This window comes from Topomyia yanbarensis, chromosome 3, assembly GCF_030247195.1.
Source record: "Topomyia yanbarensis strain Yona2022 chromosome 3, ASM3024719v1, whole genome shotgun sequence".
Lineage (NCBI taxonomy): Eukaryota > Metazoa > Arthropoda > Insecta > Diptera > Culicidae > Topomyia > Topomyia yanbarensis.
Window position 1 is genome coordinate 276,607,426 of NC_080672.1, and position 60,948 is coordinate 276,668,373.

The window sequence follows — 60,948 nt, forward strand, 5'->3', positions numbered from 1 at the left end:
AATATAATAGTTAGTAAAACATCGAGCCTAAGGTTGGGATTTGAGTTCTTCGATGTAAGAATTGTTTAGAAGGTCTTACAGCGTATAAACTGGACAAAGCAAACCCTGTTTCAACTATATGGTTTTTTAATCAAATTGTGCTGAATGCAACGGTATTTCGTGCTTGCGAGTAATGCGCAAATAATTATCAAGGAGGGGTTTTAATTTTTTAAAATTTCTTATATAAGAAAGGTATAGCTTCATTCAAACTATAAAGATTTTTTTTCCGAGGCCTGGGGAATCGAAACTTGTGTACTAATCGACTCTGCTCAACAACTTGGGTCAGTTAACGAACAGGAATCCTCAACAAACATTAATGCCTGCTGGCTCGGGGAGTGTCGGATTCTTACGGTAGTAATTTCTTGTAAGCCCACCGACTCGTTCCTCTCAACCCTCTACTTCGGGGCAACCGTTAGGCTATTGTTTCAGGAGAGATTGCTCTCTTGCTCTTTTTATTTAGAATTATTCGTTCGTGTTTTTTCATTGCTGCTGTTTCTAGCTTGCTGTCCAACCATCGCGGTATAACTGACCTGGCCATGTCTGTAGCAAATATCATCACCCACCGAGACGTGAACCGATTCGGATCTGCTGACTGTAATGAATTGCATCTCTATACAACTACCTTTTTAAGGTATTCTTCTTGGTGTTCCTTTTTATCTGCTAACTGCTGCTGAGAGTTCCCCGGCTGCAGAATTTCTCCCTGCATTTTCATAAAATTTTCATAAAATGTACGAATTTTTCGTACATTTGATGAATCATTCCTAGTTCCATTTAAACACTTTTATTTTTTATTACGAATTTTTCATAAAAACCACGAAACGACTTTCGTTGGCTTATTACGAAACGGCTTCATTAGGCAAACGAATTGTTCGCTGCTATATACGAAAGCCATTATAATATTTACGAGCACCATTCGTCAAACCGTCAACGTCAAAAGAGCATCAATAGAGATAGAATATGGAGTTCGTGTTGCAATACGTCAGATAATTATTGATCATCACGCTGGTCTCGGTATGACTATTTAGTAACCGTATCTGTTTCCGCCGGTTTCAGGAAGATTTCCTGAACCTCTTTTGCTAACATTTGATCCAAAATCCGGAGCAGTACGGATTCGGTCGGATTCAGTTGAGCCATCGCGAACTCTTCGTAGGTTTGGTATGAATAAGTTTGTGTTTTTCTTTCTACCGGAATAATTCACAAAGAAACCGAGCTCGATCCATATTCTGCTGGAGCAATGTCAAAATAATATGCTTATCTTACTTATCTAAGATGAACGAAATGAATTCGTGCGACCAACGAATATGTTCGTAATATACACAAACATTAAAATAAACGAAACATTTTGAAAAATAATGTCGATATCAAGGATAACATTCGTGCAATGTACGCTAGAAAAGTAAAATTTACGAAAACTTTCGTTCGCCAAGCGGCCATTTTTCAGTTCATGGAATGAATGATTTACAATGCACGGAAATATTTCGTTGCAAAAAATGACAAATGAACTCGTGCATTGCACGATCAATTTCATTATATTTATGAATTTATATTTTCAGTGTAGTTCTCAGCCACTCCGACGGAAAGATTAACGGCGGTGAAATTTCTTCAGACAAAGATACTCCGATTTTCTCCGACTTTGTGTTGTTCGTTCGTGTTTTTCCTCATTAGTTGCTGCTGCTATCCCGCTGATTGATCTTTGCTATGTAACTGGTCTACTCACAACTACTGCTAATATCGAAACATTTCTTGACACGTACCGATTCGGAGATGCCGACCAACATGACTTGCATCCCTTTACAGCCACCCTCAAAGGGTTTCTTTAACGACTTGTTGACGGCGCCGATGGTTGGGTGGTAAGCGTGACCGCCACCCACCCCAGTTGGTCTGGGTTCAATCCCAGTCGAGTTCGTTGAGATTTTTCAGAGGTGAGAAAAATCTGAGGTCACGCCTTCCTTCGGAAGGGAAGTAAAGCCGTTGGTCCCCGGTCCATGAGTTGATGGGTCGATATCCAATCCAGATAGTGGGAGGGAGTGTCACCTCTCTGGCGTCGGTGTTTGGCCTCGTAGCGGAAATAGGCCGACGGAAAATAAACAGAATTGGAAGAAGAAGAAGAAGAAGAACAACTTGTTCCTAGCATGACCGCACTGAAATAACATCTAATGTGTCAAAACGGCTCGCAATATAAAGCGGTTTCCTGATCAGGAAATTAAGAAATTTTCAAAAGTAAATCGAAATATTCACGAGAGTGCTTTGAACCCTCAACCTCGCCTCCACCCCATTGCACACGGGCCTGTATGGAAGTAAGCATTGTAATCTGCTTGAAGGAATAAATGAAAGTTAGAATGCATATGAAAAACTGAGTTCTTCATATTCAATTCGACATGCGATCACTAGTTTGGAGTAAAGTTCGGCAAGCCATCGAGGAGTTCAATTAGAAGCACGAGCACAAACCGACAAGCTCATTAGTAGCTTACCTGGTGGACACTTAGTTGTAGATATGAAATCAGACATTGCAAGATCATATGGACATGCTTAAATTCAACTTTTATCGTTTACTATGCGAAATAAAGAATTGGGCATTTCATCAAAACAAATAATTCGAGTCTCAGAAAATGCTCTTTTACTACTTTGCATGTATTTTTCTACAGAGTAATCTTTAGCTAATTGAATGTCATTATACTCAGAAGGAAATGGGATTTAATTTTCAAGTATAAGTTCCGTATAGTGTGCTGTCTTGTGCCACAAAAGTGACATGGAAAATTCTATGTACTACTGCAACACTTGCTATTATGCAAACAACTACCGTGTAGTCTAGGTCACTGTTCTTATTTTTATCAGTTTCGATTGTATGGCGCTACCTAATTTCACCTTCTGTTCGCGGATTCAAGTGGGCTAGTAATAAAATTAGACCTTCAAGTGGAGCACAGCGGGATCACTATCGGTGATTATAAGTTGTACGTTTTCACCCACCTGGAATCATTTGTAATAGTACCTAGTTGGACGAAGGAACTAGCATCGATTTTTTACGCCTTCCATTCAAGAGTACGGTTCTCAATGGATTACATGTGGTTGATACTTTTCTGCTCTTTTACCACGTCGGTAACAAGTAATAGTTTCGGAGCGGCGATAAATGGGGATAACGAGGATGGGTCATGGACTAGGATAGTTGGTGGGGAGGAAGCAAAAGAAGGAGCAGCTCCTTTCCAAGTGTCGTTACAAACCACTTTCGGACATAACTGTGGAGGAGCTATTATTGCTGAGCAATGGATCCTTACTGCTGCACACTGTATAGCCAAGTAAGTAGAACCACAGATAACAAACGTTTAGGCTAGAACAAACGTTGGAATTCCGCGTTTCACTATTGCCATCTGCGCAACTGTTTGCTACACGTGTTTGGCAGCTGCACTCTAACTGCATTGTATCGATCACTGCGCCATCTACAAACGTTTGCCAAACGTGTTTCAGACGTCTGATTTATTCGGAATTTCAGTAGCGGGTATTTACACACGATTCAAATCGAGCCTAAACGTCTGTTATCTGTGGTAGAACGTTACATGGAGAGGATCAGTTTTCATACTCCTTCAAAGTTCATTAATTTATCGTTTGTCTTTTGTACTCAATCAAATTAAAGCATTATAATAATTATGGATTATTATTTGCAACCGTTTCTTACGTCAAGATTAAAAAAAAATTAAATACACGCATGGTTGATGTTCAGAAAATAACACCAAGTTTTCACCCTTGATTAAACACTTTCCGTCCCCTCCGTTGAAAAAGCGTCGTGGATTTTTATACTACTACCCTCATCCACAATGTCCAAGTCGACTTAAACGATTAGTTTTGTCAGAAAATTTAATAAAAAGGTCATTAAATTTCAAGAAAGGATTCTCTTAAAATCTTAGACGGCTCACATTTTGTCCGCGGAATTTTATAGATTTTCTTGGTTTTTGGTAATAAATCTTTTTTTTTGCAAAAAACTAATGAGTAAAGCTATGTCAAGTGATCCTCGAATTTTTCGCAAAATCACCGATTTTCATGAGGTATATTTTATTGTATAGGGATTACGGTGAATAGCTTTTGGTATAAATATTTCGTTAAAACTCCCTTTTTTCTTTGAGATATTAACCCTTGAACTTTCTTGTATAATAAAATTGTAAATTTTATATCTCAAAAACTACTGAAGATAATTGAATGAATTTTTGTATACTTATAGAATAATATTAACACTATCTCACAAAAATATATCTATTGTATAATTGAGTAAATAACGGTACTTTGCATCTATTTAAAAATTTCAATTGCATTTTTTCTTGTGTTCTTCACGCTAAAAATTTTCAGGAAGTATGTCAAATTACGCAGCAATCCTTCACCTTCAATAATCTGTATTGTGAATTTTTCATTTTTGTTCCTATCGAAAGTTATGGATGATTTAGTAACGGTATGTTCCTTCAACGCATGGCCCACTTTAATACAACCCGCGAACACTTACATATTGGCAACGCCGTACGTCGCGACGTTCTAATGCGCATCGCGTTGGAAGTGTGCATCGCATGACTAACAGAAGCTACATCTCTCGATTGCAGCAAAAGAACAAACTTTTCTATAGGGATTAACGAAGATGAATGTTTTCCGGATATTTTGAGATCATTTTATATTTTTTTGACCGAAGTGCACAACAAAAATCATAGTAATTTAATAAATACTTTCTTATTATAATTTATCGTTACAATTAAGCTGTATCGCAAATAACCGAAACTTAACTTATGTAATGAGTTTATGTTATTGCTATCTTCAAAGACACTTTTGTAAGTCAAAGTACGTCTATGTTTTATTCAAATTCATTATTTGTCTACAATATTATACAGGAAAGGGGAACAACTTATGACAACAGTATTTTACTTCACATGTTTTTGTTTACTGAATGATCTTACTTATGTCGTTTTTGCTTGAGGCAAACTAACTCAGTTTCAGACCTAACTGCTGTTAAAGCGTTTGTTTGATGCCAGTTTCGAACCTAGGTTATGCGCCACTGAGGGACCATTCATGAATTACGTAACACTTTTAGGGGGAGGGGGTACAACAAGTTGTGACATGTTGTGACATAGGGGGGAGTTAGCTAGATCGTTACGTAACATGTTTTCACCGAAGAAGAAAAAAAATTCTAGGAATTTGTTGCGTAATAGGAGAGGGGGAGTGGAGAAATTTGTGACAATTTGTTACAAGGGGGGAGACAGTGTCAATTTTGGGCAATTTTTGAGTTACGTAATTTATGAATGGTCACTGAACTGAAAACCGAGTTGGGTTCCAACCTGAAAAATATTTCGGGTTCGCTCACACCACCGCTGTTTTGCGAGAACCCAACTCAGTTCCATTAAAAACGTTTGAAGCAACTAACCCGGGTTAGTGTCTAGGTTCTCAATCGAAAACGACATTATAAACAACAATGCGAGCAAACATACCGTGCTACCACTCAGACAGAACCAACTAACAAAAAAGTGGTTAAATATGTCACTTTGCAAAAAATCGTGTCTATGCAGGTTCAAACATTCCACTGCTCAATAACTCGCAAAAAATATAATAACGCAAAAAAGTATGCAAATCACTCGAAAAGCATTTGCTCTCAATAATCCGTAAAGAAAAGCTTGTCTTTTTACTCTAATATCAGAGATGGCAATTTTGGACATGAGATACACTTTTCCAAAGCGATGCGCATTAGGACGTGCGGCGTTGCCAATATGTAAGTGTTCGCGGGCTGCATCAAAGTGGGCCATGCGTTGAAGGAACACACCGTTACAAAATCATCCATAACTTTCGATAGGAACAAAAATGAAAAATTATCAATACAGATTTTTGAAGGTGAAGGTTTGCTGCGTAATTTGATATATTTCCTGAAAATTTTTAGCGTGAAGAACACAAGAAAAAATGCAATTGAAATTTTTAAATAGATGCAAAGTACCGTTATTTACTCGATTATACAATAGATATATTTTTGTGAGATAGTGTTAATATCATTCTATAAGTGTACAAAAATTTATTCAATTATCTTCAGTAGTTTTTGAGATATAAAATTTACAATTTTATTATACAAGAAAGTTTAAGGGTTAATATCTCCAAGAAAAAAGGGAGTTTTAACGAAATATTTATACCAAAAGCTATTCACCATAATCCCTATGCAATAAAATATACCTCATGAAAATCGGTGATTTTGCGAAAAATTCGAGGATCACTTGACATGGCTTTACTCAATAAGTTTTAAAATTTGTATTTCCGAAAAACATATTTTTTGCAGACATCACAATAAAACAACGTTGCAGTAACCTGAGTCACCAACTCATATTGTGTTAAGGGGTGGGTAAGGGTTTCAGTGTTAAAAAAAATCAGTTTTTTGCCACTTTTTTAGGAAGATGGGTGAAGCGAATTGATCAAAACTTTTGTACATTATATTACATCATTTCAATAACATCACAGATAACAGACGTTTAGGCTAGAAAAAAATTTCTTCAAAAACCTGTGTAAACTTTCAAATTGATAAACGTTGGAAATCCGTGTTTCACTATTGCCATCTGCGCAACTGTTTGCTACACGTGTTTGACAGCTGCACTCTACCTGCATTGTATCGATCACTGCGACATCTACAAACGATTGCCAAACGTGTTTCAGACGCCTGATTTATTCGGAATTTCAGTAGCGGGTATTTACACACGATTCAAATCGAGCCTAAACGTCTGTTATCTGTGATAACATTTTGTAATTTTTCATGCAAAAATATCTACAAGCGATTCGGTGGCGAAGCTTTTCGTACAACGTGTCTGGAAAAACACGATTTGCGGTGTTCACTGGCATTAAAAAACTATTTGACCGATTTATTTCAAACTTTGCATACACATTCTATGTTAAAAATACCTAACCCCTACGTTGAGTTTTCGGGATATTTTTCACACTTGAAATGAATGAATGTCTTGTTTTGCTTCTTTCTGCCCCTAGGTATGAAAAAAAATTAATTTTCATGATTTGTCTGAAGGAGACGCATGGTAGTGTTTGATTACCCAGGGTTCGTAATATAGTTTATAAATGTTTCTCAGCATTATCAACAATAGAAGCAATGTGTATTCTGCCAAAAATTCTCAACGCTTATTTTTTTGAAAACGAATTTTCAGATATATTTTATACTCGTAAATGTTTAATTTTCGAACCACCCTAAGCGCCAAAATTTTGTGGTAAAATATGGCGATTCTACGTTGAAACCGCTCACAGATAGCGCTGGTAGCAAAGTGTTGCTGATTTGATTCTGTTCTGTCATAGTGCATATATTTTCTATAAACATTGGTAAAAAATAGCTTTTAAACGCCAAATCATCGATCAGTTTGTTCATAATTGTTTATGGAAATGAAGGAAACCCATAATTTAATAAGATGATGAGTAAACATCTTACGAAAAGGGTGTAAAACATAGTGGTTTCTAATATTATTCGCAGAGCTATATGTGTGCTGTTCCGAAATGTAATTTGTTGAGCACCGTAACCGCGGCAACCTCATTTCCCGTTCCTCCTAATTTAAGCTAAACCTTCATGAGATGGTGTAAATTCATGAAGCTCTCCAGATCACGTGAGGGTAGAATATATCCGACTAATAGGAAAGTGTCAGCTTTGTATCATACACAGCCAATATTTCTCTCTGATAGTCTTCACTGAATCTCCTACGTAGTCCAAAATATGAAGGATTTTGACATTGGTACTGATTGGGTCTCGGTTTCGAGTTGAAACTTCATTTATGGAACCATTGTTTATAATTACAATAATACCACGATAACATTTCAAAGAAATGTATGGTTTGGCTCATACATTTCTTCGAAATGTTATCGTGGTATTATTGTAATTATAAACAATCGTTTCATAAATGAAGTTGCAAAGGACTGTAAATTCACAATAATTGCAAATAAAAATAAATTTCTCACTCGTTTCATTCATATTTTGGCGGTGGTAAACCTTTTCCGAGAAGAAAATGAAGTTGTTGTTGTAAGCTACGACTCACTTGTGGGTGAAAAAAAGCAAACTGTATCACTTTCCCAGTTCAATCATAGATATCGCATGACTGATTTTGGTTTTGCCACAAATCGCCAAAAGAAAATAAACATCAAAATGAATTGGTCGGTGTTAAGTCAGACCGGACTAAGTCGCAAAACATCGAAAAATTAGATAATGATGTCACTGAATAAGAAATTTTGTCAGCTACATTCGACTTTTGTCAGATTTGGAATACGTAACAATAATCAAGAATTATGATAAAAATTAATGTTCAATTATAATGTAAAGGATGCTACGATTCAAACTCGTTTTTCTCGAAATCAATATTTTGTCACTTTGTCCAATCTAACAATACCGACCAATTCAGCTTTAACAAAATTACCCTTACGTAAAATTTTCATCTAATTTGGGTCACTTTTGAGGTTTTGTCCGACTTTTGTAGAAGGGTAATCACTGTGTGACGTCGTCGTCGATGTCAAAGCTCGTTTTGGGATGAACATGTAACAAAACAAATTGCTATTCAATAATTTATACGTTACCCAATGGCGAACTAATCTTTATAAGTTGATCATTTTCCTCTCCGAAATCTCCCAATCCTGGAAAAATATTATCGATTAATAACTTTAAATAGTTATTGCCGACTTTAAAAAAAAGTATTTAAATTTGTATAAAGTAGCAACGACGAAAAGTATCGTCGATAACCTTCTTATTGGACATATTGATTGTCGCAGGCTAACCAAGCTTCACACAATGTAAATGCATAACAAGCCAAATTATTTATGAATAGTTCAAAAGAAACGACTACCTCTGCAATTCCACTTCAAAATGGTGATCAATCCGCGATCTAAGTCGATGAATTAGCCATTTAGCAGCCTGCTTCAAACATGATTTGGATGTAGGGAGGGAAATTTTAAAAGACTAGAAACTAGGTTGAAGCACAGAGAACAGACATATAAGCTAGAACAAACCTTCTCAAAAAAACTGTGTAAACATTTAAATGAAAATATGTTTAAAATCACCATTGCATACAGGTTCGCATGCGTGAATCACCATTGTATCAAAGTAAGTTTGCACGTAAGACCCGTATAGCGTTTGCTGGCTGATCGTAGCGCCAACTAGTGGCAAGTTGCTACTCGCTGGTGGCATTTTAAAACGGCAGTTTTATTTCTTACACGCATTGAAAACTTGACTTGTATGTCAGTTATCAGTGGTTGAAGCTCTGACTGAAATATTGAGTAACTTGGCATTATTGTTGTTTCAGGAAGTCTGGGAAATTCTTGATTGTCAGACTTAAACGTCCCCCTATGTAATTATTTTCCATGCTGCTTTTCGCATAACTTTTATGTGAAAACAATATAAGTATTCCACATATGGTTTTGATTACTTTCATTGGATCAATCACATATATTTCATATGAATTACCGTTTAAATTTATTTTTTAGGTAATAGATTTTAAATGCAATACTTAAGCACAGAGAACAGACATCCATGATCGAACAAAAATATTTATAAAACGTGTGTAAACATTTGAATTAATATACGATAAACACTAGCGCCGCCACACCAACCTATACCAACTATCCGTCAAATCCATTCCGGAACCGGTTCGAAATCCTGAATGGATTCAGTATGGAATCTTGCTCAAAGAAAACAACCGATTCCGCCTCTATCGGTTGATGGATTTAAGCTAGAATTCATGCTGGAAGTCCGAACCGATTCCGGACTAGTTTGACTGAGTAGAGGTATAACCGCTATCAATTCTGTCGAACTCAGCCACAAAAAACATGACGACAGTAGCGCACCTAGTTTGGATATCCCAACTACCTTCGAAACCGTTAGAGACTTTACATAAGTTGAATGCTGAAGATGGACGTCTGTTCTCTGTGACTTAAGGTTGAACAGAGAAAGGGCAAAAATCGAAAACGAAAAAAGCAGTTTTTTCCACACCGTGCGTTAAATCTTCATAAAAATCAATCAGCAATACTGCACCAACATTCTACATAAGCTAATTGATTTTTGTAATTTTTATGAAAATCTAACACACGGTGTGGAAAAAACTGCATTTTTCGTTTTCGATTTTTGCCCATTCTCTGTCTAACATTAATAAGTATTATTGATTGTGATAATAAAATTTGTTATATTTTAATACTTTTAAAAGATGTTTTTTTATGTTTTATTCTACAAAATTTATTGTTTGGGTACAAGTTATTATAAAACAAATCAAAGCTTCAAAATATCGACAAACATATAATTACGGCCTAAAAGCCAACTGTCAAAATTCACTTTGAATCGAAATTCCGGATGAACCGTTACGCGCCAATCACAGATGTTGGTAGTAAACGAAAGAAAAAAGTTTTCTCTTTCATAAACTGTTGTGAACTGTGTTCGACTAGTAACGGTTTGTCCGGAATTTCCATTCATAGTGGATTTTGACAGTTGGCTTTTAGGCCGTAATCATATGTTTGTCTAGAACTGTTTATTTTATCTTTTCATATCCCAATCATCATTCCTAGAAAAACTCTAGTAAGAGAACTGCGGAGAGAAAAACAGCATTTTTGGCAACGTATGCCCCGGCATTGTATGGCAACACGTCCAATGTAATAAGGATAGGCAATGTTCGATTGAATTCGTTTTTTGACAGCTAAACGCGAATCCAATTAGGCCCCTTACACGAGGCGCTCGTAATGTCATTATTGAGCAGTAATGTCACTTTTAATGATCGTGTAAGGTGAGTAATGACGGAATTTCCATACAATTCCAGCAATGACATTACTAAGTAATGACACTTTTATTGTGCGTGTAAGGGGCCCTAATCGATCCAAAATGGAGTCTCCACAGTTCTCTTTCTAGAGTTTTTCTAATCATTCCGTGTGGTTGAGGAGACGTCAGAATGAGAAGTCTGCTTTTTGTCGAACATGTTGGGCGCTTGAAGAATAGTGTCACCTTCTGTAAATATAAATCCAGATGAATGAGTTAGATTTTTTTCGATTATAGAGGTTTTAACCTTAAGGTCATTCGCCTCTTCGGGTTGGAAAAATCTCTTATGAAAAATTTCTAACCCTATGTGTGGGGTCGGGACTCGAACCCAGATGTTGTTAAAGATTTTTTGTACATTACGCTCAAGAACTACGATCACGCAACTTCAAATGTGATACTATTTGATGTTTTACATATGGCAGAAATACCTCTAAAGACAGTGAAAAGAACTTTTGGCAAATCAAGATTGAAAATGAGATATAAAGAACTAAAAATTGGCAAAGTACATTTCTTGTTCATTTTGCAGCACCGTGTAATCACTTGGGGCTGTCTGTCGATTTTTAGCTGAAATGCTAAAGATGTGACCATCAATGATATGCCAGACAACCACAAACCACCCTTCTATACCAGTTTGGCCTTACCACTGCGTAATGCGGGTGACGTCGTGAAAGCTGTGAAATATTAGTATAGTAGAGAACTGCTTGAAACGAGATGATTCAAGACAACGTATTTTAGATCTTCCATTGAACCTGGTTTGCATACCGTGCATAACTTACCTCACTGTTTCCGTTCATCCACATAATGCAGCGGTTCTCAACCTTTTTCATTCCACGGACCCCTTAGAAATCGCCCCACGGATAAACATCGAATTTGTATGCCATCAATATGTTATTTTTAGTTTGTTAGGAAACAAGACTTGCAATTTCAATCTGCGCTCAGAAAATATATTTTTCTTCGCGGACCCCTAGGGGTCCGCGGACCTCAGATTGAGACTCACTGACATAATACAACATTTTCTTCAATTTTCATTGCGCAATATTGGAAATTGGGAAAGTGAGCGAATTTCCGGAGGTATTTCGGAAAAACGCGGTATGCAACATCCAACTCAAAATCTACCGAAACAATCGGTACCTGGATAATGAAATTTGGCACAGTTCTACTTCACATCATTCTCAATGTAACTATGAAAGCTTTTTACAAAATTATTATCATTTTTTCAATATGTTATTTGACTGTTTAACGGAATTCGAATTTTTGACTTCAAAGTGCTACGAAAAGTCACATAAATTGAATTCTCACTATCTCTGCTAATTTCTTTATATAGGGGAACCCGGGGCTATTAAGACAGTGGAGGTAATTCGGACCCCCTCGATTTCTCAGAAAATAGCAAGACTTTCTGACTATCGTACATATTCGTGGAACCGCTATTCTGAAACATTAATTTTGAGAGCTGAAGTTGATTCTTTGTTCTTTGTAGAAAGGAGATACAACGTTTTCGTTGTTAGTAAAATAAAAGCAAATAAAAGTGAAAAAATAAAAGGTAACTTTTACGGTCGCGATTGTCGGTGACCGAGATACATGTCTGACAAATAAAACACGCGACGTAATGTATAATAACGAATTAAAATTTATTAAAAATTAAAGACCAACCGCATTGCACGCGGTCTCGTACTAACTGACAGGTTATGTGTTTCCGCTGTTCTAGCATCGACGGGTGACAGCTGCACTGCCACCAGTGAGCTCAGCGGTAGTGTTGGTGAGTAGTTGGTAGGGATGTCCATTTCTCCCCAACATCTCCCTCCTCAATACAGCTGGTAGGGATCAAACCGAATCGGCGGTCTTCTAGAGCGAGAAGAGCGACGAGGTTCCCGGACAGCTGTAGGGGTTTCATTGGCTGATAGGAACTCTGATGACGATGACGGTACAGAGCTTGAACTGGAGGATGATGACGAAGACGAAGACGCTGATGACGTATCTGCTTTTGGAGACACCCACACTCGCGCGGGTGCTTCGGATGGCGCTGCAGGCTGCAACGGTGTGGACGGCTCGGATGGTACTCCAAGCACTGTTGACGGTGATTCGGCGGTTACTGACGAAAGCACAGGTAGTGGCGATGACGTGGTGATATCGCTTGCACTGGTATGCGATCTAGACAGATTCCACGCCTTCAGCAAAATGTCCAACGGCAGCTTAACATTGCTCTTAACTGGCTTCGCTGACGGCTTGTCACCGATGGCACGAGTTCGTAGTTGGTTGAGATGTGAACGAATCATGCGCTTATCTTCCACCCACACGTTGAACATAACACGCCCAATCGATTCCAAAACAACTCCGGGTGTCCATCTCCACTGGTTGTTAGAGTAAACCTTCGCATATACACAATCACCATTTTTGAATCTCCGGTGAATCTTTGCTTCTATAGTGGATTCAACGGCCGGAAGGGTTGACGGACGCAGCAAGTCTAAGCTGGTGCGAATCTTGCGCCCAAACATTGCTTCCGATGGTGATTTACCTTCCGGTGTAGCTGGATTCGGCGTTGTTCGGTAGGTTATTAGAAATATGTCTAATGCTTCCTGGATGGCTCCTTTCCCCTCTCTAATTTTCTTCACTGATCTTTTAAAGGTGTCCACAAATCTTTCCGCTTACCCGTTTGATTGTGGGTGATACGGTGCTGTAGTAATGTGGTTGACACCATTCTCTAAGCAGAACTTGTCGAATTCGGCACTGGCGAACTGTGGACCATTGTCGCTAACCAATGTTTCAGGCATACCGAGACGGGCAAACAAGCTGCGAAGCATGTTGATGGTAGTGAAAGCAGTAGTTGATTTGGTTTTGACTATTTCAACCCACTTGGAGTAGGCATCGACGCTCAGTAGAAAATATTCTCCTTCAATCGGTCCAGCATAGTCTATGTGCACGCGCTGCCACGGATATGTTGGTTTTGGCCACGACAGCGGTGCGGACCTTGGTGGGCTTTTAGCTACTGCTGCGCAATGATGGCAGGAACTGACGTGAGCCACGATGTCCACATCCAGCGACGGCCAGTAGACATAGCTACGTGCAATTGCTTTCATACGCTGCATTCCTGGATGACCTCGGTGAAGATGATGCAGGCAACGCTTTCGGAAACTCGACGGGATCACCAGTCGCTCACCGAACATGATGCAACCTTGTACGGTCGATAGGTAATCTCGGCGATCATAGAAGCATTTGATCTCTCGGCGTGTGATAGTGGATTTTGATTGGGGCCAACCTTCTTGAATGAAGCGGTAGATTTTTCCGAGATCTGGATAGTAATGTGTTGCATGTTGAATCATCTTGAAGCTTAGTGGGAGCGCGTCGATTGAACTTGTTGCTAGAGCCATGACGTCCTTTTCCAGCACAACGCTAGCCACCACAAAGTCCTCTTCCGGCTTAACATGGTGCTCAATCAGCCGCGACAATACATCTGCATTTCCGAATTTATCTGTGTTGACGTAGACGATCTTGAAGTCATACATCAGTAACTGTAACGCCCAGCGTTGTAATCGATTAGCTGTGTAGACGGGAATTTCTTTTTTCGATCCGAAGATCCGAAGTAGCGTGATCCGTCTGCAACGTAAATTTTCGACCGAAAACCATTTTATGGAATTTGGTTACGGCGAATATTATCGCAAGTCCTTCGCGATCTGGTTGGCTGTATGCTTGCTCAGCTGATGTTAATGCTCTGGATGCATGCTGGACAACTTTGATAGATCCGTCCGGAAATTTGTGGCTTATCGTGGAACCGACTCCGATGGAAGATGCATCCGCCGAAACGATGATTTCGAGTGCCGGATTATAGTGCGTAAGTAGCAAATCGGATGACAAAATATTTTTGAAGTTCTCGAAGGCTTGTTGACAATCGGACGACCAGACGAACTTCTTTCCATTCTTGAGCAGCTCATCGAGTGGATACCTAAGAGTTCGCATGCTAGGGACAAACTTGCCATAATAATTAATTGCCCCTAGGAAAGAACGCACTCCTGAAACGTCCGTCGGAGCTGGCATGTCACGGATCGCTTTTATTTTGGCCGGATCCGGACGTAGGCCATGTTTATCGATAAGGTGACCAACGTATTTGATTTGCTGCTGGCCAAACGAACACTTCTCCGCTTTGATGGTGAATCCATATTCTTGTAGTCGACGGAAAACTTTCACAAGATTTCGGTGGTGATCCTCTTGGTCTACACCACCAATTAAGACATCGTCGAGATAGCCTGACGTGGCCTCCAATCCCGCTAGCATGGTGTCCACTAGCTGCTGAAAAGCGCCAGGCGCTGCTTTAACTCCCGGCGGAAGTCGGTTGTATCTGTAGAGCCCCTTATGCGTATTGATAGTGAGCATTTCTCGGGATTCCTCATGCACCTCAACCTGTAGAAATGCGTCAGAGAGATCGATTTGACTAAATACCTTACAATTTGCTAGTTTGGCGAAGATGTCTTGCGGCAGCGGGAGAGGATATTGGTGCGGCTGTAGTGCGTCGTTTAACCCTGTTGAATAATCACCGCAAATCCTCACTGCTCCGCTTGCTTTTCTCACGACGACAATCGGAGCTGCCCACTCCGAGTACTCAACCGGTGTTATGATTCCAGCATTTTCCAAACGGTCCAACTCTTCATCGACAGTCTTGTACATCGCATACGCTACTGGTCTCTTCGGTCGGAACACAGGCTTTGCTCCTTCCTTCAATGTGAGGTGCACCTTTGCCTTAGTACACACTCCCGGAGCATCGTTGAAAACTGTCGGGAAGGCCTGCTTGAGGGTGCTGATCACTGTAGACGAACTGTTGATATGATTGCAGAAGCTGTCCATCGGCATCGACCAGAAGTTGAATTGATCGATGAGATCCAAACCAATTAAATTGAGATGTTGTTTCACCACGTAAAAGCGGGCCTGACGTTTCTCGCCGTTGATGGAAATCTCGCATGTACACTGAAACTCCAATTTTAGCGGCTTTCCGGATGCAGTTGAAGCTTCGATCGTCACTAGACTTGATGTAGGTCGACCGATCTGACACCAGGTTTTCTCGGAAATGATACTGATGTCCGATGCCGTATCGAGCTGGAGACTGATCTTCCGGTTGTTTACCAGCACTTCCACAAATCTTCTTTTCCTTACATTCTTCACCACAACACTTTTTGTTTCCATCCTCCTAGATGGGTTGCATTTGTTCGAAGTACCTGGGCTTTTTGCTTTCTTTGCGCTGGTACAGTATCCGTCCTTGTAACCAACTTGCTTACAGTCCCGGCATTGATGGTTCTTGAAGGGACAATCCTTGGAGTAATGCATGGAACCGCAGTTCCAACATGGCGAACCAGGTCCAGTTCCGGTTATTCTGCTTGGTCTGGATGAAGATCCAAAAACTGGAGAACGCCTCTCATATCGGAATGTACGCTTCCCAACATATTGCTTACTCTTGAGCGCCTGCACAGCTGCTGAATTTGGTCCTGCCTCAATCATCGCTGTATCGTGTTTGATGCTGAGGAGCCGTTGGCACTCATCTGATATTTGCTCCAAGGTGACATCCGCTCTCTCTTCGATTCTGCTCAGCAACCTAGTTCGGACCTCGGCATCGTTCTCCGCTTTTAGTCCGCACACGAACACTAGGCACTTAAATTGCTCCTCGGTTAACTTGCCTAGTTCAAACTCGACACACAGTTTGTTGACTCTGCATGCGTACGTTTTGAAATCTTCGGTGGCATGCTTAGCGACTTGCAAGCACCGATAGCGCCTACTCAGTACGGATTCCGATGTGCCATACAAGCTCTTCAACTTACTTACGGTTTCCGCAAAATTGACATCCTTTGGAAGCTTTGGAAGAATATAGCTAGTGTAGCGTTCGTGTTCCATCGGTCCTATCTTACGGAGGAGTAAACGCACTTTCGCCTCGTCATCAAGACGAACTGCATCCTTAGCAAACAAATCCTCATAACGAACATACCAGCCAGCAAAAGTGACGTTCGCATCCGGCTCATATCGAAACTCCTGTATGTTGCTTGCGAGAGAGTCTAATATTTGCTCCGGATTCGATGTTGGTTGTTGGCTCATCGTCGACAGCATTGTTTGAAAGAATACTTGCTGCTGCTGTTGGAGCTGCTGGAAAAAGTGAAATGACTGCTGCTGATGCACACCCGCCGGTGGAAAATGGTTCTGAGCTGCTGGATCTTGCTGCTGCCCATTTATCGCAATTGATTGTGGATGCGACCGATCACCCCCGGTAGACGAATTGTTACCTTCCATTCTTCTCCTCTTCCTTGCGGGAGACACTTTCCTCGCTGTTCCTCGCAGGTTTAATTAAATTTTCACTTTTCTCGTCGCCACTTTTACGCTCGCGGTTGTCGGTGACCGAGATACATGTCTGACAAATAAAACACGCGACGTAATGTATATAATAACGAATTAAAATTTATTAAAAATTAAAGACCAACCGCATTGCACGCGGTCTCGTACTAACTGACAGGTTATGTGTTTCCGCTGTTCTAGCATCGACGGGTGACAGCTGCACTGCCACCAGTGAGCTCAGCGGTAGTGTTGGTGAGTAGTTGGTAGGGATGTCCATTTCTCCCCAACAGTAACTGTTTTGGAAAGCTTGAGGCCTTTATTTTATGGAATGATTTTTGTTTGGGTGAAAACAGAAATATTTTCGAGAGGCTCACCACTTTTGTGCGATATGAGCGTACGGGGCTACTCAGACCCCTATTCCGTCAACCACCGTTCAGTGTCTTGTGACTGCGCACACCATTACACACGCCACAGCAAAGAAAATACATGGGCCGCCAATCGAGCTGTGACATACTAGATTAAGTTTTTGTAAAGCAATTTATTTTTTTGCTTCTTAAGGAGTGTCTCTTGTAACTAATTCATAGGTAAACATAATTCCATTGTAAACAAATTAAAGAAAAATGATGGTCCGAATTGCCCCGTAAGGAGGTCCGAATTACCCCTACATTGTAAAAGGATGGAAAAACGTAGAGGTTTGCAAATCGTCGCCTAGCGCTGCAAATGAGTGGTCCAAATGAGCTTTTTATGGCACCAAACTAACAATTAGGACTTTTGACCGGTAACTTTTTTCACATCTATCAACCTAAAGAGGCGATTTGCTTAAGTAGGTCCGAATAGCCCCGGGTTACCCTATCAATGCTATAATGTCTAATGCTACGCCCTGCTGGACGAAGTTCAAATACCTATAGGACGAATTTTTATGCTACTACTTACCAACCTAGAATATTTGATCAATCCTGAAAGTAAAGCACATTTTCAATTTTTCAGTCGCAAACCTTCGGATCTGAGGGTACTAGTTGGAACGAACGATCTGAAAGACGGTGGTGAAACCTTTGAAGTAGACTTTCTCGTTCACCACAGCCGGTAAGACTAAGTTTTGCTGAACGTAAATAAATTATTCTTATATAACGTAACACTTTCGAAACAGGTACAATAAGCCATCGTACCACAACGACATCGGACTCGTGCGAGTGGCATCTCAACTGAATTTCAGTGATCGTATAAAACCCATAGAATATTCGGAGAAGTACGTTCCAGATAACGCCACCATCACACTGACCGGATGGGGGCGGCTTTCCGTTGGCGGAAGTGCCCCGGCAAAGTTGCAAACAATACAGCTGCTAAATGTAGAACATGAGCGCTGCAAAGCTCTACATGACAATGATCCCAACGTAGACATTGGTCATCTCTGCACGTTCACCAAACAAGGCGAGGGCGCGTGCAATGTAAGAAATTGAGGAATTCCGCAAATAAATCTCAGTAATTATGTTTTATTGCTAATCTACTTCATTCTGCAGGGTGACTCTGGTGGTCCACTGACTTGGGAAGGAAAGTTGGTGGCTCTCGTCAACTGGGGCATTCCCTGTGGACGTGGTTATCCAGATGCACATGCCAGAGTTTCTTACTACCACGACTGGATTCGAACGAATATAGCAAACAACAGCGACTGAGATTTATAAGTACATAACTCGATAATAAATAACAGAGTAATTTATTTTTCTAAAGTGTTTTATTCCATTTTTTAATGTACAATCCTTACTTCTGCTTGCATTAATAATTAAATTTATCGCTATAATTATTCATGCAGTGCACTCTCCTTTGTTCTTATTCAATTGTATTGGATTCACTAAATAGAGCTGACAATTAATAGTAATAGTAATATTTATATTTCTGTAATTACTTAAACAGTGTTCTCTTTTAGTCGTAATAGCTTTAGTTTATTTGCTTCATTCGTTTTTTTTTCTGAGTGTTGTTTTGCCTTCCATTTCTCCTTCGTCACTAGTGTCACTGTGTTTGCGAGTGCTTATACTTGCGAGAATTTCCAGAAACACCAAAAAGAACAAAATAACAATTGATGTGCCAAAGAAAGAAAAGTCTCGTAGATACACAGAGGTGTATTAGATCAAGATTTACCCCGAGAATGCAACGATAATTTGCTAGTGTACAAGGCAGAATTTATAAAGAAGTTCGATAGCACTCTCTGTCAGTTATCACGAGCATTTAAATTTATCTCGATATCAATCAAACGAGCGGACGATTTTCAAGGTTTACTGTTAGTTTTATTGTTTTACAATGTTTTCGGTTTTCCCGTTCTCCCATAGCAATAGTTAATTATATTGGCCATACTATTAGATTGACGCTACTTGGAGATTTAAGGGTTGGATGTTATGTGCTGACATGAAGACATGGTGAACGACGCCAACCTCGTTGTTTTGTCTAATTTATGAAGATCTTCTGGGCTCGAAAGGTTTAATGTACAATCTAAAAAGAAAAATGAGAACAGTTATTTTTTGTAAATGTCAAGAAAGATCACTATTGCAACCAATATCAACCTATAAATGAATGTTCACATGTTTGAATGAATAGAACAAATCGTTGTTCAACCTCAAAAAGGTGCTTGGGATACAAATTTGTTCAAAATTCTCAATCTTTTTTCTTTTCACATTTCTAATAAAAAAAAATGTCCAAAAAGCTCCGAGACGGCAGGAAAAAATGTGCAAAACCTTAACGTCTTAGGGAACGGGTTTGGGCTACCACCACTCGACCTGCTAAAAACCACTGCTCTTGCCCAGAACCTAATTCCTCCCCGGTACTAATTTACGGCACTTCTTCAGGGCGGGGTTTTTATGTACATGGCACCACTCTAATTCAATTATTTGTAGTTAGTTCCTTCAGAAGGGTTACATCACCACTCCTCGACACATCACCAGTTCTCCACCATCCACAAAGACTGGCAATTTTTGCAAATCGGAAAGCTAGCTGTGGGTCGAGACTTAGTGCTCTTCCCCTACGAAGACAATCTGGGCGCAAACTTCAGGCTGTCTAATTTACCGAGCCCTTCGGCTCCCTTGTGCCTTTCAGCACCCTAAATCCCTTCTCGTAACATCCAGCACAATTTACTCGTTGAGCTCCCGATTTCTTCGCGAACTACTTGGTCTAGTTCCCGACGATGGAACTAGCCTCCCGAAACCGAGCCAACCAACCAGGTGTCGAGGTCAGTTAGGCAATTCCGGTGGAGCAAAGCGTCTTGTTTACTGGTGCTCCGACAACCCGCGACTGGTGGTGTCTCGTCGCGGTCTAATCAGTCTAGTCCCCGGCGGTGAATTTAGCTAACGGCGACGGAGAGTTCCCCAGTGCAGAAAATTCTCCCGATAGGGATGATCCATAAATGACGTAGCATTTTTTGAGTGATTTTTAACACCCCCCTCCCCCATCGTAGCATTTCGTCACAAAATTCCATATACCCCCCTGATAATTACGTAGCTTGACGGTAACCCTCACCCCCCTCGTTGTTCCCGTAAAAAATTTAAAAAAAAAATCAAATACGATGTTAGTTATATGAAACGGGTAAGATTGTCGTGACATCAAGTCAACCCCTATTCCCCTTTAAAAAAGCTACGTAGCATGACATGACCCCCTACCCCCCTGTCGTCACACATCATCACAAAATACAAAACTCCCCCCTCCCCCATATAATGCTACGTCATTTATGGATGGTCCCATACCGATTCTTCTTTGCTTTTAGCACCACAACTTATTGAACTCTTTGGCTCCCTGTCCGGTGCCATTTAGCACCACAACTCCTTTAACCCATTCATGCCTATGTTGTTTGTGGACAACAACGTTTTTAAGCATCTGTAACTTTTGGTTTAGGCAGTAATTGCTCCAATAAACAAGTAAGGCTAATAAATGTGACTATTACCTTTCATTTGAGCACTACCAGTTACAAGTATCAGCTCTAAAACTGAATTTATTACAATTAGTTTGATTGGATTCCGATGGAGCAGTGCTGCCAGGGACAGTTTAGGTTGACGACGTAAAATGATATTTTGATATATCTTCGTTATTTTGCAATATTATTTAAAACTGATAAAACCTATCAATTTAGACTGTCTTCGACTACATTTTCCACGTAATTGGACTATTGTAAAAATTCTAGGAAAATTGTATTAAGCATTGGAAGGTAAAACTTGCGTAGCTTCTAGCACTGCGATAAGCACCTATTTTTATGGAAAAAGATTTTTCGTATTTCTTGACCTCAATATTTTCAAGAAAAAATAGTTTTGAACACGAGTATGCACAAGAAAAAAGTTGGACATGGAAGGATTAAGCTCTTCGGTTCCCCTCTTCTCTCGTTCCACTTCTCAGATGAGTCAACAAGCTCCCGATTTTACTAAAGTCTTGTTTCGGTCTAGTCCCAGACAATGGATCTACCCTACTTCGACGGAGAATTCCCCGGCGAGAGAGGTTCTCCCAGAAACCGAGCGATAAATTTCTCCCGATACCGATGTTTATTTCCATGAGTCATTTAGCTCCTCGCATCGTCCCGATGTACTCGATCTTGTCCCCAGCGATTGACCTAGCCTATTCAACGGGCCAACCAGTAGTGCTGAGGTCCATACAGCGATTCAGGTTCGAGCGTAGCTTCCAGTTCACTGGCGCCTCAATGACCCACTGCTAGCTATTCGACGCGGCGTACTCGGTCTAATCTAGCCTACTCACGAGTTACCCGGTAGAGTGTCGAGATCGAACCGGCAATTCCGGTGAAGCCTGACGTCCGGTTTGCTGTCGTCCCGACGACCCGGATCTTGTCCTGCGTTGCGTATTACTCAACTGGTCCCCGAGGGCGGAATTTCTACCAAAACCCGATTTGTGGCTTTACGGCGGCTTACTAGCTAATGGCGCTACTTTGTTGGTTTCTTCGGCACTTTCTCTGCAGCTCGGAGAGTATACTCGCAGCCACTCAACGTCCCAGATATGCTCGTGGCACATCTCTTCGACGATATTGTCTACTGTCACACCAGACATATCTCTACGAACTTCTTCGAACCTAGTTCACTCAAATACCACGCATTCCGGTGTCTCTTGAACGTCCTCACACTACGGGCAGAGGGATGACGAAGCGTGTCCAAACCGATGCAGCTAATTCTGGAAGCATCCTTGCCCGGACAAAAACTACGTCAAATGGAAGTTCACCTCTCCATGCTTCCTATGTACCCAAACAGACACATGGGTGTATCGGCGGCTCCACCTCCCTTTCTCTGCGTTGTCCCACTGTTGCTGCCACTTAGCCAACGAGTCCGCTCGGACCAGTCTCCTTGCATTACGCGCATTTCTCCGATGGTAGTATTCCACGTCCTCAGCCAGAGTGATGCAGATGGGAATCATCCGGGCAACCTCTGCCCCATATTCGTTTCGTAGAGCAGTACTCGTTTTTGAAAGTAACTTTTCAGAACCTCACTTCCACCAATGTCGTCAGCCTGTTGAGGATAATCCATTCTAGGAGCTTACCAAGAGTATCCAGCTGGTATATAGGCCGATACTATGTAGGATCTCCTGGCGGTTTCCGGTTTGACAACAACACCAGCTTCTGGATCTTCTATCTATGCGGGATGTAGCCATAGTCTATGCATTTTTGTAGGACTATCTTGCATATCCGGAAACGCCAGGATCGCGGTCTTCAGTGCCACGTTGGGGATACCATCCGGTCCGGGAACTTTCTTCGCTTTCAACCCTTTTGCCACTATAAGGAACTCGTCGTTGGAGACTCGATTGTCACTGTCTGCATCAACGTACGGTGTAGACGGCCATGCAGTTGATTCGTGGCTCGGGAAAAGACCCTCCACGAAAATTTTCAGCGCACATTTCGACTGGCGTCAATAGACCCTTGATCCTGGCCATAACGACACGGTAAGCATTGCCCCAGGTGTTAGCGTCTACTTCTCTGCACAACTCCTTGTAGCAGGTGGATTTGCTTAGCACTATCTCGTGTTTAAAAGCGGCTCTGGTTGCCCGGAATGTTACCTTATACTCTTCTCTGGCTGCCTCAGATCTTGCTCTCTGAACCCGTCTTCTGGTTTTAAGATAGGTAGCCCGGACTATGCAGAGCCTTTCGTTCCACTTGTATGCCGGACGCCGGTAGTTCCTTGGATCCATATTTCCCGGCATTGTTACTTCACATGCCCTCCCTGCTGTTTCCGACAGCTCATCGGCACTCGGAATTGGAGTGGCGCTGTCAGCACGAAGTGGTCCTTGTCGAAGTCCTTTATTTTCCACTTCCGCTCGCCACTCCTCGCTCTCCGCGTTACAGTACAATTCCGCCGACCAATGGTGTAGTGGGTCGCTTGGTGGCAACTATGTGCGTACTGTTCATTAACTCACCAATTCATGTTATCCATCAGTGAAGGGCTGTGTGTGCATTTAAAGGACAAACTCTCATTCGTGTTTCTCAGCAATGGCAAAACCGATTTTATCCAAACCAATTTCAAATAAAAAGACCAACATCCAGACAGAATGCTATTAATTTGTTTTTGATTCTGATGTTTGGCTTCCAAGATACGGATAATTGTGTGCGTAAAAAAAGGTAAGTAGTCTGCAGTTCTTTTAAATTTTCTGTCAAAATTGACAATATAGACAAATGTTTTGCATATCACCGGAAAGCTTGTACGAATACCTTTCCAGCGAGCTATCATTTATTATCATTGTGGATTATCCTTTGTCGCCTATGTATTGTTCGATGAAGTAATAATTCATTTTAATAAGCCGAATATTATTTCAATAAAACGAATTTCCTATTTCATTTTTTAATTTACCACCGCTAGAAATACCCTCCGAACAATTTCAAGTTATCTGAATGGAATTTGATCAGTCATCGGTGAAAATAAAATTCATTTGCACGAACCTTCTGATTGCAAATTTTCTAACTTATAACCATCGGATCGATCTGGAACATATCTCGGAAAATGAGAAGCGGAATAAAAAACTCCAGGCAGCGTAGCGAAGGGGAGATTCAGGGGGTGTACCCCCCCCCCCCCCTCCCCTCCGTCCGTCTTCCCTAACCAAAATTAATCGAATTGAAGAGAAAAGTTGATTGATGCTGGCTGATTTAATTTAATAGTACAATAATAATTATTTGATCAGCATATTGAGAACCTATTATTTTAAGCATCATGAGAAGTTTTGAAAAATTATGGAAATGGCATCCTAATCTGGAACTGATCCATTGGTCGGGATCTCATGGAAATAGAATAGAAACTCTTTCCGGAGTTCTGAAACCAATCATATTCCGTTGTTTTCCTTTCATATTGAGCACACTATTAAAGGGATTTACCGAAATATAGATTAGGGTCAATTTTTTGAATAGGAAGCGAAGTTGGAATAGGCCGAATGTCTATGAAACATAAAACTGCTCATCGAAAAATTACAATAAATCTAAATACTGGTCACAGTTGGAATGCGTTTGAGACGAAATCGTAATATGATTAATATATATTTCCGGAAGTAGAAGGAAGTTTTTGAAAAATTGAGTTTTTCGTTTGACTCTAGCAGGTTCTGATCGATTTTATGAGCATTCGATTTTTGCTGTATTATCAATTATATTATTAGGTAAAATGAATGTTATAGGACATTATATCGGAGGTTTAGTATATTCGAAAAATTTCGCAACGTAAAACAGCACATCATCTGATAAAATTATTTTGGCGGTCAATTCTCCTACAGTACAGTAGTTACCGTTGAAACTTATTTATTTGGAGACTTAATATCTTCAGCAAAGTTTACGAGAGTGCTACTACAAATCACTTTGTTAAAGACATGAAGTATCCATGTGTACAGGGTATCAAAATACATTAGGTTATTTGTATTTAGCTTTAATATAAATTCCGTTGTTTATAAACAATAAAGTTTACATTCTATACAAAGCTTCAGTTAGTGCAGCTCACAATAAATTTGTTTTAGAAAAAATAGATTTAAGAGTATTTCGTAAATATCATTTTATAGTTCGATATACTCCCTACTACTACGTGAGCTTGTCGGTGAGCTTAATCTACAAATTTTTATGCTTAGGAATTGGTAGATTAAGGATCTAGGATTGCGGTAGATCCCGCTTTATGGTAGCCCAAAGGCGCGTGCATCTGGTAGCGGATTGATGCTAAGGGATACCCTGACGTCTGGCCTGAATTCTTATTTACATATTCAAATAGTGCCAGAATGATGAAGTATGGGTGAAGGTATTTACATTAAAATTAGGCTAGTTGGAAGTCACTCGGTACTTCGCCTTAGTTTCGCGTGATCAGAAAAATGTCAATAATATTTTAACGTTCCTGGTTGTTTTGAAGAACCTTCACCCACGTGGACCAAACCGACAATTAATGTGGATAATTTCGCAGCATAAGCAAAGACAAACCTGGGCACTTTTTCAGCAGGATGTGTGTGCGGATGGGGGGATCTCTATGATTCTATCTTATGTGAATAATTTAGTCATGTTCACGTTGCTCCCCAAATCTATGAGTTTGGTATTAGTTAACATTATCATAATTCAATGCACACTATAATATTATTGGATAGGCTATATATAATACAGCAATAAGAATATGAAGAGAGTGTGTTCCTATCTGCACAGGCGTCTATTTGGAAGGTCCTCCGCTAATAAGAGATTTTTCTTCCAGCGATATATAAATAGTGGGTCACCTACTTTTTCACAGGTCTTCAGTGATTGGTGGTAAACATTGTTTGGTGGAAAAGACAAACTGAAATAGAAACTGAAATAAAATGGAGCAAATGATGTACGATGGAGGTGTGGTGCTGGTGCGTATTATGCCAGGCGATGGAAATTTATTTGCGGCGCTGGAAAACCAGTAATCCATAGCGATATCGGAAGTGAAGAGCACGCGGCAGCAATAGTCCGGCTGAGAGCATTGGTAGTGGAACATATTAAAGCCAACCGAGAAAATTTCCTCCCATGTCTGACGGAGAGAGTCTCTGATGTAGGAGTTTATGCAGGCATCAACGTAACCAAGAAAATTGAAGATTTTTTGCGACGTTTAACACATCTCAGAGAATGGGGCGGTGAGGAAACCATAGCGGCAGTAGAAAAACTCTAGTAAGAGAACTTCGGAGAGAAAAACAGCATTTTTGGCAACGTATGCCCCGGCATTGTATGGCAACACGTCCAATGTTATAGGGATAGGCAATGTTCGATTGGATTCATTTTTTGACAGCTAAACGCGAATCCAATCGATCCAAAATGGAGTCTCCGCAGTTCTCTTTCTAGAGTTTTTCTAAGCGGCAGTAGCAGCGATTTACAACTGTAGAGTGGACGTGTATAACGAAAATGGCACGATAATAAAATTTAACGAGAGAGGAGTAACGAACAGAACCGTAAGAATAGTGTACCGCATAGGTGGAAGAGGATCAAGACACGCTGAGAGAAATCATAACTCAGTGGTCTGAATCTCACAGAATAACTTGAACGAAACGGAAGAATGGCAGAACCGGAATACACTCAATGCATCTCAAATAAACACAGATCAATCTTTCCATCATTGGAAGTCGCAGGCAGTACCAAAGAGTTGGATCGCTTTATACTAGCGAGTTGAAATGTTAGAGAATGTTCCGATCGAGAAAAACAAGAAACGCTGGATGATTTCTTTGCGAAAGCGGAATATACGATTGTGGCGTTGCAGGAGACGAGGCTAGCAAACTGGACACGGTAAACTATCATTGGTTCAATGTAAACGAGTTTGATGAATTATTATATAGCGATATTGATTCGCAAGGCGCTATTTAAGGGAGATTGCTTTAAGAGGATAAGTTCCAATGCCTGCGCATACAAATGCGATGTCTTCTTAAAACCATTTTTGATCATATCGGCGTATATCAGTAGCACAGAAGTAGGAACGAACAGAGAATTCGACGCACTGGACCACTTCATAATCAAGTTAGCGGACAACATAAGGGAGAGAGTAATGATTTTGGGCGACCTTAATGCACGATTGGGTCGTAATTATCTAGTGGAGGATGATCGGCAGTGGATCGGTAAAAACTTACACCACGATATGTCCAATGACAATGGCATTAAGCTGAAGACTCTGCTCAACAGGCTAAAACTAAAAGATTATGTCACTTTGCGCAACTCACGTTCAGCTAACTGCACCTGGTCGAATAGAAGATCCCATTCGCAAATCGATCATATCTTGATGCACAAAATGGACGATTCCAGCTTCCCTGAAGTGAAATGCTTCTTCCATCCACAGATTCAGAGCGATCATGAAGTGGTAGTATGCTATTTAAAAAGAGCAAAAAACAAACTACCGACTTTAAAACGAAAAACATCACAAGAAAACAGAACGAATAAAAGAGTGCGATTGGAAATTGGTTTGTTAATGGTTGATGAGGAAAGCCGCAAAATATATCAAAACGAACTAGATAAACAATTAAGGTTCAACTGAGAACGCCTCAATAAGCGGCCATCTTGGAAAACGAAAAAAGCAGTTTTATCTCACACCGTTGCTAAATCTTCATGAAAATGAATCATTGCATTCGAGGCATTGGTAGAGTATTTCTGATTGATTTTCATGAAGATTTTTCCAATTATGAGAAAAAACTGCTTTTTTTGTTCTCCAAGATGGCCGCTTTTCCAAGCTTTCTCAGTTGAACCTTAACGGATATTCAAATTGGGGCACAGACGGTAGAGACAAAATGGTGCGGATTGGAGAATGTGATAAAAACGGCGGCGGAGGCTACCATTAGAAAGGCTGGTTCGCCCCAAACGCCAAGGAGAGCCGCAGCCTCTAAGCGTTATTTTTTTGGCAAGACAACGGTTATTGGCAAACAGGAGCGGTGGAGAAAGGAAGAAAGAACGGAAACTGGCAAACTGGAAAGCTAAAGAAGAGGCGGAAAATCAACATTTTCAGGAGAAAGTCGAAAATTTCTTAAAACTAATTGAAAATGATAACTCTCTGAATCGAATGACAACGACATTCCGTTTTATCAAAAGTCACAGGAGGAGAAAGGATACACGGCGGAGGAAGTACCCAAACATTCAGGAGTGGAATGCAAAAATGGAAGTAAATTTGGAAATCGTTCAGTTGCACGAAGGATCCCAGGATGAGAGCGGATCGGATCCAACAAGAGAGGAGATTGAATACATTGTAAGGAAAATGAAAAACAACATTGCTCCAGGTCTAGATGGTATAGCTATAGAACTTCTAAAGTACGGGTCAGACGCCTTGATGGATGAGCTAGTTGTCTTGTTACGACAGGTATTCCGATCTATTCCTAGTGGATGGATTTCAACGGTTCAAGTCCCAATAGCCAAAAAACAAAACCCACAATCTACGGACGATTACAGATGCATAACGCTCTGTTCAGTTGCCTATAAAATCTACGCTAGAATGCTGCTAAACCGACTCGATCAACAAATCCCGCCTGTTATCCTACCAAATGGCGTTCCAAAGCAGAAGAGGCGCATGCGATCAAATCTTCACGCTACGCAGGATATTAGACGAAAGATGGAGGAAGGGTAAACATTCAATACTGATATCGATTGACCTAAAACAGGCGTTTGATAGAGTGGACGTTTCAAAACTATCGGCGATTTTGATAGACATGGGAGTGTCACCGGGATTAGTTAATCATATCAACACTGCGTGCATTGCGGAAAGAACATCGCTCAAATGGTTTGGTGAAAGAACCCCAGTAATTAACAAGGCTAGGGGAATTAAGCAAGGATGTCCACTGAGCCCGAGATTGTTTATTTTTCTGCTACACCACGTACTAATAACTCTGCGGGAACCGATGCCGAAAACCAACCTGGAACACTATGGACACATCATTATACCGTGCATTCTGGCCTATGCGGATGATCTACTATTCGTATGTGACACGGATGAAGACGTTGAAAGGATAATTCGTCTATTAATTCCACTGCTGGCCTCGGTTGGTCTAGAAATAAACACGAGTAAAACCTGCGTCCTCTACAGAAATCCCTACGACATTAACAACGTCGAACCAGACTCCATGAGGAAATTCGGGCCATTCAAGTTGAAAGTAGTTACAAAATTAGGTTACCTTGGTGCATTCGTAACGAGCAGCTTGACACGAAAGGAAACAACAGCGGAAAGGATAAAAAAGCCAACAAGGCTATTCACGCACTATGTGGCTTCTTGAGGAGGTACAAGCTAAATGGGAGGTCGTTGAAAGGCTTTACAACTCCTGTATATCTCAAGTTGCTCGATACTCCATGGAAGTTTCCACGCTGCTCAAAAGGAACAGGAATGCCCTTCGCGATATGGAAAATTCCATGTTGGAAATTCTGCTGTCAATAAGCTCAGACGGAGAGCAAATCAGGAATGAGATAAGAAATGAACGACGCCTAGCCCAGACTGAGGAGGAGGAAAATATCGAGGAGACCGATCAACAAGAACAGATACCTCTAGAACAGATAGCACTAAAGATACTGTAGGGAGAAACCATCAACAACCAAATAAGGATAACACGCCTTAATTTCTATGGGCACATCTTAAGAGGCGAAAATGAAAGTATACTGAGAACAGCGCTGAAATACAGAATCGATGAACCAAAGAAATTAGGAAGACCTGCTTTCACCTGGCGTACAATGATCAAAGAAGATATTGAAAGGAGCGGCATAAATGCAGAGGACAGTGAAATAGATATGCTACCATCAGAGTTTGAAGGATTTGATGAGGAAAGCCAGGGGTGCAGCGGATTCGAAGAGATGTAACCATCAAGCTGGACAATCAAAAACGGTAACAAAACAACATTTGAAAGAGCTAACATAACATAACGTCTAGTGAAAATATTACTATCTTTGTATTTAACACCCATTATATCAACATATAAACAATCTTTTCTTCTCATCTAATGTAGGTGGGTTAGTTACGTTCTGAGGACCATTTAAAGCGGAGCAGACAAACAGACAAGGGGCACAGGTAAACATCAAATTACCAGCACAAATCTCGAGGTAAGAAAAATAGTATCCTAAAGCTATTATTACCCTAGATAGATCAAGAAAAAACGGATATAACACTGACAATGTACTGACTTATGGACGGACATACTAAATGACAACATTACGCTCAACAAACCTTTCACACCCTTCCCCGTCCATCATCCCTTCTTCTCCTCATGGACCAACTCAGCCATTACCTAAACTATCCACCTGACCCGTACCAGGACTGACTTAACTATAACTGTTCCGCCTGGTTTCGAACAAAAAGTTATGCCCCGAAAACAAAACTATGTTCACAACTCCCCACCGTCCCCTACTATTCTATTATTATTATTATTATTATTACTAAATAAGACTAAATGCTTAATGTGGCTACGCCACATCGATTTTTTCTAGTGCTGTCCGACTTCGCTATCGCTCAGTCGGACTTAAACTAGGGATAGCCCCTATGTTTGAGTATAACGGGCAAACTTGTGAATCACAGGTTTGCTTGCGATTCCGATGACAAGTAACAAAGCCACCTCGTCCGGCGGATCCTCAGCGGCTTTGCGCCGCTTCGGATCCTTGGACTCGGTTATGCGGCATAGCCGCAATTACCCAGTTTCGCCAAAAGCTTTACTTTCGAGAGCACAATAAACATACGAGCAAGGTTAGTAGGTACAACTTATTTTTAAGCTTATTAATGAATTATTAAAATTTTCGCTTTCCATCCCTTTTTTAAGCATCTACAACACTAAACTAGCATATTTTTTAAAAGAAAAACATGTTTTCCGCCGACAAGGGAAGAATTACCTAAAGTAAACAATTACCATTTTTTTCATTAGTTGTTGCAAAATAGACCATTAAGAACAATTTCCAATTTTTTTTTTCGAGAAACAGTGATTCGGAACAATCGCCCTGCTCACGCTAGTTTCAGTTGCGTGCAGTTTACCCAGTTACATCATGAATAAATTTCAATGGACAAAGAAAAATAAGTTTATATTTGTCATCCTCCGTAATTGGATTAAATAAAAAAAACCTCCATCGTGGACTGGCAAAGGCAGTCGCAGAACTCGCTAAAACAGTACTAAGATTGCATAATTATTGTACCTAGTTTCTTCATCAATCAAGACTATTGACATTATGCTCTAGTTTCGAGATGCTTAGTAATCTAAATAAGTTTCCTGGTTCAAAATTCTTACCTTAAAATTCCGAGGCGACTCGAGTTGCTGAACATTCTCGAAGAAAAAACAAGAGAAAATCAATCAAAATCGAACTGCTAAAGGTGGCTGTTATTAGTTGCGATGGTGTTTGTTGTTGCTGTTGTTCACGCGTTATATTTCCTTTGTTTTCTTTTACTGTTTTCTCTTGCAGCGTATGCTGAAACAGTTATTTCTGCTGGAGTTATTTTCTGTGAATTTCGATAGGACTGCACATGGAGGTTTCTTAAATAATAATCCTTTTCATTTCGACTCTCACTCTGCATAATTACTCGCTGTTTACTTCGCTTTTAATTCTCCGGGGGAATAATAACTTTCTTCTGTGTACATTTTATTTTTGTTTTATAAAATTAATTTATTAAAATGTCGCGTACGTTCCGGTCCATCACTTCACGCTTAGTTATCCACAATCGCGTACCGCTGGGTCCATTCTTTAGCATTTCGGATCGCTTCTGCCTCGTTGACCTTCCACAGCTCGGCGACATCGTTAGCTAGCGGATCATCCGGGTTGGGGGCACTTAGCAAGGCTTGGATCGAAAGAAGTACTGTGCGTATTTGTAACGCAGGACTCCATTTATCTTTGAGAATATCTAGACAGATTCGGCCCAGTCGATCAATGTTGGGATGATATATTTTCGTGATGAATCGCACCTTTGGTGCCGACATTGGGTAGTCTTCAGGCAGGAACAATTCCAGCTTGAATAAACCGCCCTCGAATGGAGAATCTTCTGGCCCAAATACAATGACATGGAAGTACCGTGCGTTCTGCTCATCAGGCACAGCACTGATCCCTGGAACGGGTTCCTGCATCAGGCGCTGCGTTTCCTTGATTATTCTTCTTGGCAGAGCAGCCATCTTTGTCTGCTGTGCTAGTATGCTTAAGCTCGGATTCACCGATTCTACAATCACCCTAGATGTTGAAAAAACGTAAACTTTTTACTGTCGAAACTTGTTAAGCTGATTTGCAATATTTTAATAGTCCAGCGACTCGGACTTCAAATCTTTAAATCACTTTTTCGCTACTACTAGCGGCTACAATCGAACGAATGAATGATGGCGATGTCTTCTTACTTCTGTCGAAAAAACGCGAACACATTTTTGCGCTCGTCGATCATTGTGGTTAATGCGAGAACTAATCAATTTATCGTTTTACCGTCAACCGAGAATTCGCGATCTAACGCTGGATGTTGACCGTCAGATGGCACGAGAGTGCAATTAAAATCCAGCTCTCTGGCAACCCTATACCATAATTCGGGCCCATATTATTAGGTTCTTTCCTGACAAAGTTAACTTCACTTTATTGACAGTTCACTTGCACTGCTTACATGGACTGAGAAAAATTTGTGTGCGACTAGATTCGCTCGAAGCAAATCGTAAAGAGTTTTTCTAATGCTGTTTTCGGTTTTAGAATCGAGTCGCCCTAGGTTCGCTCTAATGTTTACAGTTTCCATGCAAAAGTGACAGATCGAAGCGAACCTAGAGCAACTCTGATTTAAAAACGAAATCAGCATAAGTCTATGTAAACAGTACAAGCGAACTGTCAAAAACGAACACTCAGTTCATTTGTGACGTCAGCGTGAAGTATTTAATTAGCTCGAATCAAAATTCGTCGAAATGTCAATTGACGATAGGTTCATCCGGAGTGTTCATTTGTGTTTACATTTTGCTAGCGTTGCCAATTTCATTTAGTTTTTGCGCATGCTGTCCGACTTCGGTATTGCTCAGTCGGACTTAAACTAGGGATAGCCCCTATGTTTGAGTAAGCCGGGCAAACGAGTGGATCACATGTTCGCTTGCTTCCGACGCAGAGATGCCAGATTTGCAGACAAGTCTGCAAATTCGCAGACTTTTAATTTTAGCTGCAGATTTTTTCGATGACGCAGATATTTGCAGATTTTTTAGTTTGGTTGCAGATATTTGCAGATTTTTTAGTTTGGTTGCAGATATTTACAGATTTTTGAATATGAAGGCTTTTGGTTACACTAGCTTTCCTGACATTTTTTGTTCTTCCCAGACTTTTAAAATTATTATTGCAGACATTTGAAAAAAGTACCTGGCATCTCTGTTCCGACGGCGGGTCGGTGACTACCTCGCCCGGCGGATCCTCAGCGGCTTTGCGCCGCTTCGGTTCCTATAGGACTCGGTTATGCGGCTAAGCCGAATCGAAATGGTACCCCTTAAGATTGAACAGGAGGGGCAAAAATCGAAAACGAAAAAAGCAGTTTTTTCCACACCGTTTATTAGATCTTCATAAAAATCAATCAGCAGTACTGTAACAACATTCTTCATAAGCCTTCTTTTTCATGAACTGCTGTGAATTGTGTGCGACCAGACGGTTTGTCCGGAATCTCTTTTCAGTTTTGACAGTTGGCTTTTACGCCGTAATCATATGGTTGTCGAGAACTTTATTGACAAACATTCTGCGTAAAGATTCCTCTTATACTTTTTTTTCGTTTTAACGTCATTGTCAGAATCCTGATTTTTTGACATCAGTTTGCAAACAATAACAAAAAAGAAGTGAACAAAAAATTTTAACCCCTGTTTTGGTTGCGCAAAATATTTTAAAGGAAATTCCAGCTCTTTACTATTCAAATTTAAAGTTCTTCAGATGTTTAAGTACTGAAAGTAGAATAATGGCACTTTTGGCTCACAATACGTATCGATGGGCTTTACTGCGAAACACTTGGTTGCTTAATATATTGATCGGTCATCGAAAAAGCACCAACGTAGATGTCATCGATTCTTTTATCAGCGAGCTGGTAGAAAACAAAGCATTGAAGTGGAAAGTTATTAATGATAACAAACAGCAGTCGATACACCCGCGTAAAAATTTTGAAAGTCGAGAAGCAGATCCAGTTCGAAATAGCTCACATTTTCGACTGACCCAGATATATGATGATTTGACTGCAAATCCGATTGTAATAAATATTGATTCCTTAGAACAGCATCATGTCGATAATCTTGTAGAGACTGCGATCAAAGAGGGAAATAAGAAGGATGTTGTTCTCTTGTTTGATCAGATGAATGAGTATCGGAAGATCCCTTCGCAGGCCGTCCTTAACATGATGCTAGAATTTTTAGCCAACAATTCGGACCGGCTTAAGTTGAAACAGCTGATAGATCTCTGCAGGGAAGTGACTCCGTCCTTTGTCACAAGTAGTAGTAATTTAGTGCACTATAACGGGTTGCTACTGTGGAAAAGTGGCAACTCGTTTCAATCTCTCACCTGCTTCAAAGAAGCTTTAACGAACTGCACTTCCGAAACGAAGGTCATTATCAATCGGTTGCTAATGGAAATTGTAGACGAGACGATCGGTAAGAAGAGTGAAGCCGTTTTGTTAGCTGTGATCGAGATGGGAGAGTTTTGCATGCAGGAACTGAAGGATGAGTTTTTGCTTTGCTACTCTTGGGAGAAAAGTTTTCGCAGTCAGTGGTACAGTGATCAGGAGGTGGCTAAGCAATTGTTCGATAAGCACAGTCAATTACGGGAAGCGATATCAAGAAGGTAGTGACATTACTTACATATATTAAATTAAATATTTTTTCATTAAGTTTACGTAAGGACTCTGTCACGGATTTTTTTATTTAATTAAAATGTGTTTGATACTATTTTACTTATGTAATAACCATCTTTTTATTTTTTCTTTTATACTAGGCTAGTCAAAATATGCTTTGAATACCTGCAAGAATTTAAGATAGAGCAAGTCTATCAACTGATGGAACTCTTCCTCAAGCATGAAATGCTGCCACAATGCCGCCAAGTGCTGATACGTCTGTTTGAATATCAATGTTGGAAAACGGTTTTGCATATTAACAATAAAATTACTGAATTTTTAAATTCATTTGCAGATTGGCGTCGAGATTTGCGCGCTTGTTCGGAGATAATGCAAAACTCGATCGAGCTGGATATTCCTTTACCTGATCAATGCAATCGTAAGCTGTTGAACTTACTGCTGGGCGATGTATGCCTGAAACCACGTTCACATTCATCCGATACGACAGAGAAGGCAAAACTGAAAGCAAACATCTACGAACTCAAATTTTAATATATCGGTAGATTGTAAGATATAAAATGGCAAAAAATTAATTTTATTTTGCGATACAGAAACAAATTTCAGTCATATGATTTACGGGGTGAGGAGGATGCATCAGGGCATCACTGAAGTTACAAGTGGACAATGAAGTGGAAGGCCAATCGGAGTCAAGGAGGAAAAATGTTCGTCGTTCGCGACAGATAAATTTCTCTCCAATAGTTGTAAACAATTTGACGCGCTTTTCTTCGACAAACCATCTTTGATTCCCGCGGATACTGAGTAGGTGTAATTACCACGGGTCCACCACCCCGTTTTGGCCCTTCATACAGCGGTATGCTGAATGCAGAATGGTAACGAAATTTGAGCGTACTATTAAGTGGAGCCGCATGCACAGCGGGACTCAAGCTAGGATGGTGGCTACTCACATACATACAGAAAAAATAGTCTTATGGCAGTCGCAGATGATTTTTGACGAATTTAAAAGACAAGCATATTGGTTATTCTGCATTATATTTAAGGACCTTCCAAATGTTCTTTCTTTCGCGTCGAAATATAAAGTTCAAATGAACTTTTATGCCTGAAAATCTATGTCAAATAAAAATTTGGGCGATATTTACTATGATTTTTATCAAGTGATTGTGTATCACTTGAAACTACCTATTGCCTACATTTTATTTCGGACTGAGAATTTCAATGTTCAACTCCTTTCTTAGTTCGTCGATATTCTGCTCCCATCGTTTTTCCCAATAAATACACATTATCGGTTTCACTCGTTGCCCCATCTGTAGTGCCCAGGGCAAATAGTACTTTAAATAGTTTTGGCGTTGCCTGAAAGCATAGGCATAATTCTAGTAAAAATGTTACCAACCCTGGCATGATGCTTACTTTGGTCTTAAACGGAACGCCCCGAAGACTGCGCCCCCGTAGCACATAGGCAGGCCAGTATTGATTGCTTCTACCCATTTGATGGCTACCTCTCCAAGCATGTTAGTCGGCATATCGAACACGGTATGCACCAAGTCGTGAACTTCCCGGTACCGTGTCATGACATATGCGAGGTCGGGATTTTCTATAAAACGAACTTCCATTCGAGAATCTGGTGTTATTTCCTGAAAGTGGTGAACAAGTTAGTACTTTTCATCCAATCTACAGTATAACTCTTTGTAGGTAACTCACGTGTTTTTCGAGAAAATTGACATAGTGGAAACCAAAGCTGGTCTCTGGAAGCTTTTTCAGTGCCTCCAGGTCTACAGTCTTAGTATTAATACGAGGTTTTTCTATCAACACCAGACGACCTTCTTCCGACGACAGCATTTGTTGATGCATGCTCTCCAGGGCCGAAACACCGGTTGTTTCGCCCAAACATGCTATCATGTCGTGTCTACAAACGAACGAAACGAAGAAACGCTTGCTAAGTTCGGTAAAGATAATTCATCGTTTATTTTGGCAATATACCTTCTAGGATTTACAAGGGCGGCTATCGAACTGCCTGCACTGAGTATGATTCTTTGAGCATCGGTTAGTTTGATTTGATTTCTCAGAAATTCCTTCGTGAATTCGTCCGTGGGGATTGTTTGTTGAATTTCGGTGATGTTTGGTGAGGCCTGTGCATTTTCAATTTTTGTGGACGCACATCGATTAAAAATTTGGTATAGTGGAACCCAACGAGCGTTGAATGGCCTTAACATTGTTTCTGATTTATCTGTAATACTGTGTTTAATTTTTTTTTCAAAATATTAAATATATTTCATATAGTAATTATTACTAAGAGACGATCACACCTAAAATTATTTCATGTAAGTATAATTAAAACTTCTAGTCCAAAGTTCAGAAACACTTACGAGAAACAAATTCACGAAATTTGCATTTGGTTTCGTTATTGTAGAGGAAAAGGCATATTAGACAAAATAAACCGTGATGATACGACTCTAACTGTGGCTCGTGCTTGCTTACATCATGTTAATCGCATTGACCTTGAATGAAATCAGTATGTGTGCATTTAAATAAACGGTCGCGTTTTTTCAGGTAAACACAATTTAGTCAAAGTGTTTGATGATGTTGTATGATACGTGCTGTGTTGAGACAAAATAGTTTGGGATACTGTATTTACTATCCGGTCTGTTTCAAACCAGACATGAAGGTTTTTTGGCGTTAGAAAACATTCCGTATAGTTTGTCGCGATGGTTTTAACTTTCTTCTGAAAACGGCCTTAATCTTCTATACTAAATGCCCCAGTTCGACAAATTGTGGCTTTGTAGGATAAGCCCATTTTGACCCTTTTAAGAGCGTTTCGCGCTAGTACGATTATTTGCTCTTGCATTTTAAAGACTTTCGATTCACATGGCCGTCGTTTTTCGGAGCCATTGTTGCTAAACTTTTTCTTGAGAAAGACAAAAAGGGGTTGTTTATGTATCTTAACAATACACAAATCGATTTTTTTCATGCATTTTATTCTCGGAAACCCGCTTGTGGTGTCTGTAGAGCACCATAACTTTAAACAGCTATAACTGTTGGCAGGACCTCTTGTCACCACTCTACTTCATAGACTCTCCAACTGACAGCTGTCAGTGTGGCAGACGCCTTCGCAGGTAGTGGTGACCGGAGATGACGCCGAGGCTGTCATCGATAGTTAGTTTGTACTAAGGCAAGCATGCAACGAAAGTTGCTTGAAGCATTTTATATTAGTTAAGTTAATAAAGTATTTTATACATTCATCGTCATTTGTGTCTCGTCATAATTACACCGCTCCAATATCACAACAGTGGCGACGAGTCGGTTGTAAAATTTGTGCCGGGAAGTCATCCAGATAATAAGAAGTTCAACGAATCAGTCAAGAGCGGAAAATTTTGCACATGGCAACCAACGGAGGAACAGTTCCTGTACCAGGTGCTGGGAGCCAGCAGCCGCAGCAGACCAGTCTCTCGGAAGCGGTTGTAACCATCCACACCAACCAACAGGCACTTATGACAAAAATGTCACAGCAGTTGGCCGCCACGCAGGAAGCCATCAAGAACCTGTCTCGTGATGAGGTTATATTGGATTCCCTTTCAAGCAACATGGCGGAATTCACATATGACAAAGACAATGGGCACACGTTCGACGCATGGTTTTCCTTGGTTATACTGATCTTTTTGACAAAGATGCTGGAAAACTGGATGACGCTGCAAAGGTACGACTTTTGCTACGAAAAATGAGCCCACAAGACCACGAGCGTTACAACAGCTTCATTCTACCAAAGCTTGCTCGTGAGTACACCTTCGTTGAAACCGTCGAGAAGTTGAAAGCGCTGTTTGGTGCCACAGTGTCCACTTTTCGCAGGCGTTACAATTGCCTCCAGACAACCAAGAAGGCAATTGTAACGCCTGCGAAAAGGAGCCTACTCGTGCAAGGTAAACAAATCCTGTGTTGACTTTAAACTTTCGGAGCTGACAGAGGAGCAGTTTAAATGCCTCATTTACGTCTGCGGTCTCAAATCAAACAAGGAGGCAGAGATCCGGATGCGGCTCATCAATAAACTCAACGAAACAGCAGATACCTTCAGTAAGTCGTTGAGCAGTGCAACAACCTTGTGAACTTAAAGCAGGATACCGTGCTGGTGGAGAACCCGTCCACAGTTAATTATGTGACACACAAGCGATCGTCGAATCAAACGCACCAATTAACCAGTGCTAGCAGCGATCGTGAGCAGCCACGGACTCCTTGCTGGTCGTGCGGCGGAATGCATTTCAAAAAGGACTGCCGATTTCGAGACCACTTTTGCAGAGATTGCGGTGAACAAGGTCATCGTGAGGGCTATTGCTCCTGTTTTTAGTCGAAACCGTCGGTCAGAACATCTTTCAAAAAGCTGCCGACAAGAGAAAAAGAAGCAACGCGAGCAGTCAGCAAAAACAGTGACAGTGCAGAAAGTCAGCCAAGGTCGGAAATTCGTTGGTGTGCAGTTGAACAACGTGCCTCTCCGACTGCAACTGGATACTGAGTCCGATATATCCATCATCTCGCATAAGTCGTGGATTCGGATCGGTCGTCCACTGGTTAAACCCGCATTTTGCCGGGCCAAAACGGCATCTGGGGAGCCGCTGAAACTCGTCTCGGAGCTGCAATGCAAAATTACCTTCAATGACGTCACCAGAGAGGGTAAGTTTTTTGTCGCTGCTCCTAATGTCAACCTCAACATTTTAGGCATTGACATGATGGACCTGTTTGATTTGTGGAATCAACCAATTACGTCATTCTGCAATCACATCGGCACTCCAAAGACGCAAGGTATAGAAGAACTACAGGATCGGTTTCTCAATGTTTTTACTCACCGAATGGGTCTGTGCAACAAGACTCCAGTGCAGCGCGTGCTCAAGGGAAACCCCAAACCAGTGTTTCGTCCAAAACGACTGGTTGTCTACAGTATGGAGAGCGTCATAGAAGACGAACTAAACCGGTTGGAAAGCTTTGGGATAATAAAGAAGGTCGACTTTTCGGACTGGGCGGCACCCATTGTCGTCGTGCGAAAACCGAATGGAACTGTTCGGATCTGCGCGGATTTTTCGACTAGTCTAAATGCGGTACTTGAGCCGAACAATTACCCTCTGCCCCTGCCGGAAGACATTTTTACCAAGATGGCCAACTGTCGAATTTTCAGTCACATCGATTTATCCGATGCTTACCTCCAAGTACAAGTGGACTAAGCTAGCCAACCGCTTCTCACAATCAACACACACCGAGGCCTATTCCAGTATACCCGGCTATCACCTGGTATCAAAGCAGCGCCGGGGGCCTTTCAACAGTTGATGGACGCAATGCTTGCTGGACTTGAGTGCACTACTGGTTATTTCGATGACATTTTGGTGGGAGGCCGTACGGAAGAGGAACATCAACACAACCTGCAGCTTGTTCTTGAACGCTTGCAAGATTACGGTTTCACTGTGCGCATCGAAAAATGTTCCTTCAATATGCGCCAGGTTAAGTACCTGGGCCAAATTCTCGATGCTAACGGTATACTACCGGATCCAGAGAAAATAGCAGCGATTGTTAACATGCCGCCTCCGCACGACATCTCAACATTGCGTGCGTACCTAGGTGCTGTGAACTATTACGGCAAGTACGTCAAGGGAATGCGCACGCTCTGACAGCCCATGGATCAATTGCTCAAGGCAGGTACAAAGTTAGTGTGGTCGTCAGAGTGTCAGAAATCATTCGATCGATTCTGTGAACTTCTCCAGTCACCGTTATTGCTGACGCACTACAACCCCAAGTTGGAAATCATCGTGTTGGCTGATGCGTCAAACGTCGGGCTGGGCGCCCGTATCGCACATAAGTTTCCCGATGGATCCGTAAATGCTATTTGTCACGTGTCCCGCAGCCTGACAGCTGCTGAAAGCAACTACAGTCAAATCGAGAAGGAAGGATTAGCGCTGGTATTTGCAGTGACGCGATTCCATAGGATGATCTTCGGTCGTCGGTTCACTCTGGAGACCGATCACAAACCGCTTTTAGCAATCTTCGGATCAAAAAAGGGCATCCCCGTCTACACAGCCAACCGTCTACAGCGATGGGCCCTAACGCTACTGCTATACGATTTTACCATCTGCTACACACAGAAAAAAAATGTTGGTAAAAATAAGAGTTTTTCACTCTTAGCAAAAAACAACCAACGCATACTCTTAATTTAAAAATGAAACTTTTGTTTAGAGTACTATTCTTCATTTGCCTAAAAGGAAAACTTTTACTTTTATTATTATTCTTGGTTAATTTAAAAGTTTTACTTTCAACCTAATAGTTGGCGTTAGTTGTTTTTTGCTAAGAGCGGAACACTCTTACTTTTACCAATATTTTTTTCTGTGTGTACGTGCACACGGATAGTTTTGGCCATGCTGACGTACTATCACGGCTTATGAATCGTCACGTGCGGCCAGACGAGGAATTTGTAATTGCCACTCTCGAACTGGAACAAAGTATTCAAAGTAGTCAATGAAGGATGGCCCTCAAAGAAGACGAGTATTACTGATCGTGAAGTACAACAATTCTATCTGCGACGAGATGGACTGTCCGTCGTGGCTGGATGTCTCATGTATGGTGAGAGATTGGTAGTGCCACCCTGTTCCAGAAGACGCGTACTCCAGCAATTACATACGGGTCACCCGGGAGTCGAGCGCATGCGGTCGATTGCACGGCAGTACGTGTATTGGCCAGACATAGATGATGAGGTTGCTAAAATCGTCCGATCCTGTAACGAATGTGCCACCGTAGCCAGGTGCGATCGGAAGACGAATTTGGAATCCTGGCCAGCGCCGGAAAAACCATGGCAGCGGCTGCATCTCGACTACGCAGGGCCAATCGATGGGCAGTATTATCTCATTCTGGTTGATTCGTACTCGAAATGGCCAGAAATCGTGCGCACCAAGGATATCACCACAACAGCAACGTTGCGCATTCTTCGAGGAATCTTCGCCAGACACGCACAGCCGGAAACGCTGGTTACGGACAACGGACCTCAGTTAACTAGCGACCAATTCGAAACTTTCTGCGATAGCAACGGTATCACCCACCTAAAGACAGCACCTTTTCATCCGCAGTCAAACGGATTGGCGGAGAGATTTGTCAACACGTTTAACTTCTCTGCTATCGTTCAACGCCGTGTCGCAATGCACCCGGTGGGAAATCTCCCGCGGAACATATCTTTGGTAGACCAGTGCGCACATCGTTAGAGTTATTACGTCCGCCAACTCCATCGCATAAGATCCAGAATTCTGGTCAAGAAAAACAGTTCAATCGGAAGCACGGAACCAAGGAACGGAACTACAACTTGCAAGATCTGGTCTGGGTCAAGGTTTATCGGAACAACAAATGGAGCTGGCAATCAGGAACAGTGATCGAGCGAATAGGTAGTGTCATGTATAACATCTGGCTGCCATCGAAACATGATCTCATCCGATCACACTGCAACCAAATGAGGACTCGACACGAAGCTGAGCATGAGGCACAAACAGCAGAAGTAGTGAAAAGTCCACAAGTGCCACTAGCTATCCTCTTGGACGGTTGTGGTCTGAAGAGCGTAACACCCGAGTCGGAAACCGAAACACCTTTCGTCTTGCCGACCGAACTTATGGAGGACTTGCAATGTCCCAGTCAACGTCGATGCACACGTACACCTCGTAACAACCCACAGCAAGAATCGATTCATACTCGCCAGTCTTCCAGACTTCGAAGACCGCCAGTGAAGTATGAACCATATCACCTTTACTAAAGGGGGGGAGGTGTTGGCAAAACCTCTTGTCACCACTCTACTTCATAGACTCTCCAACTGACAGCCTGTTTCAGAAGACGTCAGTGTGACAGACTCCTTCGCAGGTAGTGGTGACCGGAGATGACGCCGAGGCTGTCATCGATAGTTAGTTTGTGGTAAGGCGAGCGCAAGCATGCAACGAAAGATGCTTGAAGCATTTTATATTAGTTAAGTTAATAAATTATTTTATACATTCATCGTCATTTGTGTCTCGTCATAATTACACAGCTCCAATATCACAACAATAACAAGTAAGCTTGATAACTGGAGCTTTTGCGAGAACTGGGAGAGAGGAAGTGTTAGACATAACGCTTTGCTCTGAAAGAGTTCCGAATGAGCTGGGAAAATGGCAAGTTGCAAAGGAAACTGAACCGTCTCTATCGGATCATAACTATACATTTTTCGATTATCTTAATGTCACCCTAAATGTGGTAAAATATTGTAATACTAATTCTACAAACTGGGACCTATTTTTGGAAAACTTGACGACTAAATTTTATGGATATTTTCCAACAATTAGACAACTAGACGACTTGGATGACGTTGTGGATACGAAGAAGCTAGCCCACTTCGTTCTGGTAAATAGACTAGGGAAATCCCTTGGCGGAGGGCTGAGCTTGAAAGAATGAAGAAGGATATGAGAAGAGCTTGGAACCGACGCCAGCATGATGACCTTCGATACCACTTGCTCATGCTGTAAACATGAAGGATTTATATGAATCAATGGCTTTGTTACTGAATATGATAGATTACAATCAATTTTTGATTTGATGACTCTCATTTCCACCCAGACTATTTGAGGAGCATTGTTTGGGAATAACAATTGATCCAGTCCAAGCGAGAATTTCGCCTGAGAACCAGCATTACGGGCCACGACCATCTTTACCGTAACTTGGGATACGAGAAAGGAAGTGTTGATGTGTAACTTACGTAACGGAAGGCCCCGACTCAGTGACACTCCTATAAGTACCATGGATTGGGTAGTGGGTGGGTTATTAGTCTGGATTCGCCTCAAGCAAGCGATGCGGCTGAGAATATATGTTTGTGCATAAAAAGATTTAATAGTTTATTGACTGTAGGATACGCAAATGTTCTAGATGTAAAGGCGTTTAAATGCTGGGTAACTGTTTATCGAGAGCTTGTTTCATCGAAATCAACTAGAACTCCGGACAGCCGGCTGTCAGGAGTGTTGCCGAAAAAATAAAATGGATCATAAACAATGAGTTTAAAAGTGGTATTGTGGACCATTCATAAATTATGTCACGCAAAGGTTGCCAAATACTATCTAACTTTCTCTCATATTACCACGCTCTTTATCATCCCCTTTGTTTAGGAGCACAATACTGCCGCTGCACACAAAAGTTTCCATGTTCTATGGAATTTTCTATATACATAGTACAATCCTGCGTAAAACTACCGATTGCGTTAAAACACACGACGTGCTCCCCATCCCATTTATGTCACTATTTGTCATAGCTCTTTCCCCTAATAGCGTGCAGAATTTATAAATGGTCCTTTATAGGTATTATCACAAGCATATTGAGATCCCTTACTTAAAATTTTCAACCTCGTTCGAGTAAACGTTACGATACAACAATGACGACGCGAAACAGAAAAAATATCCATGATGCGTTCCTAAACGATATTAATATCATGCACGAATCAAACACATTCCGTCTCAAAATAGTACGTACTTATTCTTAGCTCAGTATAATTGACTGACCATTTAATGGGCTAAAAGTAAACCATTAAATATGATAATAAAACATTTGTTACTCGTACTGAAATGATCGCTGCAAATTAGTCATTGGTTTTAAATTGTTCTAGCGAATTGTCAAGTCTCAACCCTCATACATAATTCAAAAGTCATCATTCACTCAGGCAAGATCATGCGTATTCCCCTGCGCATTAAAGACCCAGAGGCTTCTTTCCTAGTTAGTCAAATAAACACTAAATAAACAAATAAATTAGTTTGCTCAGTCTAGAGAAATGTCAACTCGATTGGCATCAACCCGCGGATACGTGTTCCCTTACATTGCCATCAAATCAAATAACATTTAAAATTACATACGACAAAATATGTGAAATTCATTTTATAACGAAATGAAGACTGCTTAATTATTTGTATTAAAAAAAGATCGGAAAAAATTAGTTGCATAACAAAGGTGGTTTATTTTCAATGATAGCACTGCTGATGAATCACTTTATAAAAATAGGCGATAAGAGACGCGGAAGAAAACAGCTGACCACCGTCTGAATAATACTTCCAACATTGCACATAAAACTAGGAGTTTTTAAAAATTTTGTGAAAGCGTTGCAGGAAGATGGACCTGTATTCCAATACCTGAAATCTATATTTCCAAACATATCAGAAGTCAAGATAAGAGATAAGCTGTTTCCTTGGGACCCCATATTAAAAAAAAATCAGAGCCAACAAACTTTTTCTACAATTTCTACACCGGATGAATTAGAAGTTTGGAAATCGTTTCAACGTATTGTCACAAACTTTTTAGGTAACTTCAGAAACCCAGATTATGTGGAAATTATCGACGATTTGCTAAACAATTATGAAAAATTGGATAAGTTTTCTAAATTTGCAATTTACAATCTGGCTAATTTCACATTCTCTTATATATCATTGGATATAGGTGTGAACATGTCTTTGAAGATCGATTTTCTCCATTCCCATTTGGATTTTCCCCGAAAGCCTTATGCGTAGAAGTTATGCGAAAGGTAAACGTTTTCACCAGCAAATGAAGGTCATGGAACGACGTTGCCAAGGCTTCTGAGATGAAGAAATAATAAGTTGCTGGTTTCTTGTTAGGCAAGAAAAATAGAACAAGAAACATCAAAGACTATGTGGTTCGAATCATTTTTCAATTAAGTTTAAATTAAAATATTTTCGAAATACGTAAAAAATGTACTTTCTAATTAGGAACTCCAAGTAGACGACTTCAGCGTTTTCGCCAAATCGCTTATGAATCATATAAATCTTAACCAATTTGTGATACATTGTTTGGTTTTGAACATGCTTAAAGCTTCTTATAAAATTCAAATTTTGATTTTGTTCGAACTTATTTAAAATCTTAAAAAAATCTTGATTTTTGTAAAAAACGAAAAAGTAAAGAAAACATAAACCCGTAAATAGCATCAAATCCTGGAATCGTTGTAAAACGACTATTAAGAGGACAGAAAGCAAAATTATTTGCATTTTATTTGGCATTTAAATTTAATTTTAAATTGATTGATGAGTTCAGAAATTTTGTAAACTAGAGTAATTCAACAAATATGTTCTATTTTGCACACTCTACCAAAATCAAAGTGTTAACAAATGAAAACTAAAAACACCGCCAACTAGAACTAGCCCCGGTCTCCTCTACTGTTGTAAAATTCTGTTCGGGTAAGACGATGTACAGCCCTAGACAGTAGTCAACACGGATACGAAAAACTACCCAAAGTTGAGCTATTTTGACTCAATCTCGGGGTATCGTGGAATAAGGTAAAATTAGGTAAACCGGGTTGAAGGTAGTTTCCCTTTAACCACGGCAAAAATCACAGCTCATTGATAGTTTTTTATACTCAACCTAGAGTTAAATATACTTAAATTCAAGTTGAATGTGCCTAATTTTGAGTATACCTCAAACAACTCAAAAGTACCTTATTTCACGGAAGACCTCGACTAAGTCGAATCTCTTGCTTTGTTTTTGACAACATTAATAAGTGCAAAAGCGATGCAAAACTCAAAAGTACCTAAATTTAAGTTAAAAGAACTTATGCTGTGGCTTGTTTTATTTTCCGTGCACATATGATAAAAGCAAATTTTCGAAGTTCTTCAGGCGATTAGCTGAAATAATTGTCCCCTGAATTGACGAGAGACACAAGAAAACGTTTCTCTTACTGTGGAGTGAATTTCAGAAATAAAAATATATGGTGACTATTTTCGCACTATAAATAGTACCGCCAACTTGCCCCGTGTGCGTTACCGCCAGCTTATCCCAACCGCATATTTTATAAAAAAGGATTTAAAAAATAACTTTTGGATATGAATAGGTATAAAATCTATATGGACGCTGAAAGCTCTTATCACGTACTATCACAAAAATATAATCGTTCGGGGAATAGATAGAAAATCACCTTAAATAACACAAAATGTTTAAAATTAAGAAAATTTACAAAACACAATATCGCCCACAGCTTCTACAAAACATAAAGTTTCGCAACAAGAACACATGGGATAATGCGTTTCACATTACTTGAGATACACAACGAGTGACAGCGCTTTATGTCTAATAGAAATGGAGAAAAGGGGGTTCCGCCAACTTACCGCAACCGCCAACTATCCCCGGGCTCCCCTAATTAACAAATTAACTAGTTACTCCGTAATGGGTGCAAAGTAGGCTGATTACCCTACTTACATGGTAACCGTTGCGAGTTTTACTCCAACAAACATCTGTTCGGCAAGAATTATTTTATTGCTGAGAAAGACAAATATGTACAGATATCAACGAAAGGTTGTGCAAATCGAATTTGTTTACATTCCTATGTTGCTATTATAGGGTCGTTTTTTTCACACAAACCTAATTTCTAAACCAGGTTTAAAAGTTTAGCGATGATAAAGACACCAGCCCTTAGTGTCTTTGTTGACATATTTCTTTTGTCGAACGATTCCGCCGATCAACGATCCCATCAACTTTTCGGATACACATAACGATCTCAATATAGGTACAAAAGCCTAACCAGCAATATTTCAAAAGCCAATTTTACGTTTCATTTTATCGTTAGGCTTCGCTTGAACGACGCGTTGTAATTTAGCTGAGCTAGCTCCCCGCTTTCGAATGTGACGTTCTTGACCTTGAACTTGGGGCTCCATGAGAAATCAGGTATTTGTACTAGCGACAAGACGTCGTGACTTGATATGCGTACATATATGAAAAGCGGGTGTTAGGTACTAAGAATGTTCATAAAATGAAATAAACAAAACAATATACTTCGATCGCTGTCATGCCACAAAAATATACAGATGAAATAAAAGTAAAGCCTTGGTGGGGTAAACAGGTCTAATACAAAATTGATGATTTAGGGGAACGGTACCTAAGACGTACACATTAAGGTTAAATAGCAAACACAACTCATCCATGGATGCATTGCTCGCAAATTGCACGTAAACCGTGATTTGAGATCATGTTACATCAATATAAGACCTTATAAAATTTCAAACAGAAATATGATTAAAATGGTTACGAAAAAGAGGCCCAAAATCGTCATTTCAAAAGTGGTATGGGAAAGATGGACACCTGGGTTGGGTATGATGGACATGCAGCATTGGCAAAGATGAACATAGCATAAGGGCAGAGTGAGACGCTTCTCGATCAATAAATCTTGTTTTCTGTCAGTACATCACATTGTGGCGATAACAAAAAATAGCCCAAGGGTATGCAATTTGACGGCATTCTGCTTTGTATTGGCGTAAGAAATATGTCCATCTTTCCCTACCCTACTGTGTCCGTCATACCCAACATGAGACAAATTTAAAAAGTAAAATGTGTATATATTCGGAATGATTATGTAAAGTATGCGTTTTTTGCCAATATCCAGTACCTCATGCCCACTTAGAGATATTTCCGGAGATCATCGATTTTCAGGTTTTAATCGTTATTTTCTACTATCAAAAAAATATATCGAATAAACAAATTGCTTTGCTCGTATATCTTATATTTCCCATACTTGCTGTATCTTTCAGAAGCATGTGGAATCTTTTAGAAATGTTACCGTAACATTACATTTTTATTTAGTTTTGCAGTTTGTGAAAAACGCAAGGTGTCCGTCTTACCCACAGTGTCCGTATTAGCCGACTTTCCCCAATCATTTCCAAAAATATACAATAGTTATATTTCAACGTTAAACACTATTATCTGCGCATCAACCACTCTAATTTTTTGCCACATTAGTTAGAAGTTAGTTCCTGCTTAATTTTATGTTAAAACATCTTAATACAAGTATTATTACACATTTTTCAAAGATGCTAAAATTCTAGTTTCTTCTTTCACCTAGAGCAAAATACCCCAGTGTACAGTGTATTAGACCCAACAACAAAAGGATAGTATGTCCCACAGCAATCAGTGAGTATACCCCACAACAACGAGGTTATATGCCCCAATCGAATTATTGAAATTTTTTGTCTTGCTGAAAAAGGTCACACATTGTATGAAACCTCGATTTATTTTAACAAATCAGTATTACTGTTATTTAAAATACAAAATTACCTAAATAGTTACTTTCTAGTTTTTTTCGCGAGTTGTCCTACTGGAGCTGTAGAGCTAGGTTCTCGGAAGGGCTCCCCGTTAGAATCACAAACTACGATTTGCAGACGAGACAGGCAATGTCGCCCACTAAACACTGCTTTAGGCCAATTGTAGCGGGCCGTGATTCTGAATGTGATATTCATTGTACGGTTCAGGTATGTGCGGGCGGAGGGACTCGCGATCGCGTGTATCATCGCGAAGAGCTCGAGCATTTGTACGTTAACGTGTTCGATCGCGTGTGCGTTTGTATGTCGCGTGTGCTAACGTGTATGTTCACGTGTATAAATTCTATTTTACAACCGAGTGCCTTTCACATATTCGCGTGTGTTCTTGGATAATCGCGCGCGGACCGTGAATCTAATACTTTATTTTAGGTGTACAGCTAAGATGCTAAAAAAGAGTGAGATCTTCCATATCACTAGAGTTCCCGCTGATGTCGCCATGGAACGTGTTGTCTAGTGGATATGAGCTTTATTTTTTGACTGGTCCTACTGAATGTATGGACCAGGGCTTGGATTGTGAAGCTCTTCTCATGCGTAAATGAGAACCTATGCCTGACGCAAACAGCTAAACGTGAGAAAGCTGAGTACTTGAATGAACTTACCCTCCCGGCGAGAGGAAACCCATGCATCTCTCTTGCATCGAATCTGCGCTGTCCGATGACACTCTTCATGAATACACTTGCACGTTGAACTGGTATACGACGAATGCTTCATTATCGTTAGTTTATAATGAGAATGAGGCATGCTGCTTCACGCCTTACTACACGGGATGAAGCAAACATTTTTGTACCACTTTGACTGGTGAAAATACGGGAATGAAAAGCGTTCGTCACTTATCATTTACGTACAAGAGCAGTATTTTGTCGCGTCCGGGCGTTACACGAAGCGGTAGAAGCATTGGACCTTCGGCATTGGTGGCATTACCCGCGCATAGACAAACCGTTTACGAACTCAGATGCCACATTTACACCTGCCTCCCCGCTAAGTGCAAAGGCCATCGTGCGCTCGCCATCACGCTTTCGATCCGAAATCTTGCATAGGGCATTTGTAGAAAATATAATGAATAAAGGAACCTGGTGCCGGTGCCATTAAGAACGTGGGGGTGGTTGAGTCCCTCTCGATTTCTCAGAAAAATGGTAAGATTTTTTGACTGTCGTAGATATTCGTGGAAGCGCCATTTTGAAACATTAATTTTTACATTCTACAGTTTTTTTTTAGTAAGGAGATACATGTTTAATTTTTTTGCTATGCTCAAAACAAAAATTAATGGCAAAATCGTGATTAAAGTATCAAATAAAAGTGAAAAAATAACATGTGTTATGGAAAGCTCAAAGTTCCTATTTTATGAAATGATTTTTGTTTTGGGTGAAAACGCAGATATTTTCAAAACGCTTACCACTTTTATGCTAGATGAGCGTACGAAGCTTCAACGGCTCGCATCGGCGCACTCGATTGCACGCCACAGCAAAGATAATGCACAATGCTCAAATCGGCAGCAACTTTTTAACACATTTTTTTTTTGCTTTTTAAGGAGTTTCTCCAATAAAGATATATAAGTCAACATGATTCCATTACAAACAAAATTAAAAAATGATGGTCTGAATTGCCTCCTAGGGAGGTCCGAATTAATCCTACATCGTAAAAGGATGGAAAAAACGTACAGTTTTGCAAGTCGTCGCCTAGCGCTGCCATGGAGTGGTACAAATCAATTTTTTGGCTCCGAAATGTAGCTGAGGTTTCAAACTAACAGTTAGAACCTTTGACCAATAAACACATCTATCCACCTGAAAGGACGATTTGATTAGGTAAGTCCGAATAGCCCCGGGTTCCCCTACGGATCGGCGAGATTTTTTTCAAATAATGAGTTTATATTATTTAGAGAAAATATGTAATGCGTATTTGAATTACCAATACAATGAAAACCCAATTTTATCAAACCCCAATTTACTCCCGACTTTGTCAGCCTAATGAAAAGGCGTTTGATGGACTTTAGCAAACGAACCAAGTCAAATCCGAGTAAATCCTTTCGAGCACTTTTTTTTATCATAAATATACAAAATAGGCAAAAACAAAAACATTTTTTTTTTAAATTTTGCGCAGGGAAACTCCCTTTAGGAAATTCCTACTAAATAATAAGAAAGGATAATGAGACCATGTTTAGGGACTAAAGAAAAAATATTTTAACAGCTTTGGGCTATTAAAAAGGAAGAAAAAATATGTACCGATTTTGTCAATTTCCCCATAACGTGCACCAGGGGGCTGGCTGATAAAAACGGGTCACTGTAAACATTCATTGTGTAACATAATCTGTTCTAGCATTTGAACCAGATGCGCAGAAAAAAATATGTAAAATATAGCTTATTATGCTTTATATCCACGAAAAAACAAATTCATAGGATTCTTTTAAAAAAAAAAAATTATTTAATTTATTTTAAAGTTGAATAAATGAATTATTTTGTACGTTGAGAGAGTTCGTGCAAAGAGCTTGAGAATCTAGAAAGGTTTTAATGGCTATACGATTCAATCCTAGATAGTTGAATTGTCGATTGAAATTACACTGTCAGATAAATGGTAAACAAACGTTAGAGATGGCGAATCTCTAACGAGGGATTCAGCTTTTTTAGATTTGGTGCTCGGAGAGATTGAGTTATGTTAGAGCAGTTTCAGTTTTGATTTGTTTTCCAAAAGTTGCGAAGCTAATCTATAAAGATTCTTGGTAGTAAAGCCAAAAGTAAATAATTTGACATACATTTTAGTCTTCATAGAACATGCATCAATCGTTTTTTGTTAAATTTGGGAAAATCTAACTCAATTTTTAAAATCTGGCATAATGAAAGGTTTGTCATTTTAAGCATAAGCATAAGAGATCACCCGTAGTTGCTACTCCGTTATTGGCCAGAACCAAATTTGGTTGCAAAATGTTCATTGGAACAACATGCTTGGGAATAACATGATGAGCCACATTGTACAATCTATATTGATCCCTGCATGCTGATCAATACCGACGCCGGCCACGTCCTTAATGAAGGTTTGTCATTTTGTCTAGAAATTGCAAACAAGGGGCCATACACTAATTACGTAAGGGAATATGGAGGGAGGGGGAGTTTCAAAATATCTTACGAATTCTTATCTAAGGGGGAGGGATGGTTTGTCCTTTCTTACGTAATATCATAAAACAAGTATGAAAAATGAAATCAATAAGAAAAATATTATTTTCATAAGAAAAGGGTACTATTTGTTATTTCTGCCATGAACATGTATATTACACAAAACGAGCATATATTGTACTTCATGGTCAAGGAAGGGCGGACCTCTAATTAAAGTATTTTCCGGAAGGATATGATTCCTAAATTAATCACCTTTCATAGAATGTTTCCAGTTCGGTATAATGACCTAATTCGGCCTAATGAACCATTCGGCGTAATTGCCCATTCGGCCTAAATGCCCATTCGGCCTAATGGTCCATTCGGCCTAAAGGTCCATTCGGCCTAATGAATAGTTCGGCCAAATGGCTTTGGGGCCATTCATAAATTACGTAGCTAGATCGTTACGTAACATGTGCTCACCGAAGAAAAAAAAATTTTTTTTCTGGAAATTTGTTGCATAATATGGGAAGGGGGATGGAGAAAATGACAATTTGTTACATGGGGGGAGTCAATTCTGGGCAATTTTTGCGTTACGTAATTTATGAATGGTACCTTTCGGCCTAGTGACCACTTCAGCCTAATGGCATTCGGCCGAACGACTTTCGGCCTACCGGCTTTCGGCCTAATGATCCAGCACCCACTGAAATTTATTAAATGATTTTGGTTATTAATCGAATAAGATATATCTAACCTAAAGATTGCTTACCAAAGCTTATTAGTCAAAGTGGAAAATTCGGGATTTGATAGATTAATATTCATTGGCGAATTGTACGCTCTTGAAAAAAGTTACATTTTCAATATCACCGACAACCGTCCGATTGGTTCAATAGATATTGCTCCGTTATAATGTACACCATGAAACAATTTTGTTTTTAAAACGCTCTCGGAGATCCACGGTCACTTACTCAATTTGAAATAGTTTGCAATGAAAATTAATGAACATATTGCATAAATGTTGCATTAAAATATGTAAATTGTCTGAACATCTTAGCACTCTGAATCGCCAGAAAAAGCATACTTTAAGTCCTATCTCATTCCTCCCCCTACTACAACTATAACAATTGAGACTTCAATTGTAATCAGCGACCTAAAATTACCCGATATTACCCAAGTAAAGTTATACATACAGGTTCAAAATCAGGGATAAAATCGCTTGCGAAATGTACCCCTTGCGAATAACAATCTGATGGATGTTTTCTGTTAGACCATCGTAATCTCATGAAAATGGGAGAGAACTGAGCTGTATAGTAGGCCTCTCTTATCGGCAAAAAATTTCTCTGAATGATGTTGCTTCATGGCTCAATAGCGCCTGCGAAGCATTGCACAGCAGATGACTTCAAAGGAATATATATTCATTCATGAAGGTAAAAAATAGCCGAATACAGACTACACACGATGGATGGTTTTGAGAGCAGTGGTAAGCATGCATACACTCGTGAGTGTTTGAGAAAATGAACTATGCCTGCTTCTATTCAGTGCTTCGATTTCCAAGCCCTGGTATGGACCTAAGTTTTTAGGACCGAGAGTAATGTTTTTTTTATTTTTTTTTATTTTTTTTTATTTTGATTATAGAGGTTTTAACCTTAGGGTCATTCGCCTCTTTGTCGGGTTAGAGAAATCTCTTTAGAAAGATCTCTAACCCTATGTGCGGGGTTGGGAATTGAACCCAGGTGAGCTGCGTACAGAGTAATGGTTTTCGAACTCGACCGATTCATGAGCGCGCGAAAACGGACGTTTGTAGGTTCGTGTTTGAGACAGCGTTTGAAACTTCGTCGTTCTCCTTATTACCATGGTGTTATCAAGTTTGCACGATCGCGAACGTAGGTGTGCGTTGTTAATCGCGAAGGGCTTAAGCGTTCGTATGTTAACGTGTTTGTCACGTGTGCTCGCGTTCATGTGACTTCGCGTGTACAAGACTGGATTTTGTAACCGTGTGGCCATTCATATATACGCGTGCATTCTTGGTTGGTCACGCGGAACTTCATTCTGATAGTTAGTTTTCGGTATACAATTCACATTCTAATAGGGAATAAGTTACCTCATATAACTAGAGTCCTCGGTCATGTCGTCATGTAACGTGGTGTCCAATGGATATGAGAGCTTTCTTTTTTTAATTGATCTAATTAAAGCCATAGACCTAGTCTGCTGATATCAAGGATAGAAACATCCGGAAGTGACCGATTCATGATCGTGCGATCGCGGGAGTTTTTAGGTGCATGACTGAGACCACGTTTGAAAATTTATAGGAGCTGAGACATTCACTTTATTACCGGGATGTTATCTTGTTTACGAGATCGCAGGTACAGGTGCCGTGGATGGTTGCGAAGGGCTCAAGCATTTGTATATTAAAGTATTTTTCACGTGTATGTGACTTCGCGTGTATAATTTCGATTTTATAATGATGTAGTTTGTATTCTTGTTTGATCGCGCGCAAACCGTGAGTCTGATGCTTAATTTTTAGTGTATGGTACAGATGGTAGCAGAGAGTCCGTTTCATATATACTTTATCACTAGAGTTCCAGGTCATGTCACCATGGAACGTGTTGTTTAGTGAATATGAGCGTCACTTTTTTGATTGGCTCAACTAGAGACATTACTCCGGACTGCTAGGACCGCGGTAAGGCTTCCGGGCGTGATCGTTTCATGATCGCGCGAGTGGTGGGTTAATGTTTGAGACCGCTTTTGGAAGTTTAAAGATGCTACGTTTACTTAACTACCGGGGTGTTTTCATGTAGGCGAAATAGCGGGCGTAAGTATGTGTGGATTATTGCAATTGCATAATCGCGTTTGTGGCCAGGTTTGTTTTATCGCGAAGGCCCCGCGCGTTTGCACACATATGAGTATAGATAGCGTATAGTAGAGATATACTAATAAAAGGAATCATAACATGCCGAATAAAGAAAAAAAGATGTAAAGAGCTAGATTAGAAGTGTATAAATTGACCGATACTATTTTGGTATACGTGAATAATAGAAGGCAAACTAATAGATGTGCAAAAGTACAGACTAATGAAGTGGAATAGAAAAACACATGTAACATGCAGTCAAACTCGTCTAAATGCAGCAAAAGCTGTGTATTTACCATTAACGACAATTGCATGTACTTTCATCATGCTATACTGGCCGGGAATGGATGACTCACGTGCGTCGGTAAATTCATTGTAGCCTAATTTGTCCAATCCGACTTTCCCGAATGAATAGAACCAAATGCACAAATTGATCGCCAAAAGTATTAGCCACTATTCTATCTTATACGCTAGTTCTGCATCCATTCCCTGACCCAACGGCCACAAATACTCAGACGAACACATACATAGATAGACATACGACTAGCACATGACAATTGTACACTAGTACGAAAAACTATGATTATTACAAAGCAACAACTAATAGGTTTCTACTTAGGTATTTATTAAATTAATTTAATTAGTATATGCACGATGACGAATTCGACCGATAAATGGACACACAATGATTCCCACTGTGAGCCCCGTTCACGAATACCGCCATCAAATTGTGGAACAATGATTGCAAACACGGCACACAGCAAAAATCAATGCATGTCGACCCGCCAGTCGGCCACATCACCGCGCACAGACCAGTGGTTGAGCGTTTGTATGCGCTGGTGCAGAGAATGAAGAAACATAGAACATAAAAATGGCGCATAAGCCATCTCGGTCTCCTCGATGCACCACTATCGAGGCGTAATGCAATGACCATCTTAAAGCAGTTGTTCTTTAGCGCTGATGCACGCAATATGCCTGATGACGTTTACAATACCGGCAAACCCCTCAACCTTGGGGAGGGATTTATGAATAGTCTCTTAATACAATAAAATATGCATTGAGTGAGTTTAAGAAAGAAGGTATATATAGACTGTTATAAAACAATGGTTCGACAACATGGCATGCCATTGCCTACATGCGATAAAGTTGTTGAAAATTTCACTTCGCAAAACGAAGCAATGGAATGCGTCTTAATTTTCCAGGTAATTTAAATGGTGAAAAATGCGGTTGAATAGATCTATTCCTTCCTACCTGGTCATACAATACAAAACTCTAGGCACGTTTTGCACATATCAATGACAGATTACTACTAGCCTGAACTGTGTTCGGATTATGGGATGCTATGCATAAAACAGCTCGCAGTCCTGTTTTGGACACTTGTTTACGCATAGAAATTTTGCTTCCTATTTCTACTTGATACCACATGGACTTTTTAAAGGTTTAAAGGTTTAGTCCAGAACATTTTACGGATTTTCTGCATAAATAGACTTTCCATATTCGATTTACTAGTGCCATCCCGGATTGATATGTTCCGTCGGCGCTTACATTCCTTGAATTCTCGAATATCCATTATTGGAGTAAAGGTTTAGTAATAATTTTAAAGATTTAAAGTGATTTTAAGGTTTGTCGGCCTTCTCAAAATAAGTTTATTGTGCAGTGGGAGGGGAATGTTATCCGAGAAAGTGGTACGTTCTAGGAAACGGTTTTTCAAAGTGATTTCGGGAGTTTTCCAAAGAATAGAATTCCAGGAAATGACGTACAACCCGCGGAAGGATAAACGAATCAAATAAAATACCTTCATAGTACTCACGAAAATCACATGAGTGTCGCAGAAAAATTTCTCTATTTGTCGTACGTTAACCAGTGAATTTCAAAGCTGTATTCCACAGTCCGGCAAAGTTAATTTATTTAATAATTGAAACTGGTCCCGGGTAGTAATAATTAGTACATATTATTCATGCCTCTAAATTCTTATTCAATAGCCGTATTATTTTAAATTCCACTTACCATTCTGCAAATTAGTCGTTCAGTTCACCAAGGCGATTTCTTTCGCTTCTCTTCATATTCATAATACATGGCATTTTCTGACTTCTTTCAGCCGGATGGCTTAGTTCTGCTAGTAACTTTAATAAGCAATATATTTCCAATCGTTAAAATCAAACTAGCAAATAATCGTTGAGATTAAATCGTTTTTCATAAAACTACTTAGTAACTGAATCATTGGAGTTGTTCACTCCGGCTAAATTTGCACACGGTAGGTATATCTAGCGCAAACAAACAAAACACTTTACTCAGACACAACATCGAACCGTGCATTACTTTGGTTTGCTCTCGTCGTAGTCGTCTTGGTTGTTGTAAGCCTATGTCACACGTTTCAGGTTCAACAAGGCCGAAATCTTCAACATTCGCAGCTAATCCGTCACACGTTGTCGATGCGGCTCGCTGAGGGCAGCAATGTTTTTCGATCGGAAGATTGACTGCCAGCACTCGAGCTTGCTGCTCCTGAGGAACTCTTTTTCCTAAACGTGACGTATGTGTACAGCAGCGAGCCTGCCACGCTTATGTTGATTCCGATGGAATTAAGCCAGGAGAACAAGTAGTCACCTCCGATAAACATACCAATGTAGGTCACACTGATGTTTTTTAGACAACCAACAATAGTTGTCGTTAGGGCCGAGTTGTACTGAGTGCAGAGAATCGTACTGTAGGTCAGAACAAAGCCCATCACACAGGAAAGGAGGAATTGTATGGCAAACAATGGGTCATCCCACGACTCGAACTGCCACGCTTTGTCTAAGTCTCCGCAAAGCCATGTGCCAATGAACGCTGGGAGGAACATGAAAAGGGAATTGTAGTACATTAGGCCGTACTTTCCCATATCAGCCGTGTCCAATTTTTTCTTCATGTACACCCCGTTGGCTGCAGTCAGACTGTTGGTAACCATCACAAATAGATATCCGTGCAGGTTGAAACTGAGGTCATCACTTGCTGCTAGTAAGGCTCCTCCAACCATAGCGTAAACGCTAACTTGAACTGCAGTTGTTGGTCGAACGCCAAGAATTCGCAGTTCCAGAATCATGGTCATCAGGATAGAGAATCGCCGAAGAGCGGCGAACATGGGCAAACTTAGGGCTTGTGTTCCACCTAGTCCGAACATCATGTTTCCCAGATAAATCAATGGCAGAGGGAAGATTCTACGTGGAATGTCCCGATTCAAATCCGGAAATTTTACTATATTGAAATGTTTCCCCAGAAACAAAACAATTATACTCGCCGCAAGTTGCCCCAAGCTGAGCACCAAGAACGATGGAAATCGATACGATGTAAGGACCGTTTTATTAACTACGGTGATCAGGAATGAAGCTGTTCCGTAGAAAACGGCACTGGTAAGTTTCATCAGCTGGGTAACACCATCGTTACTGTTTCCGGGAGATTCGTTTACTCCCATCTTACTTTTCCGTTCCGTTCGGTGTTATCTTGTTTTCAGCACTGTTAGTACTTAGTGCTAATACTTATCTTCAACTCCAAAAAAATCACTTCACATCTGATAAAGCGTAATTACAACTTCCAACAGCAGCAAACTTCTGGTATGTTTCACTGATCTTTTTATTTGTCGTATCGAAGGTTTGGTTTTTAGTTCTTGCTGTTTATTTCGTTTCAATTTTAACATTATTTCTCAGATAACTAAGTCTTAAATCCGTGACAAAACAAATTAGTTTCAAGCAAACAGTGCTTACGACTGTTCTACTTACTTTACATATAGGCACACATTCATTTAACTTTACCTCCAGTCTTCAATTAATCGGATTTTGTAGAACACATCATAACATTTTTCACGGCACAACCTAACGCGAAACAGAGATCTCTGCTCAGATAGTACATAACATCACTTCGACTTTGACGTTTGATAGGGTACGTCATAACTTTCGTGAGTCAGCGCAAGGCAAAAGGATGGCAGAGAAAGACGATCTCTTATCCCGGCCTAGAAACACACACGTATATGTAGGCAGGCAGCTGAGGATAGTACTAAATGGATTGCACACTGATTTAACTTATTCAATCGCTGCATTGGTCTTTCCCCGCTGTCGATCAAGCGCTGGAGACTGCTACTATTTGATTTGTACCATTTGTTTCAATATCAGATATTGGAAAAAATCCAGAATGAACAGGAGGGTACATCTTGTACAGGAAAATCCGGAGGCAAGAAGTTGGTACTGGCAGAAACCTATTATTGCACTACCGAATTGGAAAAAAAGATTTACTAACACCATCAAACATGACGAAACGAGCGAAGTTCATGGCACGAGAGCTTGAACCGGCTACAGTACCATCATGATATTGAATGAGCTGAATTCGCAGCGATTACATTCCGTACCAATGGTTTATTGTACGTAGCGGTACTGCATGGTTGTACTATTTTGTTGATGATAGTACATTTGGGCTAATCTTAAAACACTTAGTAGTATGAAAACTGATGATTAATACCAAATCATTTTTTTAGCGAGCGGATAGTTTTCAACGCACTGTTACAGGATTTAGTAAAATTCAATCAGATTTTGTTTACATTCCATCATCAGCGCACCTACACTTGTGCGTCTCTGCTGGGAAAATAACCGGCGAAAAACACTATGCACACAGAATCAATACATAATAATGTATTATTTAATTACCGCATTGAACTTAAGACCATTGAACGGAAAAAAGAGACCAAATCGATGACTTCAATGCATTTTCACATTAGTCACTACAAATAATATACATCTAATATTTCCGCAATGATAATCAAACAGTATAGTGAGTGTCAGCAGTAAATTCAAATACTAACCTTAATGTTCTTTAGAAACTAACTAAAATCTGAGTGCATAAGGAGAGTGACGACACTGTCAAAATTGGAACAATTATTATTTGTCAGTGTCATTCCAAACGAGTCAAATTCATGTATTTTGACAGGTCGTTTGTTCGTTTGGAATTTCACTGACGGATAATCATGACAGTTGTCTTCACTCTCCTTACATACACTCTGACTAAAATATAAAACAATTACTGTGAACATATTTTGATGGGGTAACATGGCGTTTGTTTTGACTTTTGTTGTCTACACTGAGAAACAAAAATATGCATACACGCAGAATATTATTTATGCATCGATAGCATACTAAGTCTTTTCTATCTGCCTAACTATGCATATTTTTGTTTCTCTGTGTAGTTAGCATACTTTCTATTCCTGTCTCTTTTCTTCTGCTGTGATTTTTATGCATTTTCATACATATACTATACTATAGTTACTATATTCATAGTTAGGCGGAGACACTGTGCGGAGCCAATTGAACATGTCAAATGCCGGAGCCAATCGAACATGACGTCACATAACATGTTCTTTTCGGATGTTTATGGAAAAGGTATAGTGATTATGGTTATTAATTATTTTACTTTTTCCTTGTGTTTTCGAACGTAGAAAAAAGAAAATGAACAAAAAAAAATCTGCAACACCAAGTCATGTATGAAATTACATCATATCATCGGATTCGTGCATGTAAAGTTCTTGCTGACGACATCAACAATGAAACTATTATCGAAGACTACACATTAAAAAGACTAATATCTTTTTCCTTTCCCCATACAAACTAGGAGCGACAAAGGTTACAGCGCCTCTACTGGAGGAAGGTAGGAAGCTTAATGTAAAAGTGTATATGTGTGTGTGCATTACTATGGGAAGTACTACCTTTACCTGCAAGTGGCGTTGCTGTTACTGTCTCCAGATTCAGGACAGAGTTGCCAGTCTTCTTGATATGCAGTCTTCGCTATTATGCTAGAGCTTGAACATTTGCATGGGATGCCAGTGTTTTTTTCCTGGAATAAGCGCTGCCAGTTTTTCGGCTTTTGTGTCCGCCTAACTATGAATATAGTAACTATAATACTATACTGAGGAAAAAAATATAGTATCACTGACCGGGCATTTCTGGTTCATTTAACTATTCGTCAAACTAGTAGTTTCGACCATGAGTTTGAGCTTGAGCTGGCTGCTACTCCGTTATCGATCTGGACTAGCTGAAGTTGCACAGAGAATAAGTAGATAATTATGCTTGGGAGTAGCGAAACATCTTTCAATGTGCAA

The 60,948-nt window shown here is 40.2% G+C and overlaps 5 protein-coding genes across 5 annotated transcripts; 2 read left to right on the plus strand and 3 right to left on the minus strand.

The window, feature by feature from the left end:
* Window positions 1–2,831: 2,831 nt before the first annotated feature.
* On the plus strand, window positions 2,832–18,843 carry LOC131688483 (chymotrypsin-2-like). Its single transcript, XM_058972763.1, has 4 exons — window positions 2,832–3,332; window positions 18,107–18,202; window positions 18,267–18,564; window positions 18,637–18,843. The coding sequence occupies exons 1-4, from the start codon at window positions 3,091–3,093 to the stop codon at window positions 18,787–18,789; spliced, it is 789 nt and encodes a 262-aa protein (XP_058828746.1). The 5' UTR covers window positions 2,832–3,090; the 3' UTR covers window positions 18,790–18,843.
* On the minus strand, window positions 14,338–17,401 carry LOC131688481 (uncharacterized protein K02A2.6-like). Its single transcript, XM_058972762.1, has one exon. The coding sequence runs from the start codon at window positions 17,075–17,077 to the stop codon at window positions 14,348–14,350; it is 2,730 nt and encodes a 909-aa protein (XP_058828745.1). The 5' UTR covers window positions 17,078–17,401; the 3' UTR covers window positions 14,338–14,347.
* Window positions 18,830–32,379, minus strand: LOC131688484 (ubiquitin-conjugating enzyme E2 N). The gene is made up of 2 exons (XM_058972764.1): window positions 31,271–32,379; window positions 18,830–19,600 (listed from the first exon to the last, which is right to left on the minus strand). The coding sequence occupies exon 1, from the start codon at window positions 32,141–32,143 to the stop codon at window positions 31,685–31,687; it is 459 nt and encodes a 152-aa protein (XP_058828747.1). The 5' UTR covers window positions 32,144–32,379; the 3' UTR covers window positions 18,830–19,600; window positions 31,271–31,684.
* A 1,416-nt stretch (window positions 32,380–33,795) lies between these two features.
* On the plus strand, window positions 33,796–35,443 carry LOC131688862 (uncharacterized). The gene is made up of 3 exons (XM_058973442.1): window positions 33,796–34,793; window positions 34,944–35,077; window positions 35,138–35,443. Exons 1-3 carry the CDS (start codon window positions 33,922–33,924, stop codon window positions 35,332–35,334), a joined length of 1,203 nt encoding a protein of 400 aa, XP_058829425.1. The 5' UTR covers window positions 33,796–33,921; the 3' UTR covers window positions 35,335–35,443.
* Window positions 35,444–35,585: 142 nt separating this feature from the next.
* LOC131687946 (uncharacterized) lies at window positions 35,586–59,645 on the minus strand. The gene is made up of 8 exons (XM_058972046.1): window positions 59,504–59,645; window positions 57,259–59,069; window positions 37,164–37,275; window positions 37,088–37,103; window positions 36,778–37,032; window positions 36,499–36,703; window positions 36,208–36,431; window positions 35,586–36,150 (listed from the first exon to the last, which is right to left on the minus strand). The coding sequence occupies exons 2-8, from the start codon at window positions 58,279–58,281 to the stop codon at window positions 35,994–35,996; spliced, it is 1,992 nt and encodes a 663-aa protein (XP_058828029.1). The 5' UTR covers window positions 58,282–59,069; window positions 59,504–59,645; the 3' UTR covers window positions 35,586–35,993.
* Window positions 59,646–60,948: the final 1,303 nt, after the last annotated feature.

Bases quoted from the DNA above. Each gene is read 5' to 3' on its own strand.
- LOC131688483 (XM_058972763.1), top strand. From the start codon at position 3,091: ATGGATTACATGTGGTTGATACTTTTCTGCTCTTTTACCACGTCGGTA. The intron at 3,333-18,106 runs GTAAGTAGAACC...TCAATTTTTCAG, and splicing joins GCTGCACACTGTATAGCCAA to TCGCAAACCTTCGGATCTGA. The intron at 18,203-18,266 runs GTAAGACTAAGT...CTTTCGAAACAG, and splicing joins TTTCTCGTTCACCACAGCCG to GTACAATAAGCCATCGTACC.
- LOC131688481 (XM_058972762.1), bottom strand. From the start codon at position 17,077: ATGGAAGGTAACAATTCGTCTACCGGGGGTGATCGGTCGCATCCACAA.
- LOC131688484 (XM_058972764.1), bottom strand. From the start codon at position 32,143: ATGGCTGCTCTGCCAAGAAGAATAATCAAGGAAACGCAGCGCCTGATG.
- LOC131688862 (XM_058973442.1), top strand. From the start codon at position 33,922: ATGGCACTTTTGGCTCACAATACGTATCGATGGGCTTTACTGCGAAAC. The intron at 34,794-34,943 runs GTAGTGACATTA...CTTTTATACTAG, and splicing joins CGGGAAGCGATATCAAGAAG to GCTAGTCAAAATATGCTTTG. The intron at 35,078-35,137 runs GTTGGAAAACGG...ATTCATTTGCAG, and splicing joins ACGTCTGTTTGAATATCAAT to ATTGGCGTCGAGATTTGCGC.
- LOC131687946 (XM_058972046.1), bottom strand. From the start codon at position 58,281: ATGGGAGTAAACGAATCTCCCGGAAACAGTAACGATGGTGTTACCCAG. The intron at 37,276-57,258 runs GTGTGACGGATT...GATTAACATGAT, and splicing joins CAGCGAGCCGCATCGACAAC to GTAAGCAAGCACGAGCCACA. The intron at 36,704-36,777 runs GTATATTGCCAA...GTTCGTTTGTAG, and splicing joins GCCCTTGTAAATCCTAGAAG to ACACGACATGATAGCATGTT.